At 39.6% G+C, this 72,089-nt stretch overlaps 1 protein-coding gene and 1 long non-coding RNA gene across 15 annotated transcripts; one reads left to right on the forward strand and one right to left on the reverse strand.

Annotated features, from left to right (window-relative positions):
• Positions 1 to 2,372: 2,372 nt before the first annotated feature.
• Positions 2,373 to 54,076, reverse strand: LOC111253904 (alkaline phosphatase-like). 13 transcript variants are annotated; one of them, XM_086974435.1, is made up of 16 exons: positions 52,042 to 54,073; positions 39,509 to 39,748; positions 36,164 to 36,264; positions 35,268 to 35,407; positions 24,071 to 24,294; positions 18,357 to 18,549; positions 17,799 to 17,881; positions 17,605 to 17,676; positions 14,693 to 14,933; positions 10,327 to 10,470; positions 9,071 to 9,147; positions 8,204 to 8,339; positions 6,772 to 6,870; positions 6,256 to 6,535; positions 4,508 to 4,736; positions 2,373 to 3,062 (listed from the first exon to the last, which is right to left on the reverse strand). In XM_086974435.1, the coding sequence occupies exons 4-16, from the start codon at positions 35,401 to 35,403 to the stop codon at positions 2,886 to 2,888; spliced, it is 2,091 nt and encodes a 696-aa protein (XP_086830561.1). In that variant the 5' UTR covers positions 35,404 to 35,407; positions 36,164 to 36,264; positions 39,509 to 39,748; positions 52,042 to 54,073; the 3' UTR covers positions 2,373 to 2,885. The 13 variants fall into 13 exon arrangements, with proteins under 13 accessions (XP_086830561.1, XP_086830560.1, XP_086830562.1 ...); XM_086974434.1 differs by lacking the exon at positions 36,164 to 36,264 and having other exon boundaries at positions 53,277 to 54,073; XM_086974436.1 differs by lacking the exon at positions 39,509 to 39,748.
• Positions 54,077 to 64,358: 10,282 nt separating this feature from the next.
• Positions 64,359 to 66,408, forward strand: LOC111254174 (uncharacterized). Of its 2 annotated transcripts, none has more exons than XR_002674956.2 (4): positions 64,359 to 64,443; positions 64,830 to 65,023; positions 65,575 to 65,848; positions 66,160 to 66,408. It is a non-coding gene; the product is annotated as an uncharacterized LOC111254174 (long non-coding RNA). The 2 variants fall into 2 exon arrangements; XR_002674955.2 differs by having other exon boundaries at positions 64,360 to 64,443; positions 64,833 to 65,023.
• The last annotated feature ends 5,681 nt before the right edge of the window (positions 66,409 to 72,089 follow it).

Raw genomic sequence — 72,089 nt, forward strand, 5'->3', positions numbered from 1 at the left:
CTGAGGTGTCATTAGATGAAAACATTCTAACGAATTGGCCGATAAACACTGATGAGGCAATGGAACACAATACACACCTGTGGGGCCAATACACTTATATAAACGACGGCCGACTTCTCTCATGGAAATAGCTTCCTACCGTTTCAGGTATTTTTTGCGCTGGATAGGATATGTCTTCCGGCAAATCATTTTGAACGCTACGGCCACTGGCCCCGTTTACGACTGTAGTCTTGTCAGTAGCATGAAGACATCCTAGGTGGCCGAAGTGGCAATCATATGTGAACCATTACCGATGTCTCTTGTTGAGAGCTGAACAAATCGAGGATTGCAGGATGTTGACGAGAGCACGGGAATAGATCTCAACATCAATTGAGTTTAGTACTGAGAAGACATTATGAGTCTGCTCCAAGAGTTTTAAGTCCAATGTGCCCAATGTAAATTTGGTCCCCCGAACTAGCGACAGTCTTGAGGAGACCTCAAAGTTTAATCCGTGCCCGAGGCTGTTTTTTTCCGACAAAAAGAGTGATTCTTTTTAACGCATTTGTCTAGGCACGCGTGGAAGTTTCCTGCTATGATGACGAGAGCTCCACGGTTTGTAGACTTGGAATGCACTCCTTCTGATGTGGCCGTACATACGCCGCTACAAGCCGTATTCAAGGGCCACACAAAACCATACCGTTGTCCTCCACGTGGTGCGGAATGCGTCCGTAGCTTAACGCTTATAAAGCACCAAGATTCCGCCATTGTAGGGGTTGTAGTTCGTTTCCTTTTGCGATGGACTTGGACCAAAACTGGCAGGTTCTATGGCCGGGCTTAGTCGTGTTGAGTCACCAGCGCTACAAGCGTGCACTTGCGTCTCCTCTGTATACCTCTTTTCGTAGAATGCATTCCTTGTACCTCTAAAATACGCTGTCTTACTTACCTTATAAGAATCCTAACCTAACCTAACTTAACCTAACCTAACCCATTTGATCGGTCCCGATTAGCAGACCTTTTATTAACACTTCACAAATATCAGAAAATCAAAGTGTAACGCTGTTGGATAACGTCGATTGAAAATGAAGTCGAGTTCCCGTGTTGCGGTTCTGATGACAGCAAAAGGATGGTTCGCAACAGCATATAAGCATTTTACGGATGAAATTATTATGACGGCACACTGAGCATATGTATAGTTCTTTCGTTAACTATCCGATTGACTGAAAAATGCACTTTGAAAGTTCCAAACAATTTTTAGTTACAAAGACTACCAATATACAATATTTTTGTAAAGGGCTAAAACCTATGTTTGTTGTCTTTTAGGTATTTGTTGTATAAACGATGTACACAATACAATAGTTTATGTACATTGCGAGAGTCCACTCATAAATTATACGGCAAAAACATAACCTTTATTAAGACACACGAAACTTTTTAGATCTATCGAAAGTTCGGTCGTTTCGTAAATGGAAGCAACGTTATAGGATAGAGTATATAAATAAGTGATGATCGAGCATATGAGCGTGCTGTTGTGTTCTTCCTCTTCGAAGATGGGCGCCCACCTGTCCCTATTCAGGCTGCTACGCGTAGGAAGACTTCGATTACAACAGGAAATTTCTATGAGAATCGAGCTCTGCTTCAAACGCGCTACTTGTCAAATCTTTCACTTATGCTAAAAATGGTGAGATTTTGAATGGTGAGGTTTGATTTGAGAGAAAACGACGAATATAATTTGCATGTTATTAAATCAGTGGTCGGACGTGTACCTTGATACATCATCAGCAACATAGGCCTAATTAATTAGCACATATGCGCCATTTATTGTACATTGTCGCCAGGGACTTTAGACCTAACAGAAGAGCACTTCTTAGCCCTAGAAGACGGAATCAAGGTGAACCGACCTTTGAGCGTATCTACATTTCATCACGAACTCAACCATTTTAAACTTGGCGTCTTATTTGCAGTACTTTTGCGTATGTGTTTTTTGCATTGAGTTTTAACCCACGAGCTATCGACACTTTATAAGTGGCGAATATGGTAACCTGCATAACAATAAGGGTGGAAAAACCTTACCTATATACTTTGTTTGTCAAATCTTCTACCTACTAATAGACGTTTTGGGTTAGCATTCAATCAAGTGATGTTATTTATTTTTTTAGAATTTTAGAAAATTTTTTTAGATTAGTTGTTTAAGTTCAGATAAATACTCTGCGCGTATTACAAATGCGCTAAATTATCGATTCTTCTAATTATAATATTACACATACACAAGTAAGGCAAATTAGAGACTGTCAAGTAACTGGTCGCAAACGAAAGAACAAATGTCGCTTTACATCAAGTAAAAATGTCATACACTAATTTTACACGTAACGAAACGAAATCAGCACAGATGAGACTTTTACTTCGTAACTTGTACTCATTTATTATTTGGTTTGATTAATGAGTTGTTACAATATCACAATAGATAGGTTAGATTGCTATATACAGTAGAAAATAAATATTTAAGGCTGGTACAGTACCTACATGGCGTGACTTCAACATAGTAAAAATGTTTTACACGGCCGATTTTTAGGCTGAATATTCATCCATTTTATATTATTAGTGTCATTTAAGAAAACGCATATAAAAAACGATTATCGATAGCGGTGTTTCTGTTAATTTTAGTTGATTAGACACAAAAAATACCTCTGATTTTTATGAACACCTTACACATAGTCTAATTTGAAGCGTTCAAATAATCTACGATCTTAAGTCTCGAGTCTGGAAAGCAATTGAAATAGGGTTCTATAGAGAGAGAGATTTTATTCCGCAACTTAATGGCAACCAATTGGTACCGTCCATTTCGGGATCCTAACAAAAAAAATTTAGATAACTGATTTCCACTTATGATCATGAAGATAAGCTTCCGATCACGACTTAACGAACGTACCGTGCGAATTTAACATTGTATTTAATCCTTGATGTTGCCACAGCTGCTGCTGCTGCTGCTGCTGCTCTGGATGCTTTCCTATTGATGCGCCATAGGGATTTGTTCTCTTGGCGACTTTATGAACTCTTCGACCTTGCGTGAGACGATTGGGGGATTTCTGTAAGATCGTGTCACTGCTGTTAGAAAACAGAATAACTGTAAACATACGGATTATACTGATGAACACGTTGCCTTTGTTTTTAATCTGTATCGCAGATGTATGCGACTAATAAATATTTGAAGCAATTTTCAAACGGCAATACTGTTGTCATCAACTGCCAGTAGGCTATACACAGGGTTCGAAATTTGTGGGCCATAGTGGGGATCCGTTCAACCGCTATTATCAATTGTAGACAAAAGCTACAGGTTCCTCATACAGGAGGTAGGAAATCCACTTTGGAAATACGAGCGAAAAAGTGGCCAATGTCTTAACGCCAAAAGAACCGTACGTGCGGCTTTAAGCTTTTTCAGTCGGAAAGTCCAACGTTAGCGATTTCCGCCGGCGTCAATCTGCGTTCGATTTCGAAGGGTCACTAAGAACTAATGAGAATAACATCAGGTCATAGTATTTCTTTCTAAAGGCGAGAGCACTACAAAAGAAGTAGCTTAGAAGTAGTGCATAAGCCGTAGCGGAACCGCGGATCAATAATTTGTTAAATGGAAGACAATATGCTTTTTGGTAAAACGGAAAATTTACTGGTTATCTAAATATACCTAGAACCGGCTTTGTGACCATTCAAGCATTATGGACTTACTTCTAGGCGCATTATACGTGACGTGAGCAAACCTCTAGCGAATCTCACGGTATCAGCATCGCGTCAGATACTGCTATAGTTATTCATTGTTTTAGAGGATTTTTTAAAAATAATTTAGCCACTTAGTGGGCCACGTAGACTCCGAACTGAGGTCACATTGTTCGAAACGAACGGCAGGAACATTGACTGAGGAACATGAACGGCAGATCTACGTCTTCAGGTTGAAAAAAAATTACCTCAGAATGTCTGTCTTCATTTAGGCGCAGCTCATGGAGGAACGACATCAATGATATCCCAATTTACCCCCGACATCGACTCATACATATGACCTTAAGATCTTACCTTCATACTGTATATACAAAGGTCCCGACATTTATGGTTAATTTATTCACCCTCATACGAAAAATGTGTAGATTCTAGTTCACCAGCAACATCGAGTTCCACCGAAATCATCTCACTGATTTTCTTGACAACCGAAATTTTAAATGTGTTCAGGATGCAGCATTGAATCTTATAAGGTCAACTACATTTTTTTACGCTAACTTAGAAAATAGTTATTTCCAAAGACTAGCCACATATGATTGCTTAATTTCATAACTATACGCAAGTATACTGTCACGACATTTTAGCTGAACATAAAATAGTTGATTATTAATACTTAATATATAGAGATGGGGCATGCGCGGTAGCAGACAGCACAAACAAAGAGTAGCGACAGTAAATGGTCTCTTGTCATTGATGGACTTCATTTCCTCTCAGCCATATATCGATAGGTTAATAACAGATAGTTTCAGCTTATCAAGAGCACCTGTGGGCTGCGATTATTCGTGACAAAGGCTGATGTCTCATTTCGGCGCGAAACGAGTACTTCAGCGTCTTCAGCGCGTCTTGCCATTGGCAGATGTTGACGAGGAGCTCGGTTGATAGATTGACGTAATTCACCTGGAAGCTCTACCACAACGTGTCGAGGAGGTGGATTTTTCAGCACGTCAGGTGCGATTGTTTGTCCATTTATATGATCGATCATCGTTAGGTTGCTGGATTAAAGACGTACGAAGAAGGGCAGAATATGAATGAGTGTTACAATACCGAGTGCATTTCACAGGCTATTCCACTTCGAGCATTCAAGGTTATAACAAAGGGGACTTTTGTAGATAACAAGCCCATTCGATACTGGCCGCAGCCACAGCACGATGTTAATTAAGGATTAACCTGCCATGAGGTCAGCGACAATTGGGTCGATAAACAACCATTATACGAAGTGATGTACTGAACGTGTTCATGTTAAAGTATTGGCAAACACATGTATATTCGAACTTTGGAGGGCATTGTACGATTCGCGTAACAAAATGAATTATATAAATAAATAATAATATAAAATGTATATATGAATCGAATATGTGTATATAGAAAATATATGAATCGAAAAACTTTAGGAGCGTGTAGGGAGGACGGCGTAGATAGATGCTCACCTAATGTTCTATGCTGTACATTAGCAAGGTAGTAGTGGTAGTTAACCTAAAAAGCTTTATGAGTATTGCAATTTAGCTATCGTATGCGCAGGTATCCAGCGCAGAACATTTCAATACACCGATGTTATTTTTACCTAGGTGTGATTACATTAGAGAACAGGCCGGTGAATGGGTGGGGCACATGCAAACCAGCTAGAAGATCCCTGATAATAGTCTGGACCGACACAAAACATTAAATAGCAATCTCCAGTTTTTTTTTTTTATCAAGGTATGTTATTAATTATCGATACCAGATGAGTACTAAATGAAACATCGAATCTATTCCCACAACGACTTTGCAAACAGAAAAAATGAACTTCAGCTTATCGTAGTAAATGACGACGGTACTTAGAAATCGAGAAATATGAACAGCTGTTAACAGGTACATAGTGTACTCACAGGCCTGATGCAAAAAGCTGTAGTTTATTCGCCAGTTACAACTGGTCCTTTGGAACATGACTTGTTTTTATGCAGCTTGTTTTTATCGACATTAGAAGTTCATCCAAATATAACATATTACGTTTTTGTAACCCATTCATTCCAAGACTAATTAAGCTGCACCACTGTGTGCAGTCATTGCCTATAGACCAGATCATCATACTGTAAAATGTTTAAGCGAGCATACTCTACCCCGGCAGACAAAAGACTAGCAAAACCTTTGATACCTTAGTCTATGTAACCATTAATTTAGGTGCTCTCATGTGGAGAAAATAATATTCTCGTAACAAGCAGAAGTAATTTATTGGTGTACATCTGAGCTTAAATTCTGAGATTTTACCGACAAGTGTATCCGGTTTTGGTATATTGCTCTCAGAAAGCATACGTAATTTGTATGTTAATTAATTGTAGGGTAACTGGCCGCACCAAAGATCAACACATTTTGAAGTTTGTGTCTCGTTAAGCGTAAGGGCACTAGGAGCAACGTCTCCCGTTATCTCAGCCAAAACCGCAGCTGTTTCAATACCCTAAAACGCTTCTCAGATTCATGCAGAAATAAAAAAACAAAGGCAAAATAAAAAGCTACGATTGCCTGCCGCTGATTTACCTTGCAGCGGCGAACTTGCTTATAACAGGGTCACGTGCATTTCTTCGCAGAGCGCCACTAACATGTGCGTATCTATTGAATGGACCTCTGCGATCGCAATGACCCACACGTAGTCCGATACATGCAGCATATGCCAGGGCATGTGGTATATAGGTGTTGTCGTGGGTACCCGTAAAAAGATGAGCCCAAGGTCCTTTTGCGTAGACAGCCACATCTTCGCCGCCATGGACTCCTTTTTTCGTATGCATCATAGCCGGCTGAAGAAAATGATTCACCATCGCTACAATAGATAAGAAGAGCATTATATTACTACAAAAACTCATAAAGGAAAGAAAGGACGTTATACTAAACGATGGAGGTTTTTTATAATGGGACATCTTCGTTCATATGAAACCTGTCTGCGTAATCACCCCCTAAAGGGGAATCTCGCCTAGTGTGTGTATTTGTAGAAGCAATGCATTGGGGGTTAACAAAGTAGTTGCATTGCTAAATTGGTAAAGCCAGTCAGGTACTTACTAAACCGGTCTTCGTCATCTTCGTTGAGACTGAACCCTGGTCCAGCAGCGTAGCTCAATGTGCTATAGAGTTTTTTGTTGATGTCTCTTCCGGCATGGCCTAAAATGATATCCGGAATAGAACTGATCAAAAGCTGTGTAACCGATAAGGGACGAAAGCTTAACCCATATAGTTGTTTAATCATGCAAGAAACTCCTATCTTATCTTTGAACCCTTGATCCAACAACTACTTCCACTAAAATTTTTAGCTAAATAGCTATTGCATTATAGCGGTGCAGCTCTTTGCGAAATACATATATATATTAAACTTTGGTTTTGAAGTCCTTTAATGTATAATAATTTAGCATACGATTTCTAGATCTCTTAAAATAAAATCCCGTTAGACGCTTTGGCACTTACGATGTGGTGACCCTCGGCAGGCTGAATGCGTATGAAAAACCAGAATCTGATTTATTAAAGTTTGTTTTTTCAAATGTATTATTCCGTTTACACTTATCTAGACAAGTATTTGTTTACCGAAAGGAAATAAATATGATATTATATAGCATGTTACCACCGCCAGGTTTACCGGTAATTTAAATGTATAAAAAATTCGTTTGGCACATGCAGCGTCCGCAGCAGTCGAAGAATTTTGCTGTGCAAGCTTAACGGGTGGAAACCAGCTCGGCGATCCAAGTAACTTCAATAGATACTAGATTATATGACCCGAAAGGAAATACTGCGTATTTTTCTGTATTTCAAAGACGCGGGCTAAGCTCGGAATTTCCCTAGGCCAAAATTTGCCCATCTAATAGCTTTGTGCAGCGCATCGCACAATCTAACAAAAAATTTATAGTAGTTTACGGGTCTCAATAACTTTTCCTACAGTCTAGCCGGTTCAAATCCGTATTACATATCAAGGGCGCTTCTTAGTGCCTGAAACAACCAGGTAACGCGGAGGTAACTGCCACCAGGCAAGCTGTATCCGGGAGCTATTAAGAAATGGGTTGTTCGTTTTTTTTTAATTTTTTTTTGTAAAAATCAATGTGCTCAACAGAAATCTTTAATATCTGGAAATTCTATTATCGCCACTGCTTTTGTAGCACTAATTGTTGCTTTTCAAAAAACGGCTTTTTATGTAAGAGCACTTTTATATAACAATTAAACATGTTACGTGTAGCATATTTTGTACCTTACATTTTAGCTGAGTAACGGGGGTAGGACTTGCGACTAAGATCGAAAGCAGTAGAAGTTAAAAAAACATTGTGCGCCACAGAATCCTAGCAATAACTTACTTCATACTCGCCTAGATCACGAACAATCTGTAACTGTTCACTGATTTTTTTCATTGTACAATTTGTTTTTAAAAAATTGTTTTGCATAGGTCTGCATACCAGTCGAAATATCGTATATAATCAGCTGTCAGCGTGATAATTGTCTACTAGAATATTACCAAGAATGTCATTTCCTCGGGATGCGTATCCATTAATAGTGAACGCGTGCGAATGGTCGGCTGTTACAATAGTGAGCGTATCTTGTTCGGATGTCATGGATGCTGCCGCTGCAATTGCCTTATCGAACTGGTACACCTAAAACCCAGAAAAATTAGACGGGTATATTCAAAAGGGCGACGGTAACTAGACGTGACCTAATGACGCACGTTAATATATGATCTGTTTATTGTGTATAACGAACGGCTGTTTGTTGCGAGCTTATCTGTTAGCGTTTAAAGCCGAAAGAGACCAACGCTACAACAGTTAAGTGTTAAACAATGCCTTGTGTTTTATTAGCGAATTTACTGAATTCGTATAATTTTTATGATATTTTCTGGTTATAGTTGACAGTTTTGCGACCACGATCATAATTTTAAACTGAAACATTTAAAAAGTTAGTTTGAGAAAAAAGTGTTTCAAGCACTGAGATAGCCGGTCGAGTTGGATTTTACTGGTAAGATAACCGTCTGCTATAGTAACCATGTATCAACGCCGACGTATAAACCAACGTTAGTCGCTAACTCATGCTTACCATGGCGACACAATGGAAAGGGATGTGCATTAGCCGCTCAATCAGCACCGGTCCTTAAGGATTATATTTAGGATAATATTAAATGTCGGAAAGGGTAAAAACAGTAGTTAATTATAGCATCATCGTAAATGTCATGCATCTTTAATACGTTTACATCTATGGTATATGCTGTTTTGTTGCTCCATCTACCAGATCGATGCACATTGTCGGGCCATTTATCTATTGTTATACGAGAGAACAGGGTGTCAATGCGTATTTGTGTTCTAATCAAAATGAATTTTTGACACATTGTCACCTCCTCAAGAGAATAGCCGGCCAGATTTTCGTGATGTGCCGTGTCGATACGGGCTCCTTCGACAAACAACACATAGCCTGTCAAATTGAACGAAAACAGGATAATTTTGCATTTAGTATCAACTTTATAAGTGCTTTAATTTCTTTCGAAAGAAATTTTAAACATCCGACAGTTTAAACGTATTGTTTGAGCGAATCCTTTTTCCTATATAGGCCGAAGCCTTTTAGCTTCCTTTATTGAGCTTATTTTATCGAGACTACGAATTATTTTAAGCAGAAAGCTCCTCGGACGGCTCAAATACAACCGCACAGTAGACTGCTGTTCAGGATGTATCAAAAAGGCACTAAATGTCGTTTGTTGAAACTGAATAATTGTGAGTTTTTATAAACCTAAAGAAGTTGAATAAGGTTAGAGTAAAACGTAACGTGTACAATACGCTGCGACTATCTAAACTATTCTGCCAATATGATTGCTCGAGTTTAGCACTAGAACAAAGTCTAGCGTTCGCTGTCGATGTGCAGTTAAATCGCATAGGATTACCTGTGTTACCTCGCTCATAGTGACTACAAGATAAAAGACTAATAAAGTCGATTTAAAAGTACAATTATCATAAAAGCACTTATGACCAAGTGCAACTTTCTTGGACAGCTTCGGCATAACACGTTTTCAACCCACAGCTATTGACTACATTTATCTGTCTCAACTGAAATAACATTAATATCAACTTAAGCACATATCTCCAAAGGACTGCACGAGCGGCTGCCGCAAGGACTTCTAGCCGAGTCGTCTTGGCATTGCCAACTTTCGCCTGTTTCAGAGGACAATGACCCTATCGCACCCCAACAGACCTGCTGTTCTTTAATTTCTTAGAAATTCAAAGTGTTCTAATACGGCCTAACGAAACAAATGTCTTTTATGTAAAGGGGAACGCGTACATATTCAAGCATAGATACCTACTTGTACGTATCTTGCAGACTAAGTACGACGCGCATCAGAGCATTACTCTATTTCTCTCGTTTAAATGTCTCTAATAAGAATGATAACGCCAGACTGTGATAATGATGTGGCCCGCAAGAAAAATTTTAATAACAGCATCTAGAATCTAATGCAAGGACCGATCTGTGCATGGTGACGGTACCGGGTTCCACCCGCGTTAGGTTATAGGTCAAACAGCTGTTTTGCAGTTAAAGGACTTCGGAAGCAAAGTACAATAAATGTTTTTACTCGAACTACTAGAATCCTGACCGCTAACGTACCAGAAGGCGATTGGCTGAGTTTGTTGATGGCAGCCTTTGTCATTTCCTCAAGCGTTGGCTGGTCCTTCCCAGGTATCTCTTCTCCGTTGCTCTGTGCCAGAATTTTGTCCATCGAGTACACCATTGCTTCCGACGCGAAAAGTCCTGCAAGAAATATACATTAAATTACTAATGTACCAGTAGGAACAAAATTTTCATTTAAATGACACTCAATGTGGCAGCGAATGAACGATTTACGTCAACGAAAACAACTTCCACCGACTGTAATTATCAAGTCTGATATGCCGCCGCGATAATCCATGTGCGATAAAAGTGTACTGTGGACATGTGGAGCCACGTTTGCGGGAGTTCACTCCCACCTGGGCCAATTTACATGTTCATCTATTTTACTAAGAAAAAATAATGCAGTTATTCTTAGCTTTAAAATCAATCAAGAGAGCTTTAAAATGTAATGTGTGTCATTTTGTCAGATATATCTGAACAGGCTGAGATACCTAAGTTGGCTTTTATGATATAATCTATTCGATTAAAAAAATACCTATAAACAACATTTCTGGACATTCCTTCCTCGATTTCCGATCAGCCAAGAAATAAATAAACATCGAGCCATTCCTTATCGTTCGCGGTTGTTTCGTCGAAAAATTAATTGGAAAAAAAATACACGTACATATTCATCCAAGCAATCAGTTTCGTCCCGCCCTGTTTAATCAGACATTTTTTCACAGATAAATGGATGTAACCTTTTACATGGTTACGAGATACTGGCTTGTGGCGTATCTCAAATATTTTGGCCTAACCTTAATAACGACGCATACTGCACGATGCACGTATATAGATTATTAGACTGGATGCGTAATGATATGACTGTGGTGCACCTTGTTGTACATAAAAATATTGGTATGAATATTCTGCGATAATTTCGTTCATCCTTTCGAGTGCTTCACAGCAGCTGGCTACTGGGATGGATCGGTTACATTCTATTCTTCGTTGCTACCTATATTTTAGAATATGGGCTTCGTTGTGTTTAACGAGATAGCGCCCTGTGCGCTTCGGGTCATTGAAATATCTGGGAATAGTGCATTTGTACATTGGGTTGAGTCATAAACATTGGCCATTTTTAGTACCTGCGGGCTGCGTCGAAAGAACGACCAGATGAAAACTGATGTGATAACGATTTATAACAAAAGCCAATAAACAACAGAGGCGAATATAGATGCAGATACGGGTTGCTTTCCTTCAGCTATTTATTTGAGGTTCTTTATGCCTCCGTTCAATTGTCGTAAAACACACTATCTATAAATTTCAATTTAAAAATGCAATCCAAAGCAATAGAAATGTCGAGATCGAGAGAAAATTACTAGCTGGCAACTGTTAACAGAATTAGTTTCTGAAACACGGATATTTTGTCAGATATATTTGAAAAAGCACGGAATTGTGGGGCAAGAGATTTTTATAGTTAAAGTTGTAACTGGAGAAACTTGGCTAACGGTCGAGAAAAGGACTCACAGCTAAAGCAAGGAACTTATATGCAACAGAAGTTGAATGCGGAGACCGGTAATAAAAGACGTTTAGCATCCTACAACGATGACGCAATAACCCTGATCCATTCCGGTCAGTAGTATGTTGGAAGTTTTACGTCCGGTACTTAAGGCGTTCGACATTGCTTCATACGGCTGGCTACCGGCATAAAACGAATGTACCTGTGCCCATTTTCAAAGCTTGGGCACTACGTGTCCCAAAGTTTGAGAGGCAGAGATGCTGCACACCGCGGTATCAATGGCACAGCCAGTCAGTGGTGCGAGTGTGGCCAGCATACTCTCACCGTAACGTAGAAGGTTGCCAAAGACGGTTCGCGGGTACAGAAATCCTATGTAATAATATTAAATTTCACACTACTTAGGATTAAGCTGGTGAGCAGGTCTACCCGTTTATGTATTTTTATTTCATGAGTCAATTGATTGTAATATTACATATATATAAAATTATATTAACTTGTTCCGTAATCATCACCACTGCAATTGTCATACATGAAAATATAGACTGTAGTATCGACGAAATTTATGCATACGATGTGTCAATGGTTTTTTTCTGAACTTATCAACCTTCTGCGAGAAGTTTGCTCAACCATTAACTCTGAGTCTGAACCAGGTGATTAATTATCTATTATGTCTATAAAAGTACGCTGTAAGCTGCGAAAAATCGCGCCATAATGAGATGCATTGTTTCTCGGGAATACATTACATTGCTCAAGATTTTTAATACTCTCTCAAAATACGACCAAACAATTCGATGGGCTATTTTTAAATCTCTTTGATACTAAATCAAACAATAGTCGCCATCGACTCCGATATGAACTCTTCATATAATGAAGAACGACTTTATGCCGGATACGTTTAATGTGTAGTTCTTCTTCCTCAAGCTAAATAAATTTGTACGGTACATCAAGGTAAAATAAATTAGCAGGTTGCCTGTATCTGCATGGATTATTTTAATATTTTATTTTCGCTTAAAGAGTTGATAAGATTTTGCACTATCCTTTAACGTAGATAAGATCTTTGAACAAAAGGAAATTATGCTCGCTTTAGATTTACCTCCTTCACCTCCGACAAGGATAGCGTGTCGCATATGATCGCGTTTTGTTCGGTGGCCGTGCGAACTGGACATGCACCCCCCCCCCCCCCTAATTAATGTAAAGTACATAGAGAGTTATCTTATCTTCATTACCCGCCACCCATCGCTCGCCAAATAAACTTATCTTACATTGGACACATACAGCTTCGTGCTTTCTCAATGCACAGACGCGGCCCGAACGTTTCTCTCGAACAACGAGGCCCAGTCTCATGCGCCAACAATAATTCTGCTTTCGCCTGAGGTCAAGTAAAAGATTTTAGTACGTAGCAACGGAAATGAAAACGCTGTCCGCGTACGCGCCGTCCGCTTATCACATTTTGTGCTGTGCGCAGGAAAAGGGGGCTGCGTCTCCAAATAATGTAATTCAAGCGTGGGTTAACAACTAGCTAATGTGGTCAGCACTTAAGTGACAAAGAAAAGAAATTGACGTACCTTCAGCTTCATCTAGCTAGCCGAAATTGGTAAACGTTTATAATAGAAATATATGAGTTGCACAATACGTTTATTGTATAACGCCGACAAGACTTTGGCCACCGTCAGCTCTCAGCTGTCCTTTCTACTATAAAAGTCGCTAAACTAAAACTGGTGGAATTTTTATTATTTCGAATTTAAGATGTAGGACCTTGAAAGTGAAAATTTGCTAAGCTTTACAATTCTCTTACAAAACACAAAAGCTGCTCAGGCTCAGAAAAACAATTGTGCTGTTTGTAGTGAAGATACGCTATCAGAAGAAGCAGCCCAAACGTCTGTTTTTTTTTTTTGATGTTTTTCTAAAAATTTGGTTTTGAAAGATGCTTTTATGAAGAAGCTGATGAAATTACTGTGCCGGCCGACCAAGACCGACAAGCGAACAGCCATGATACTCCCAATAAATAGAACATCCACCACATTTCAATTCCTGTTGAATTGACGCAGAGGAATTGATTCGAAGGTATCGTCACCTGTGAAACTTAACAAAAATGCATCAGAACTGAATTGTTTCTGAAGCGTTTGATGAAAACTGGATCACATACGACAATACTCTGCAATATGTGATAAAGCCCAAAGTGACGTCAAAGCAGGTGATGGTACGTAGTTGGTAAGATTAGAAAGAAATCGGGCATTATAAGTTGATGCCGCTGCCTGAAAGCACGATTGACTTGGACTTTTACGGGCAATAACTAACAACATTAAAACGAGCCATAAAGCGACTTGGGAATGATGACTCTACCGTCATTGTTACAACTGCCCAAGTTCGTCACAGACTTTCGGTTGAGTGAAACTTCAATAACCGCTACACCCGGACAACCATGCCCGCAAAGTTGCATTACCTATATCTGTGTTGGGCAACGACATTCATTATAACTTCAACTAATAACAAATCAAAATAGAACTTCTCTTTAGCCAAAAACATGCGAAATATTTTTCGCGACGGTGGTAAACGCGTTGGAAAGGTTCTATTGCTAACTTAGCTATAGCGAAAATTGCGAAGTTTTCACAACGAAGCTATAGGACTTCTGTTCTGCTGTTTCTTCATAGCGTGTTCTTCCACACTCTACTGTAGCCCAAAAATACCCTGTGTTTCTTATGGTCGGCGTGCTGGACTGTTGTATAAGTGAGAAAGACACTTACTAATACATGAACATGAAAACCTATGATGTGCATAGATTTTTTCTTGGATCATTGATTAGATAAATATATATCGCTCGGTATTGGTGGGAGCGACTTCCGGGTTGTATAAAGCCGCGTGACTTACCAAGGATATAGTCTTCATTGTAATCGCCCTCGTGAAGCATCCGAAGATGATTTAAGCTCCAGAGATAAGCGGCAGTATGATTGAGCTTTTCATGCTTTTGTAGCCACTCCTCAAGCAGATTTCTACCATCAGTCCTTACCCCACGACCGTTAATAGCAGGATTGTCGATATTCACACGCCGTTCGTTGGTTGGCCGGGTATTGACTGGCAAAAAATGCTTTCGACCACCACCAAAAATTACCTGAAGAAATATGGGTTAAAGCGACACGCTCAACTCGTTTATTCCGTTTGTAGTACAGGAGAACGCAAACGCACGAGGTAACGTACCTATTCGTTGTATTGATCCGTGGCTATGAATATATCAAGGCGCCCGCAGTACCACGTACGAAGGCATTTACCTACCCAGTAATTAGCCGCAACTGCTATGTATTATATTAGGTCATCAAAATATAATTGTTCAACGGCACGCATCCGGAACGACTTGTTGATGACAACTGAAAGCATTCAGTAAAATGGGATTACATTTGTACTCTAACATAGGTCATAAGCTATAATTTACATTATTTATTATAAACAATGATATTGTATATAATATCAGTTAAATTGTCGTTGAGGTAATTCTTTCAGAAATACGTATAACTTCAGTTCATATCACAATGTTAAGCAAATTAACTTTAGATGTGTTGATTTAGGTTGGATTTTACTCATTGTTGAAATCTAAAACTCTCGGCAACATCGAGCCTCGAGGTCAACCTGGATGAACGCTTTCCTTCGAAGGAGGTAAACATGCAAGAAAAATACTTCCATTATTATGACGCTGGCAAAATGTCCATTAGTTACAAACGGTACCTGCTCAGGGAGCTAAGTATAAAGCCTGAATTAAGAGCTATTTAACGCAGGGCGAGGCTAGCGCCTTTTGCTAATTTTTTCACTGGGGAAAAGATGACTTCATCGGGTTAGTTCTGTTGGTTCGATGTATATATATATATATATATATATAGCCGATGCGACAGATACTGACGGGCGCGATCCAAGCAAACTTTTTTTCTAATTCTGCGTTACGTGAACACCATTCTGCTAGGCGACAAAAGTCCCGTTTGGACGTCGGACAAGCCCACCAGCTTGGTCACCTCAAGTTTTTATGGCACTACCAACTATATCATCAACAGTAATTATTGTATCGCAAAAAGTTGGAGTGAAAACGGCATTTTATTCAGATAAGACAGGCGTTTTATCATTCTAGCCCGAAGAAACCGCAACCTGTACTTTCACGGGCAACTGAGGCCCTAGTATTTTCTATCGTCAAGCCTATCCGAACGCACAGAAAACTGTGTGGTCTTTCGGTAGAATTTTTCCGGATGTAGGAGTTTAGAGTAAGACATGTGCGTACGTACGCGGTTGCAACGTATGTCAACTCGCGGGAGGAAGCAGTGGAAGTAGGATCCGCAAATGCGCTACAAAGAAAAGGTGAACATAGACCTTATCTGGAAAAGCCCAGAACGTAATGGGTGCTATCCCGACATCAGGATAAACGTCAGGACAACGGGAGGCTCTGTCTGATGGGCCTGTTGCCGCGAATTCGTGCAAGATTTCCTCGATGCGTACGGCAAAACTAAGTTAGTCCACATATATATTAATAAAATGCTAAATATTTAACATGCTGTGTTGGTAAATGCTAATGTTTTTGCTATTTGCGTTATCGCAGTAAGGTAGCGTATGTTACAAATTATATATTCCAAACATACTAGGTTAGACTGGATGAAAAATTATTACTTTATTGTTTTTATCGACTCGTCTCAAATACGACTCGCTAGTTTCTTGAATAGGTCTGCGTTGCTTTAGCGTCATATCAATTTGTTAATAACTGTTTTTTTATGCTGTTACATTGTGCGACCAAAAGGCTGCCTATGAAACTTCGTCTCTTTCACCTTAGCTCCCCCAACTCGTTAGGAAAATGACAATTGAGACAACGAGGATTGTGCGTGACAGCGAATCCAGATAAGCAGTACATGGCAGCGGTTACAAATGTCGAACTTTAAAGCATTAGAACTAGAGACCTAAAAAAAATACCCAAAAAGCACATTCGGAATCGAAATTTGAAGTTAATCGCAGTAGATTACAGGCTCTATTACGTAAACATTTGGCCGAGTTTAGTTCGCTCAACTCAGAAGCTCCCTATACAGTAGCTAGTTAATTACCGCGACGTTCTAAATCGCCTCTATGTGCTAGGAAAGGTCATTAAGACATAAATGTGCGATTCACATGAACTTTGTAAAACTATCTTCACAGGTAAAAAAAAAATAAGGTAAAACCCCGACTTTAGCCCAAATGAAAGTCCATTAGGCTTTCAAATAGAAAATTAGTGAAAACAATAGGCAGAAGCCCAAAAATTAGTTGTCTGTGACGTTCCCTCCACGAATGCTCCAGTCGTCTGCCGAGGAACCCGGCTACTGACTGAACGGTAAAAAATGGAGAGACCAAACAAAATAATTTAGTAGGAAAAATTACTTACATTTAAAATGGGCTGAAAAATAAGAGTATATTCTGATTGACTTTGTATTGTAATTATTGGCTCGGCCTTCAACCTACTGTAAGGACAAAAGAATACTCATTTAAGAACTTGCCGCTGGATATATTAGTTGTTAAGGTCCATTGAATTGATGGTAATGAGTTTAACGAAACCGACGTACTTACGCCTTTCATATATATATATATATATATAGTGAAAGCTTTGGCGCGATAGAAAACGGGTTTTCATATTGTAGACCGTGCAGTTCCAAAAAACTGACAACGATCTAATGAATTCCGTTATTAATTGAACAAGTCAATCAAACGACTATATAGGTCCTTAAACGAGTGCATTATTATCTTGTTCGAAAATAAGTTCTGTCACCAAACTTTTCGAAACATACCTTAAATTTTGAGCCAGGTTTGCCGTGAATCAGTTGCTGAGCGATATCCATTGCAGAACAGCCTTCCGGTACCTGAAATAGTTATTATAGTGAAATTTAATGATAATTATTTGGAGACATAGACTTTTCGATAGAACACATACGTGCTCGAGTATTTGCCCTAAATGGGCCTACGATGAGTCCAACGAACCAACCTCACTGTAAAATGAACGACTTGAGGCGTGAGCGTAAGCCGCTGCGGGGGACGCTCCTACGACTTGATCGGTCGTTACGATCCCTGCAAGGCGCAACAACAATAAGCAGTTAATGCTGTCTTTGTAACGGGTAACGGGTTTTGATGGCAACGGGTGACACCATTGATTTATATAGCTTCTTACGCAAAAAGTAATTACGTCAACTTTACCTAGATTCGAGACAAAGCTCTAAGACAAAATAAGGTCATGAGATGATATGAACTGAATGATAGTTTTTTTTTTACTTTGGCCACACAAGGAATTATCCAGCTCGTTTATAAACTATTTAAACTGTCGTCAGGCAAGTATTTCGATAGTACTGATCTATGATTTAATCGAAATTATTCCCACCATGCCAAACGCAATAGGTCTTTAGACAGGGTTCTTGCTGTTGACATACAAAAAACACGCTTTTATTTGATATCCTCTTCCGTGGTCCTACTACATTACGAAAGGATCAGTTCCCAGAGAAAGGTTTCACAATTTTTGTGAGCGTTTCAACAATGCGCTTCAGCTTACCGGTCCATTTTCCTTCTTTCTGAGCCCATGCCATTATACTGTCGACTTGGTTGGACTCGTCAGTTGCGGCCTCGCAGTTTGCAGGCTTTACCTTAGCAGTTACGCCTAACGCTCCCATATTAGTTTTGATTCCGCATAGGTAGGCCGTTGCAGAAGCGGCTGAATCCGTTGTCTGGCGATCCACGCAATAGGTCTAATGCACATAACCGAGTGAATGTTAAATAGCGTTTTACCTTAATTCGTATTATATCGCTTACTTAGTTTCAATTTATTAACAGATAACTATTTTTTTTCTCTATGCTGTTCCTTTCTTTTTTACTTGCTGCGTTGGAATTAAAGGAGTTCAGAAATCTGTGCTCGATGTGCGCGCAGTTTTCTGTGCCCAGCTTCCCCGTACATGTGTACGTGAGTGTGCGCGTTCAGGGCCGGTCCAAGAGCACGTACCTAACGTGGGATCAAGCAGGGTCGGCACGATACATGAGGTCTGGTACTCTCCGAGGAGCGGGATTAGGAAGGTTAGCAAACTAATCATCGACCGCCTCAGCCAGGATATGAACCTAAACAATATTGATGGTATGCCACTGGCTGCATGGTCATGGCAGCGCAGTAAATAGATCGATAATTAATTCTCATAATCGCCTGCATGAGGACTAAGAAGATAACGGCACTACTTGATGTCGTTAGCAGCAGAAGTATTACAATTTTTTATTACGAGCATACAATGGCCGATACTTTATGATAATGGGTCGTCTAACTTCCTCTGTAAACGTAGTTTTATAGTTTAAATTTAAGATGTGGATACCAAATATAGAATAGTTATTGTTGTCATAAACTTACATTGAAGCTTGATTTAGTTCAATATAAACTTTGTTATTGCATTCAGTTTCTTTCTTACTTAAAGTAGTAGATCCTTCTGAGGTATCCTGATGAAAAACACAGACGGTGTTGCTTTTGAAAAGTTTCAACTGTCGTATTTGATCGAGATCCTTGTAAAGCACAGTATAATACTGACGTTCAGGTTCACAACTTATCGTTTCCTTGTCGCATCGTAAACGACGAGTCTTTGACAAAGCTTCATTAGAAATTTATTTACACTACAAACATAATCAGTTTTACAAATGAAATGTCTAATTCCAGTTTAAAATGGTGCAGTCGTTGAATTGTTTAGGACAAGACGTCTTTTTGTTGCCGTATCCGTGTTAGATCCATCTACATGTTGTATACCATATTGTGCCTGCATGACTTCATTTGAGTATTGAAATGTTAGAGTTGGGCCCATTTCGTCATGAAGCAACATTAATTCGTGGTGCCGTTTAGAAAAATATGAAAGCGTAAGCAATGGTCGTTCTCTGCTTCAAGAAGAACGGGTGAATATATACATTTTGGATATCAATTTGGATTTATGCTGACTAAATCTAACTGTTTTTCTCTCTGCGTCAATTATTTCTGCTCATTGATTCTAGCTATTCCTAGCTAAAGTCGCCAACGTGATATGTTTTTTTGGTTCGAATAGAATGCTTATACGTATTCCAATAGGAGAAGGAGGCAACTGGACCCAAAACATAAGAGAGAAGATGTTTTTTGAAAGTTTGAGAAATTTAGAAAACAATTAAGAAAAAATCTGCACGCCGCACGTTTTCTTCGGCCCTAGAGGAATGGCCCCGATTTGTTGCCGACCTCATCTATCTTCATAACCCTTAAATATACTGAAACATCGCTGGGGTCGTGAGCTATTTGTTTAACTTTGTCATAGATTTAACTTAACTGCACTTTACCAAATAAGCAGCCATTTAGACAAAAGCAATTTGTTCATGATTATCCTATTTTCCACTTGGCTATCAAACCCGATTGCCACTTTACTGAAGACCTATCACATGATTAATTTTTTTACAGCGTTAGTAGCTATATGCACCGCAAGGTTCTATATCAGCTTGGGGTTTGTTTATACCTATGTTTGGGTTAGTTTCGTTTAGCGTGTCAAAAACACTTCGGACGCCCAGTAAATTGTACCATCAACTAATATACGAATCATTTCAATTTGTACTACTTTTCAGTAAATCGATCGTGTTTCAATTTTAAATTACGGCGGATGAGGTGCGTCTGGTTTCCCATATTCAATATCCTGGCAATATGTCGTGATACAGCCTGTAATAATGCGAGTACTCCAATGCGTTGTTTCTTTCACAAGCCTGCACGAACTTCTGTTTACTGTTGAAGCTTTTTTTTTACCACTTAGACCGCTAGTAGTATCTAATCTTTGCTACCATACATATCTATCGAACTAAAATTAACTTTCGTAATACTATTGCTTAACACGACTAAATTGCGCTAATACTAAGACGATGAAGTTTGGTATTTGTGTCTATTAGGTTGTGCTCATATATGCTGTAGCTGGAGTATCGTTCCTTGTCAATTTGCGCAAATAGAGTTTACGCTTGGAAGTCGCTGAAGAAGTCAGGGGCTGAGGATCGGTCGCATCCCTTACGTTAACCCCAAGGTTATGTCTATGCTTATCTTCACTTGAATTGTGCTAGATACTTTCATCTTACTATATCTCAAACTAAGTATTAAAGAAATACAGATTTGTTTATGTTAGTTGTAATGTTGACGAAACTCTTAACAGGAGATATGATGAATTTAACGAATTGCAAGGAAATAATGATAACGGCTCATTATTACTGTAGGTTCGTGTCGAAGGCAATGCTTGACTTGTTTATTATGTGGGCGCGTCTTTGTTGGGCTTGGCCAGACTATCTATCCCGTGCTTTCCCTTTGTGAATTGTTAGCCTCAAAAGACTGGTCGCTAGCAGCTTGCGCCTCACAAGATCGATTATCAACTATCTTAGACGAAGACCTTGATAGAATACCTGCATGTCCTATAGCCTAGTTGACGAAACCGCAGTGTTTACCGGCTCAATTCCTATTACACTGTCACTAGACTACTTAGTGAAAGCGTAAATCATTCACCGAAGAAGTCAAGTGTCGCTTGCTCGGTAATGATCACTGCTACTCATGTCAGGGCGGAGGTGGCGCTCTGCTCGAACAAAAGTGGAGATCTATACGAATGATTTTCTCTACAAATTATAGGTTAGGATACTGGAAGCTTTTAGAAAAATATGCGGATGTCAAGTGCCTGCATTCAGATTTTTGGCTTGTATGGGGGACCAGTTAAGAAACAGGAAACTTTTTCCTCTCCGCTTGTTGCACGCAGACAAAGATACCTAATGCCGACAACGAAACGAAGGCCGTCCGAGCTGTGCCCAGAATCCCTTTAAATTGAATTTAAGCAATATTACGCTTTTGTACATCAATACACTGATAAGTTTCAATTTTAAAGGTTCCAACTTAGCAACAGATGCCCTACTGTTTGATAGGGTACTACGATGTGGACCGAGATAACAAACACTTAACACAATATATTTTCCAACGATCATCAGCATCTATTTGGCAGGCATTGCCTTGAGTGGAGTAGATAATTTGTCGTTCTACTTGCATCTTTATTGAAAACTACTTGCCTCTTTATTGAAAACTATCAAAAACCTATTAAGTGACATTAACTTAGCTGGATATACATTTGTGTATTTGCGCAGTGAAAAACTCGTAGTTTAAGAAAACGATGTCTGCTCACTTAATAACTTTTTATTACATCTTATTCAACTTAGTACCTAACCACTCACTTGGCATTTTTAAATATTGCTGTTTTGAGGCGCAAATATTTATTTAATAGTAACTCTACGTCAACATAATGTCGGTAAATATAAACTCCCGTAAAGTTTCGCTCAAATACACTAGAGCAAAGTCACATTCAGAATTGATAGCGGACCAGAGACCTCAGAAACGTAGGAGTTTGAAATGGCAAAAAAGCCCAAAGTATACAAAAAAAAAACGTAAAAAGTCTCAAAAAGACTAGCCATTGGAGTTCATATGAACGATCCTATCGACAATTGTTTTTTTACCTTTAACATGGCCATTCATGTACGTACAGAAAATCCGGGTGTATCAAAAATGTCTGTTTGTCCGTTTTAAATCTAAAGTTTAGTAAGAATGGTTTATCTGATTTTTAAAAGCCGCATAGAAACCGACAGTAGCGTGGATCATCAATTTTGGGCAATAAAAGGGGTTTTTGGTTTTTTTGAATGAATGAAGATATTGAATGCTTTACTTCTTATCGCCGAAACTTTATCGTTTCGTCTTTCGCGACTTTATCGTTTCGAAGGAACTGCCTTTCTTCTAGGATCAAGGGCGGATCAACGCATGTCAACTACGATAAATCGTTTGTCCCAATTTAGGCGCCGTATATACATTTTTTTACATTAGTCTTGAATTCTATCAAGTAACTTTTTTTTCTTTCTCGCCAAAGGTGTTCAAGTTTGGCGTTGTCTCAGAGACCCTGATCACTATCAAACGTACTATTTTGAACTGAATTCGCTACAAATCGGAAAAAAAGATAACCCGTCGGCACGAAGTCTGAAGAGTATGGTAGGTGCAAAAAGCCCCTACCCAAGCTCTGAAAGCACGGCTTTGAAGACCCTGACAGTGTATGGCCTGATGTTGCCGTTGAAAAGAATGACATTCAAAACCCTTCCTGTCTTAACGAATCGCAAATTATGTTTTTTTTTGTATGGTAATTTAGCCGTACCCTTTTCTCTCCCGGAATTATCTATCCTCCTGCTCCTTCATATTCATATAGGAGCATTACTCCTTGTCACCCCTAAGAACTTTGCATTAAAACGTGCTATTGTGGCTGTACGTTAGCCTGTGACGGGTGCAATGTTAAGGGTTCTTTGTTATACGAGGTCCTCTCCTCGACCTTATACGGCCGACTGAAGTGGGATACATCTTCCAAGTCTAAGACTCTGTTTTCGAGCGAAGCAGACCCCTTCCAGCAGTCTTGTCTGCTATAGAGTCCTTGCCATAAACGACGCCAATATTTTGGGCCCCTTTGGCAGGCTCAATCTCGGTAAAAGGCAAAATACAATAAATATCGAAAATATACTTTTTTTTAACCAACAACATCATTCTTTAGAGCTTGAAGTGGCAATAAAGTTCGTTTATCACAATGAAATCCCAATCAGGTTACGTAACAGAGAAACTACCTCTTGAAAAGTAAGTAGAACTAAATAAATACTACACAGTTATAAGGGAACATTAAGTAGACGGCCTCATTTATGTCGAAGCCTAATATATTACCATATATAGTGATTCTAGACAACATTTGGATAAAGCCCGAAAGAACGATCGACCTAAAAATAATGTGAGTAAGTAAATATAATTCTATATAAATAACTGTTTGAATCTCGCAAGCCTATAAAGAAATGTATCGGCCTGCCTTGACTTGGAGGAGTGCTAAGAAATATACGCTATTTGTTTGTATTGACTGTCGTTTATTAAGCAGACTGTTGCAAAGGCATTCTAGATGCTTTCGAGTTCCTCGCTTACTAGTGCCGCTTACCACTGGTCCAGACGGACATCGCGAAGTCTAAGTGACCTCGAATGATTAAACACCAGGTCAGGTGTGACGTAACTAAAATTTGATCATTGTTGGTCATCAGTAAAATCGCCGACCGAAAAAATTGCAAATTGAACATTGGATCTGTGTGTCATCTTCATGCCAGATTGTAGACAAGATTTACATGTTGCAGTTCATATGAATATTTATTTCACATCATCTTTAGCAATACTACGTCTTAATTATTTGCTTACGAGCAGAATACCTTGCAGAGGGAGGTGTAAGGAAAGGTGTCCATATTAAGCACGCTTTCTTCTCCGGAGCGACGCGCCTTCTGGCCTTTGTACACCCGCCCCGCAGTGACAGTTGACACACCCATGCCGTCTCCCAGAAAGAAGATAATGTTCTTTGCTACATTGGTATTCAAACGGCGATTAATGCGATGGTTGAGGGCGTTAAAGCTTTCTTTCCGCCAAAAATTTGGATCCCCTAAAAGGCAGCAAAAACCTAAATATTAGCACGTGTTTGAAGGTGGACTATTATAGAAGCTAACCCAAAGCGACACGATATAGATCAATCCGTTACAAAAGGCTGTCAAATACTAGTTTCCTTTGAAAAATGTACATAACGGATTGAAGCGAGTATAGCTTGTGGTTGCAGTATAATCAAATATACAGGGCATGTATTTTTAGCTGATTGATGTCATATTTTAAAGCAATTATGTCGAAACTGCGGAGGAGCCCTGCTACGAAGCCCTGGAAATATGATATTACTTTGACTTAATAATTATCTTGTGTACATCTTTAACAAACGCACGTAAATTGTAACTTAAGCAGACTTGCTGGTCAGCGGTTGGTAATATACGTTTACGAGAACTGACGCTTAATAAAGTTTGCGATGAAATGCACCGAGTCGAATAATTATGTGTTGCTTCGGAAGTGATGAAACTTGTAAACCAGATAGCTAGCAAACATGGCCGTGCGTCCAGGTGAGCTATAATATTGTCATTGTGTTTGGGTGGAATTAAGGTCGTGTTGGTGTAAGGCGCAAGAGGACGTTGCTTTGTAAAATTCTTTTTTTTGTACGACGATTGCTTCGCCCCACTGATTTTAACGATTCTAATCTAAGTTTTATTATTATTTACTAAAAATAAATAAAAGTGTCTAAGTAAGATGTAAACGGTCATATCCGTATAGGACAAAAAATTCTTTTATGATACATACATATAGCGAATGAAGTAACTATTAGGTAAATCGCAAAACTTCCCTGTACGCATACTTTTTGCCAGATATCTATAAACGAAACGAATTTCATTAAAGGAACTGGAATTATATGAAGTTGTTTTGTTAAGACGCGGCTTATTAGTGTGACAGAACCACCGTTGCACTGCGACCGCCTTTCTTTAATTGATTAAATATGCATGCAACAGGTCTCTGCCAGCATCTCCGTCTCTGTCACCAAGTATACCACTCAGTGATTCCACGGTTAGAAGTACCTTGTTGTAAAACAAATACGGTAGAACATTGCCGTTCGCATGCAATCAAACAGCATATAGCTCTCAATAATATCTGCTTGGACCATGTCTATCCATAATCAGGACACAACATCGTTCCTTATTATTATGGATGCTATTATATACTACAATTTCAACTCATCATGACAGTGGAGACTACTTCACTCTGTTCTATCTACTTTTGACTAGCCGATGTATCATAGCATTTGGGTAATAGCACCAAATTAATAGGAAGAATTATACCAGACCTACGGCTATAGCAACAGTGGCTACAATAGCCGTTGATAATTTCGGCCGCCTACCCCTCGTCATTTTTCGGCTTTTCTACGGTTTCGCTTACGCGACGCAAACCCTATTGCTAATATCTAACAACAATTGCAAACCACAACAGCGGCAACAGCAACAAAAGCACGAGCTGAGCAACAAAAACACGAACAGTAACAAAGCGACCAGTCTCTCACCATTAGTGAGTTCTATTGGCCGCGATGATCCGAGCTGTCAGACGGCGTTCCTTTGCCTATTGTTGGCTTCGCTATTATACAATTTATCAACACGTTCGCTTTATCAACTAGTGCGTATCGACGGACAGCCGTCGTCGGTTCATCACCGCCATCGTCTGTCTGATTATGAAATCACTGAACAGCCGCAGAAGCAGATGCGCCGACTGATACGAATAATGAGGCACGATAACAAACAACGACCAATCTGACACTGTAACTAAGGGCAAAACATGGGATTGTTTAAGGGATAGAACGTGCTGGCGAGATTGAGGAAGGCTGATATTAACAATAATAATTACACAGACTGATGATCATAGAAAGGCTGAGGACAGTCTGACGTGGCGTCGCGATAATACGCTCGATTACATTACTCTATAGACGCGTCTGTTAATTCGGTTAGAAGTCATCCCCTTTGTGTTCTGTGCGTTCTTTTGCGTGTGCGAATCTGATGTAACAGAGGGTTAAAGCTGTTATTATAGTTCCCGCTGCTGCAGCAGCGGCGGCGGCGGCGGCGGCGGCGGCGGCGGCCGCGCTAAGAGAAACTTGTGGCGCTAAAGTTAAAAAAAAATTCGGCATAACGGACTCATCCTTCGTCGAGTCGAAATAAGTTGACTCTGCTCAACCGTAAATATCCCTGTTCAAAGCTACAAACTAGCAGCATTACCAGAACCATTATGTCACTGAAAATAATAGTAACAGTAGTATACAGTGTCAGATGAACTTGCATAAAACAAGGCATTTCGATCAGATTCAGATTAAGAAAGATGAAGAGTCTGATAGTATCTTAATGGTCGAGTAGTTCGCTGTCGCTGGAACCGTTGAATCACTGTTGGGTTCGAGTTAACTGTCTGTAATTATTGACATCTGCTACACAACGTAGATCTAGTGAAGGTTCGGCCCTGATAGGCCCTGATTTCGAGCAATGTGTGTTTTATTTTAGATCGGTAGCTTTCTGTAAAAGTCAATTTCGTATGTGTTAAAATCAGCGATCTAGCACTATTTAGAAAACTTTGGCGGTAGTTGTCCTCTTTACGACAAGCACAGCTCGGGATCTTGAAAAGAACATTTCTGATACACTAGTTCTTTTAACGATGAGTCCTTGGAAAATGAACCACCCACGATTTTATCCGTACATATTTAGAAACAACAACGGTCCCGTTTAGCTTGTAAAGAGTACTTTCTGTTTGTTTCTATGTCTGGCTGCCTTCAACACTTACTCGAAAAATCTCTGTGGTTTGAATGACGTATATATTGCGTTGCTATGACCTTAAGGGTAAAATCTATTCACTTCAAGGTGAATCGTCCGCTCTTTCATATAGATATATGGCTTGGATAACAGAGAAGAGTCATCCTTTAAGTAGACGTTCGGTTGCAAATACTGAAACGTTGTCTCAATTATCAGGAGCCTTTATTCGATCGTCCATTGTTGGCCGTTTGCTATTGTCCAGCTGAATCTCACACAGACCCACTGTAATTAGTATCATAAATAAAATATCCTAGTAAAAAAGGCAACGACAACAAAGAGGCGTTTGTTCGGCCTTTTTGTGTGATCCGTCCATTTATCTGTCTAAGCAGCTCAATTCTTGTAGATTCATCATATCATAGCAATATAGAATTTGACGAAGGTCGGAATAATTATTACTTAGACTTCTGTTATTCAAGCGGTAGTAAATGTTTTGGCCTAGACGCTGAATAAGCGTCTTTATTCGTCTCGTAGAATTGTTCCAAGTTTTTTGATTCATCAATGCAGTGATATATTACGCACCTGCCCACGAGAAATGGGTACCCTTTTTCAATTGGGAAAGTCGCTTATGAGGATTTTTTGAGGAAAAAAAAATTATAAATGTTGTAGTCAAATCATATTAGTTAACAAATTTGAATATTCGTCGTCGCTAGCCTTTTAAACATAAAAGATGTTTGAGGTTATATATATATATATATAACACATTTTTTTTATTGTATATATATATAACCTCGTACATTGTATATATAAATTACAGGTATGTATTTTATATTTTTATTGTATGCTGTAGTAACAAATAAATGTTTTACTATATTATTCTGTTAAGTTACTAACCGTGTGCGACAGGTTGATTTGAAACTGTCCGGCAAGAGGTGGACATAAAAGTTTGAAATATATAGTCATTCGGGAAACTAACTATCTGTATTGTATGCGATTCTGTAAAGCAAACGTTTCTCTATCGATGGATACGATCATACAAGTTTAGCAATAATTACGGTAGCAGTTTTTTTTGCTAAACTTGTCTGAATGTTCCTCTTTAGGAGGCTTTCTGGGAAATCTTGACTGCCCTTAGCTATCTCCGTCATATTAGTCCAAGTAAATAGTATCGAGCTATTTGCGGCTGCCGTTATTTTTGGTCAGTATATCTCTCATCACATGCCCAGTGCTAACTAGCTATACGTTGATAGCTCACATAGGTAGTTGTTGATTTACTAGCAAAAAGAAACTCGGATCAGCATTTTTAGGGTGGCAAACTTGAATCAATGATGATTATGGTTAGGAGTATATCTACCATGCATAATCTGTTAGGTTCAGAAAAAACACAGGACGATCAAGTGACCAGCATAATAATATTAACTGTAGAAGTAATTTTTCCTTTGCTGAGGTAGCCATTACAAAATAAAACTAGTAAGAGAAAAATTTCTTTTGACGATTTTAGACAAAATACGTCAAAAGTTTAGCAACGATAACAACTCATTCGTGTGTTTCGGTAATCGATTGGGTGGTATGAAAATAATTTTGTCGTTTGGGTCATTACTTTATGGGCTTTTTTTTTTTGAACTTGTCATCAGTATCTACAACTGTCGTAGGCGCAATAATCGATAAGCTATGTGTTCGCTAATATAAGTATCCCAACGTTTAGCTACCAGCAAACAGAAGCAATGCTTCAAGTTAAACTTGAAATCGGTACCAGCATAGCTCTGCTGGTGTTGTGTAGCATGAATTCTAATAATCTATGATAGATAAATATAGTCAAAATAGCAACTGCTGAAATGTTTGTTGCATTATAATGATCGCTATTTTATGGGGAAGTGATAATAATTTTATTACTAAACTATTAATTTAAAATTTATTAAGCTCTATCTATATATCTGCTATACTTTCTTACAATTTCTTCATAAATGGATGCTAAGCATAATATATCTGATGATCTTAACTTGCTAATGTTTCGAAATGGCTTAGATGCATCTTGCTTCAATCAGTCCATATGTGTATGCCTTACTATTATTACAATCAACCTTAAGTTATCTGTTTTATCTACAAAAACAAAACTCGTATCTAATTAGTATCCAGCCACCGGCTTTATACATAGTTATTCGTAACGGATCACCTTATGAAGTTGTATCGCGTTTGGTTCTATATAGAATAACACGCAAATGTCATTTATGGGTGCTTCGTCATCTCATCTCTAGGATGGTTATCATTATTATGAGTACTGTGATATGTGGCTGTACAGCAGCTCGTACAAGACAGCTTTTCGGGGCCTGCCGACCGGGAGGTGGTTACTATCAGTCGACAAGCTTATAACTCACCTCATACTATCTAGTCACCCAGACAACGAAGTTCGCCCTAGCCGCTACACGTTACCCTTTCCTACTTGCCGGCTGCTCCTGCCCTAACCGTCGGTATCTGTGTAAAGGTGTCCTCTTCCACGGGTCCTTGTTACACAGTGTCCTCTGTTCCTTCCCATTCTGTGATTGATCCTAGTGTATGTACTATGGAATAGGGAGTGCTTATTCAAGGTTCACGCTTACACTTACACGTGCTCACACGCTGAGGCGTACTCGAGGCAATGTAGAGACGCCCATTTATGACTGGGCCGTACTCTTGCTGTACTCTCAAATACACATTCACACACACAGACAGACACTCAGGCGACGCAGGCCCCGAGAGAGGGTTATTAGCATAGATATGATATAGCAGACGCTGAGGTTGCACGACGAAAGCCCTCGGAGTACGAAGGCCCGTGCCTCACTAAGGTCCCCAAAGCCTCGCGTGGCGTTACAGGAATCAAGCGCGACGACGGTGCCGCGTCAACGAACGGAGGAAACAGCAGCAGCAGCAGACAGTTTTCATTGGGGCCGACACAACCGCGACTACGACATCTAACTGTAGAAGCTGCAAAGGCAGAAACAGCAGTATACTCGAGATACAGGGTGTATGCTGTGGGAATACATAGGAGGGCAACCCCCTTCAAGGAACCCAACCAGCATCTGTTTCTCTTGTTGCAACCAAACTACAGCCGTCGTACAGTACTACGTACATGGGCAGCGTGGGAAGTAACAAAATGAGGCAGGTCGGAGCGAACAGCTTTTGCCACTGCTGTCCTACCATAACTAACCAGGCAATAGCACGATTACTATACTTCAACGAGTCGAACGGTGAGGCAACAACAGTTTGGGCCACAGCCAGGACACCGAAATGGGAAATTGTTAGGAAGTGTGTAGAGGCGCGCGCGGGATCTACGAATTATGTCGAGGACCCGGAGAAGGCCATACTTAGACTTGCTGCACACTGGTTGCTGGACGCAAACAGTACTGCTGGCCTACGTTCGCCTACGCGCCTAGCGTACGTCAGCTCCTAAAAGAGCGCATGACGGTCTCTGGGGATATCTGCCACCGCTTGCCATCACAGTAGGAAGAGAAGCGTTGAGTGGCATTGTCAGCTTTCACGTGCTGTTTTCTACGGCTGAAGCAGCAGCCCCGGACAGCTAAAGTGAGACCACCTGCTCAATTTATCGGCCCTCCGAGTGCGCCGAACTCAGAGAGACATGACCTGATGGCTGACCTGCCTCGCTGGTTGCGTGTTCAGACAAGAAAGCAGGCAGCGTCAGTAGTTAGGCCTGCTGTAGCTCATGTGCATTACTATGAGTGTAAAGGCGGAAGATCTAGACTGAAGCAACGGCAACAGGAATCGCGGTAGACGAATGGCGACGCTGACAAGGTTTAGGCAGTATTAACAACGGAATCAGGTAAATGAGTGTTAAACGTGGACAAAGAACGAAGGCTGACTGTCGGCATAGCCAGTAAATTCTTTACTTATTTGGGTTGCACATTGAGAATTACTAACCACAGAGGAAACTATAGGGGGAAACGACGAGTCTCACGATTGCTTGGGTAGCTTAGGAGACGATGCGTGTGATTTGGGGGAAATTTGGGTGGGTTGAAAATCAGTTCCTTGCAGCGCCATTAGCTACACCGCAGCTTAGAAGGTAGATCCCTGTCGTTTTCGCGATAACGAATTACATCATATGATTTAGTAGATAGAGTTAAGGGAGCACTTAAGGTAGCAAACCTCGCAGAGCGATGTGTTTTCAAAAAGCTATTATGGATTCACTTAGAAGACTGCAATCATAACACAGGGCTATGCCTATTTGAGAAATAGATATTTGGTAGGCGCAACAGCGTATGTACAAGAGATGAGACAAGTTCATCAAGAAATCATACTGGCCCTAGTTTCAGATAGGAGTTGGATACATCCTATTTTTTCCCGAAGGTCAGCCTTGTGAATTTAAGAAAAGTCTACTGAGACTTACTTGCCTTTGGCATTAAAAGCCATATCGCCAAAAAGGATCCAGCAAAGAAGGTCACTAGAAATCCTTGCCATCCACTGCTCGGTTGATAAAGAGGTAATGCTCATTTGAACTGTACTGCTCCGGAATCCGACTGGAACCTTAGCGAGACCTGACGCGGACACAATTAATATACTTGAGTGGATTGAAGCGAGTGCGCTAATAAAAGATTCACGCCCATTCACTGATGGAAATAATGTCGTTTGATTTTTCGAACCTTGGGATGGGGTTCTGGGATTGGGATCAGGTCCAGTTGTGACCTATGCATGTATGTTTATCTTGCATACTTCCGCGATTTAATATAGATCTCGGATCGTCGTGAACATGTTTCGAAAGTCACAGTTTGTTCACTTAGATATAGAACATGGCCAGCACATTCTTAAGTGCTCATGTAAATTAAAATAGCCATTTTTAAATAAACAATAAAGTTTGCTTTTCGCAACACTTAGACGCGCAGTAGCGCTTATGCACACCGGTATATGAAAATATGGTTTTTAATTGTCATTTAGAGTCATTCCAGTTTAAGCAGCGGATATTAGTTCCGACTAATATTAGCGGATACACACTTATCTTATTATTTTTCGAAATTAAGCATTCATTTTTTCTACGTTCCAATTAGGACGGATTCGGCTCATCAATGTGTAACGCAGTATTGTTACCGCCATCGGAACAAGGCGGCCTTATTAAGGTCGAGTTTTAAGAAAGCCATTAGAAATGGCACAAAAAAATGAAGCGCTTTACACGATCGCTCTAAATTGGACCATTATCATCCTTCAAAAACCTATTATCATTCATTCTCACCGACGTGTATACTTTTCATTGGCTATTCACTTAGGCCCTCCAGATTGCAGTAAAGCTAGGATAGTAAATAAAGTCCTACCCACAAAATTGAAGAAATATATAAGAGCTCGGATATTAAATACATGATTTTTTTTTATCAGTTGATATGAAAATTTTGTAACCTTAAACAGCTCGATTGAAGTTAGCCGGTAAACAAGTGCAGGCGTCTAGTGGAGCGGCAAATGAAATTTACCCATTTAAAAATTAGATGAAGTACGAGGATTCAACAGTTAACCAATTTATACTGGGCTAGTTGACCTACAGTGTTCCTGGGCTCACAGGGTATATTAAATAGGCCCTTTTCAGAGATGGCTAAACAGACAATTGTTCATCATCATTTCTGCTTCCACAGGGTCAGGGATGCCGAGTGAGTTATGAGATATCGAGGCATCGCTTCTGACACTCAGAAATCAGAGGACAGGTAAATGCACATGCCTACATAGTCTACGGCAGAAAATTGTAATGTAGTGCAATGCGATAGCACAAAGCTAACGATTTCAAGCATAACACGAAGACAAAGAGCCGAAACAGAAATGGGGAAATCTCGATGCCTTATTTTTCCGCTATTTTAACGTACCGCTTCTCAAACGATGTGCCAACGATGCTGTTGGGTGCTAGGCGTGTTTGGTAAAAGCTTCGTGGCAAGACTATTTATGTCCCCTACATTTTCCCCGTATCTTCCGTACGTTTGCTTCGTTTCGTCGTCGACGCGCATCGACAACAGATGGGATATGGTCATGTGTACATAGATGTTCGTTGGCTCGGTGTCCTCGCACAATGTTAGTACACGATGCATTTCATAATAGTGATACCAATACACTGCTGTACGCGCATTACTACGTCCGTCCGTCGCCGTTCGTAGTACGTTTGATAGGGCCTCCCCTCTGTTTCTAACATGCAGAGAACAGTATACACAGCATTAGACGGCCGGATGACTGCGTCAGCGCGGGCCGAACGCGCGTCAAGGCAATGTCAGAAAAAAGAAGCAACACTCCTGTTCCTCCGCACCAGTAGCTGCTGCACGCTCGGATCCTAAACCGAACCAAACTCGGATGGACCTAATCTTAGCATATAGAACGGATATACTACACATCGACCCAGCAAGTCATTGTTTTGTGCTGTGCTTTTTAGGGTATCGGCCGTTGGGTTTGCCCATCCTCGTGCCATAAACAACATGGCGAAGCTTCCGATGAGCTACTTATTGTGTGCAGGGGAGCTGCATGCTATTGGTATCGGACTAATGCTTTTATGTTAAACGAAAGATGGCGTCATCACACAGATTTTATGGCCGGATATGCCTATATGGATGCCTTGTTGGGTTTTACACAGAAGCAAAAAAAAATGCATCTATAGATTATGTGGCACGTAAGGTAGTTTTCTTGGCCGTCATACTAATGACTACACGGCTGATGGTGGCCAAAAAGGTTCGCTAAGCATTGACCCTAAGAGGAAACACTTCCATATGATCATGCTGATGAGACACAAATGGTACTACAAGCAAGGGCAGTGTGCGGTTAATGTTATGGGACATTTATGAATTGCGAGATGCTTTAGACCTATGAAAACAAGCTTTAGGCATACTAACCCATATAAGCTACCGCTTACAACACTTGCCCTTTCTTTTGGAATATATCTCGATTATTGTGTATTTTGATTTTCACGGGCAGAATATTGCCGTCGGGTATTTGGATCATTCAGACAATCAGCCATCTATAGCAAGCGCGTATAAGCAGTAGACAAACGTTACATAAGGTAAAAGTGCAGATAGGAGGATTATTGTTTGCGGTACTCCGCTCAAGGGCGCCAGTCTCACAGTGGCACCCCCTATTCGAATAAGTTTAAGCCAAACTTGAATAATCTGATTTTTTCATTATACTTCTTATTTGCATAGACACTACGGAACACAGGATTTTACCGCGATAGGTTGTTATTAATATTCTAATATACACAACTTAGGAATAATCTGTCGGTACCTAGTGAGTTTTATTGTCTACATTCTTTAGTAGCAAAAGTGTTATAAGTCATAGTGAAAGAACAACATTTTTTCTTAAGTTCAACGCAAAAGAGCTAAAAAAAAAAAGGGCGTGCTGAACTGAATTGCGATCGCAAATTCCCAACTGATTTCTATCGACAAAGCATGATGCGTCGTTAGCAAGTTAGACCTGAACTTAAGATAGGTGCTTTATAATAAGTTTAAGTAGATGCATAGTAACCGCTTCAGTAAAGATAGTCAAGTATAAGCCATGATATCAGAAACTGTATTGCAAAATATCACGTTTTTAACTGACTGCCAAATAACTAGATGAGACTGAGTCTTTTTACCAGCATAAATAAGCGAGAATTTTCTAACGATTTTAATTTGTTGCTTTGACATTCCCATATAACGAGATCCGCATATGCCGATTCAGCGGCGTTCATGTCGTTCCAATATACCTTTGTCCAGCAGCACTTTTAGAAGAGCCAATAGGTCCTTAATGTTTTGGTTTTCTAACATTAAGGCATCTTATGTCGATAGCTTCAGGACCAGGTGAGTCACTAACCGCTAAAAATTCAAAATGTCTGCCCCCGTTTGTCGGAACAACTTTGTGGGAAACAGTTCCGAACCCCCCGCCATCCCTATAAGCTTTCCCTGTGGAAACGCGTTTACATTTCAAGCAAATACGACCTGTTTGCATTGAATATTTTCTCAAAACATGTTCTATGTACATATAGCTATATGTGTAACATCTAGTTAATCTGCTTTTTATGTAGTGCGGTTCCCTTAGCCCAAGGTTGCTTTGTGCTGACCGAGCGGACCTTCATCATCTACTGAAATATGGCACGCTTTATCTCGTACTATTTAGTAGCATGATAACAAAATCAATCTTAAACCTACCCAAGTACAAAGCGGGAAATTTCGACACTTTATTGAATATCTTGTTTTTATTATATTTATTATATCTCGCTACTTGAACGGACCCAAAGCGAGTATATTCAAATCGCTAAGTTATATACACATAAGAAAAAAAAGACTACCTTCAGATGCGGCCTGTGGGTTTCGATACTGCTCGTCTTGTGGAAATTTGTTTGCCGTGGTTAATCTGGGAAGGATTAAGTGGAGAAATAGCAGCAGTTGAAAGTGTAGAAGCGTCGATCTCCAATTTAACATCATAGGCCTGCAAAAAATGATCCGATTATAGAGTTAACTTGAAGTTCGTTAGTTATACGTATAGGCTGGCCAATGCTATTACATTTCGGGATGAAAATGTGTAGACGCAGAGGTGGATAAATAAATAGCAAGGAATTGTAACTCAGCTACATTAACTGAATATCATTACATGTATTCAAGCAAATAATAAAAATGTCAGATGAGTCTAAAGGCAAGTATCTATTTTCTATGTTGCAAGATTAGATCGTACAGCTCAGTATTACGCTATGTTATTTGCTTCAATATGCCTTCTAATATGGACAAAGCGTAATAGAGAAAATCTATCGTAAAAAACGACAAATTACGTTGCAACATTGTAAATCTATATATATATATATATATTATATATATATATATATATATAAACATTAACAGAGAACATAATACGGAGCGCAGGTCATGATGATTCAGTAATTTGTTCAGAATTTTCATCCACTTATGGCAGTATTATATATGTTTTATCGTTTTTCGTTTTTAACCTAAAAGGAACATTTTTGTCAAACCCTGAAAAGCTTTTGAAACAAGGCATTTTCCGGTATGAACTTGGTCACTGCGCAAGCTGTACAATAGCTTTTAAGTTTAACCGGACGCTCTGATTAGCTTATTTCTAAAAGGATAAAGCTGAAGCTGGCACCAGCTCTGGAGATGGCTGTGGTTCATTTGATTGTTTGGAGACAAATTAAAAATGGCCGAACTGACGCTAATTTAAAGTACCGATACAAACCGATCTTTTTCTAGCTGGCGAACACGTTCCGTCTGCGGTGCGGAGGCCGTTTTCGGGGCTCAACTGACTTAGTAAGTTTGCTCAGCTTTCAGCTAAAAACACTGCGAATTCACAGAGATTTCGCAACATATATTGGTATATACGCTATATAATTGTCTGTATTGCAATATTAATAAAAAAAAAACTACGTGATACTATTAATATGTAATCCATACAATTGAGTACAGATATCTTCTTTCCATTTTCTACCAGTAGTGCTACATACGAGCTGAATAGGGAGTAATGCCAGCAAATTCAAACGAGTCAATATCATTTATTATACTTATTTTCCAGAAACCCACTTTGCGTCTGATCTTCCCTATAGGCTTCCCCTTTTCACCTTCCGTTCTTTTAGTTATATACAGAGACATTTTACATTTGAAATTCACGTCTTTTCAATTCGACCTTTCTCTCACAGGACACTGAGGTGTGAGCCTGTCGCAGGCTATAGATTATTCCTTTTAACACACCTCGACTCCTATTCGTTTTATATCTTCGTCCTGCTCTCTTCATTTTGCGCGTCCTTTCTCTTTTTTCTCGCTCCGATTTCATGGATTATTGTGGCAGGCTCGCTCTCGTCTGCTTAACTGACGTCGCGCTGAGCCTGCCGCCGCTGATGGTGGCGATAACGGTACAAAGACGAATCTCATTCACTACGCCCTTTATCGGTATGTATGAGTATTATAATACGCTGCGCGAACATGAACAGGGCGGTCCAACTGTATCGGTTGTCTCAATAATAGCTGATACTGGTACTATCACCATTTCGGTTAAAATTCTATATACCGTACGGTGAGACAGTGTCGCCTGCAATTGCTACTATATTTTCAAAGTCAAATGAAAATATATGACTCCCATTGATGCACATTTGTCTTCGATAGGGTGGGGCTGTATGTTTGATCTGATAGCAACTAGAAAGAGGGTTTGTTATAACCCTGAAAACAGCGGTCTATGCGATATAGCAGCAATGGGTGCTACGAAACGCAAATATCCGACCATGTTAACCGTAGTAGCAGCGGCAATGGCGGCTGTAGCAGCAAACACAATGGAAATGCCTATCACCAGAAGCAGAACAGCCCTCCAAAAAGTAAAAGAATTACAATCAACGCATTCAAAAGGTGGAAACCCGAAAGGGGTAATGGGGCTAATGAGAAAGGCAGGTTGATACAGCGAGCCAGCCCTTTATCGTTTACGTTCTGACTTCGCCCAGCTTGAAGGACAGTTCGATGTGGGCAAAAAAAAATCACTGTATTTGTCTATTTATGAAGTGGGGGTAGAATAAACAAAGCAAAGTAAATACGCCTTATCTGTGGGAAGCATACATTTAAGACGACGCGCTTCCCGTTGACACAACAGCGCCATCTGTATATACTACAAAATGTGTGTTAATTCAGAGCAATTAGAAAGTTCTTAAAGAGTGTTTCGCAAGTTTTACTGGTGGAAGTTGAAGTAGGTCACGTCGTTGTTGTTGTTAGCTACGTAGCTAACCGTTACAGACACGTCAGAAAAGTCCAGATGGTTATATAGCTTATGGTTATTTGAAGTCAGACATTCCATATTGATACAAAGTTATTTTTACGTACTACTTAATGCTGGAACTTAACTATCTGGCCGAGTTTCTCCTTCTATATTGTATATAAATAGCAGGCCAGACTACGCACTTCTTCAGCGAAGAAGAGCTTTGTTATTTATACAATACAGATTCTACCACGTTCACTTAACAGGCGTACACCCGGTTTCACACACGGGTCACAGCTATAAAAAAAACAAATGACGAGTTCGAAGCAAGTTAAATAGATGACGTAAACAAATTGGGTAACGATTGTCACATTGTTTCTTGTTAACCAGTAAGCATGGCAGTAAAAGCCTGTTTGTGGTTAAAATAAGCACAAATTCGGCACAATTTGTGTTTATTAATAAAAACCCTATAATTGTACCGTTAGCTAGACTTTAAGCACTTACTTATGGCTTCTTTTCTATCGGACTTTTCGCCGCTTGAGCTACTACATAAATACTGTCGAATCTGTGTGAACAAAGAAAATATTTGCTTCGAAAGAAATGTTAGAAAATGACCGCTTTGATCCAGATTTTGCGAGGCCGATGAGGATCGCCCTTTTCTGGAAGCGGAAAACTATCAGGTGCATCTACGTGCAATAGCCGTATTTCATTTTCGAAGTATTTTTCCATTCAAACGAGACTAGGAAAGCAAAGGGTGTTTTTCAACTTTTTTTTTAGCTTCAACCTTAAAATAAATAAATAAAAAAATTAGAAAGGCGAAACAGTGAATAAAAATGACGTAAACGTAAAAACACGTTACGTAAAAATGACCTAACGCACTAACTTCAAACGTCACTTTTTCTGTTTGACGTATTGGTCTTTCGAGCATTCGCCGAGTGAAAGTTTTGGTCGTATGAACACCCTGTTATTAGTTGTTAGTTAGTGAATACGGTCCCATCCCACCTACTGTTTCTACTTTGACAGCATAAATATTTAAGTTTTTAAGTTTGTAGTTTATGTACTTTGCATGTTCAGTGCGAAGAAGTCAGTCAATTTAAAACTTGGTGGGAGCAGGTATCCAGATAAACTATTCTACTATGATTTACTATCCAGCGAGCTCCATATGATTTTGTTAATGGGATGTTAAAAATAACTCTTTTATGGAAAAATACTTCACAGGTAACTGTAGCATGAAGTATGGACTACACCCTATAACTGGTGGACGAAATAAGCAATAAACAAAATTAACTATTACCTTCTCATAACCCAATACTTAGCTATAGCTGAATCAATGACCCCTGGTTCTTTTCTTCTGATATGATCGACGGTATGTAAATATTTTGAGTTCACGTCTCAACTAATTATATAGCCGCGTTCGACCAGCACAAATCCTACTCCTGTTACTACCTCAAAATAAACGTAAATCGCTTTGATGCCGATATAGACAGTATACAATGGGCGATACATTACGACTCCGGGTGACTTCAGAGCAAAGTTGGAAAAAAACCCGAAACGATTCTATTTACTCATTATTTAATAATTTATGGAACCAGCAGTCATCGATTTTGTCCAACCAGGCCATCCGCGAAGCAGCTGGTAGCTGAATATGAATTTTGTGCATCACGAGACCTATTTCGCAGTATTATTTGTGGATAGGTTATGCCCAGACGTAGAACAAGGCGACATTTCCTTAAATGCAAACACATCATACGGGTTATTTGAACACAACTGAAAAGCCCCAGGGGTCTTTGTTAGATCTGTATATAACGATACAACGACATTTGATGCGATAGCGGAGTCTCGGCCGACCTGGGGCAGACGCCCGCTGACGTAATTTCCTCGTATGAGTTGAATGACATGAAGAAGAGCATGACACGCTCAAATTATTATTATTTCCTTCTTTGCCGTTTTGGTGATTTGATCTCTTTTCATACAGGGTCTCGGGCCATTCGAGCCCTCCCGCCGTTCTTCCGTTTTCCAAGAATCCATATGATGTAGAAAAGTACTTCCGTTGTTGGGCCTTCGCATCGCTTATGAATTACATTATTTCTGCAACGATAAGATGTGGAAACAAATGTAGAAGTTATGGTGAGATTCCGTATTTTGAGAAATCTTCTACACCTGCTTTTCAATGGTGGAAAAGCGCGTTCACAGAGAAAGTTGTCTGGATCAGACGACGATAAGAATAAGCTACATTTTTTTGAACGTAGGAACCTCATTACATATTCAGAGTATTCAGAATGTACGCTGCTGGCAGCTATAGGTAAGGAGAGAAGAATAACGGGTAAAGAATGATGGCCTGGCTCGTTTTGAAAAACGACATTTTATCACTCACGTCGCGTAAATAACACCCTGTCTTGTTCTTTGCTTCGTCGTATTGTTTACCTCCGTTTAATATGACAGTAGCGTCTGTTGTTTGCAGTCTAATGATATGTAATCGTATGTGTTAATTACTGATACTTATACATGGGCCGCATCAGTGAGAATGCCCTAGACATTACTTTATGAAGACACTTAACGATAAAATATAGGATAATTTCATTCGAGTGGATTATCCGGTATACGCTGTTCCTTTTCGACATCAGACACAACAATAATAATGCTAGCTACACTGCCCCCCACCCAGTCGGACGGGACCGTTGCGTATTCCAGCGTTGAAGGCCATTGTCAAATTTGGCGCGTGCTTATGATGTAGCTATACGTTTTGGGGCAAAATGATTCTAGCGTCACGAAAAACTGACCGTAAAAAGTAAAAAGCTATCCAGCTCCAAATGAGCAACGGGCAGTTTCCGCTTTACTCGCCATACTGAGATTCGCTTGAATAACCTGCAATGACCACGACGCAGTGGTTTTCTTCTTTTTGGGGTGATAGCAATTAGGGGCCCCTGCTTATTTATGTTTTTGCTGATGCCATAGTTACGGAAGTCGGACGGTACCTGTATAGGGGGCTGTTTTTTTGTTTGTTTGGGTTTCCAGATTCTGTTTGGATTAGGCATTATTTCGCTAGTAATGGCGTGCTCTGGCCTTGTGCATACAAGCTCTTGTAGATAGTTTCTGTTTGATCAATTGAGCAGATCATATGGGGCACGTTATTAATTAATAACGTCTACACGAGAAATTTTGTAGATAGGAAATTCACGAGACGAGATTAGTTAATTTCAATGATACGGAAAGCTTATCCTGTAACGTGAATGTTACATCTGGTTTCTGTTGAAGTTAACTAGGACAACAATTGAGTCGGGGTATCATGTAAGGTATCGTTTAACTTCGAGGTTATCTGGGGTAATAGCTGACAATCCGAACTGGTTTATTTTGGCTAATTATGGGAATGTCGCGCATTGGTAATAGTCTGCATCACTGCTTCGTTCGAAAAAGCGACATTCAGCGTTTGAGTGAGCGAAATTGGCATCTTTAATTTGCTCAAAACGTACGGGTGCCCATTTCACCGGCCTCAGCAAGAGATGCCCAAGCAATTGCTAAAGAAGCCAGCAACGATTGTTTAATCAATTTGACAATTGCTCCAGAATTGACCCTCATAAATATACATTATAAATAATATCGGACCATCGTTTCTTATTTATATTCCTATATAAAATTATTAGACATTATTGAGCAACAATAGTCGTACTCTAGATAATTCTTCTGAAAGATATTGTTATTCATTTTAGAAAAGAGGCCATCACTATGTCGGTCGTCCCTGATTACAAACTAAAGTCAGGTTTGTATCAATGTTAAGAGAGGCGTACGAAGACACGTATATATCTGAACCAATCTCGGTAAAGTGGTCGATGTCTTGAGACACATATTATTGAATAGCCGAGCAATGTTTAAAAAAAAAACATGAACACAATGAATTTCTGATAGTTTGGCCTAACATAATTCTACACCGTAGTTAAAGCTTGGGGTAACCCATGCGTCAGCCGCTTGCAGACCTATGACCCAAAACCGCTCATACGTCTCACACTATGAATAGATACTTTTCACTCTAAAATATTAAATATTTCACTTTAGAGAAGAGGTATTTTGTTTTATTAGAGGAGGATAAATTAAATTAGAAAATGTTCGATGCATTATTGGCCAATGCACGCTATTGTAAGATCTAGTTCGATCCTCTCTACCTATGTAATAGCCGTATAATATACGCCAAACGTTTGTCACGTTGGTCTATGTTTACCAATGAGTAGCCGGAATCGTGCACAAAGGTACACATTGCATGCCGCGTTTCTGCAGCTTATATATAAGCTTATTCTGTTAATTTTCCCATGTAACACATGGGAATACGCACAAGTAACACAAGGCATGTTTCACGCGGCCAGACCTGAAGCCGATGCCACTATCTTTGCCATGCATAATTTGCTTTAACTATATTTTCTACTCTATTCCAGCTATCTTGGCGGTCCTGTTGCACGTTTCTCCGACTGACTGACTGACTGAGTACTTCTCCGACCACCTTTTGTTTAAAGAGCCCCATGCATCGCTCGACTGATTTAATTACGCCCATGTTTTGTTATATTACGCTAGTCCAGTTGTTCAATCACAGTACCTTAATAATTCAATGACCTTGCCTCTGTCTCTTGAGAGAACTTCGTGAGATTTTATTGTCGTGTTCCAATGATCCAGTCATCTTATAACAAATGCCCCATTCTTCTATATCAAATATTCCATGTTCCCATTGTATTTAAGCCGTTATTGTGTTATTCGTTACCATTCAACCGTTATGCCAAGATGAAATTGAATTTAACTGGCAGAAAATATCGAAACTTGATTTTTTAAAATTCCATTTTCTACACTGAGTTCAAGCCCGGGATTATATGTTGTGAAACAGGCTAGAGTAACCATGAGGAATCACCGCTGCGCATACTCGTTTATCTTTCGAGGCATAGTTTGACAAAAATTAGCATTCATAACTACGGGAGCGGGCGTCTGGTCTCGTTGACGGCGTATGGCTGAATCAAACTCCGATGCATCGTAATGTCTGAGCTAATAGCAAGCAAGGTTTCATCGTGAGAATAGGACAGCTATCTTGGCAAAGTAAAGCCGGTTCTACTTGACTTAGCTAGCAAAGAGTTGAACGATAAATACAATTCAGTATCCGGAGGAAGTACGGAGCGAACAACCCTAAGCCATTCGTCCAGGGTCTATCGATAACAAAAATATATGGAATTTCTTACGGTGTTGGTTTTTGCCGACGGGTATTCTAGCTCTGTGTTCAGTAGATTTTCCGTAAAACTTCTCCGCCCGGAACAAGATGCTCAAAACTTACAAATCTTCTGTATGCTATATATACAGAATCGCTTTATTTAGCCAAGTCCTATTTTAAACAGGTATGTGCTTGCGTATGACTAAATGTGAAAACGGATAAAAGGACATATGGATATGTTGCCACAGCAGATAAACATATCACATAGTAATATTCAATAACAATAATGTTTAACATACTGGTAAAGGGGGCTACTATTTGTCGATGAAAATATGGTCATTTTGTAGTTTCTATTACACTTTATGGCTGTAATCATTCGTAGTGGCATACTGTAGGCCAGATTGAATCTGTAGTGTAAACAAAAGTAAATGAACTGTATATTTTGGACACATACGGTTATTGTGTTATTTATTAGGCGTACCTTACGGCCTGGCGATTATAAACGTCAACACGTAACAAAGCTATGTTCAACAACCCCTTGCTAAAGACTAGTCGCGTTAAATCAGGAAAAATAAAGGCAGACGTGCCTTCCGGACGAAACAGCGTTTAGCGCATCTGCAGAATGAATCCACACGCGTTTGGTCAGAGTTGAACCCGGCTGCTATGGTGATTCGCAATGTGAACCTTTTAGTCATACTTGGAGCTTTACATAAACACACCGAAGTATCGCATCCTAGCACAGGTATGAATGAGCAACTTACTTAAAAAAGCCAACTTTGTAACATCACCTTTGTCTGGCTACTTTGCGAAATAAACATATTCTCTGGCTGATTCTTGTGTGTTTATATCCAGAAAGTTGGAATGGTTGATATAAACATGTAAAAACTTTACAGGTTATTTTTTATTGCGCGCAGCTATACCGAACATGAACCTATGTCGTGTAGCAGGGCTAGAAAGAAAATGCTTATATATCGCTTATCTAGTTTTATATTTAATGATACTACTACTATTACTAGATAATACTAAATATTAAAGCTAAAAAATTGACAGAGTTACAAAGCCTATTTAATCCACGAAGTGAGAAACGTTACTAAAGAAAAACAAACACAACGGATCACTATGATCTTCTTCTAAAAATTACATTCGTTACCATTTGAATTATGTTGACGATTTCATTTAATCGATGGCTTCAAATTATGTGCTACGAAGATTAGTGGAAGATCAACGATCCGGCTGTCTCGGCAGGATAAACCATGTCAATTCATTAGTATAGGTTATTCAGTCAGTAAGATTGAACACGGCCGTCGCAAACTCAACGCACAAATTTACCGAAAAGACCCTCTTGCTATTGGAGCTTGGAGCTACATTTAGGCAATGCCTTGAAAATAAAATCATTTACAAATTCTGATCAGTCTATCAGGACAAAATGTTTCGACTTTTACGTTCTGTACTGGTGTTCAGCATTGCTTCAGATGGCTGGTCTCTAGCATAAAGCAAAGAATGTTTCCTCTGGCTTTCAGGCCAAGACTTTGCATTTTATTTAGCATTTATTTTTACATTATATTTAGATATTTAGCAGGCGAATATATTATTACTGCACTGTTACGGAAATAGGACCGGTCTATAAATACTATGCGAAAGAAAGAAAGAGTCACACATTCTTTGTCTTATTTTTTCTTTTCTATATCTTAGTAGTTCAACGCAAGCACATAAATCTGGTGAAGTTTATATTAAAATATCTATAACTTAATGGAAATTTTACATATTAAAAGCAATAACCTTTTTTTTATATCAGGTTTTGATGCACAGCATCGTATCAACTTTCGATCAAAATGTCTACGCCAGGATCTGCAGGCTCGGTCACTACGAAAAACAGCGTATCGATCGTTGTATTGTGAATCCCGTAAAAAAAAACCACATTGAATCCTACGTCCATTACTAGCGTTAAGCATTGCCTCAGATGCCGATCCCACGGGACGAAACTATATTTCTCTATGTTTTAAGCTTAGGTTCCCATATGTGTCTTGAAGTGTAGTAGTTAAATAGGTTACTACCCCACCATCACGAGGACTCAACCTTCTATTATCCCCTAGTATCACAAATGCTAACTTTTACTTACGTCTCTGCAGATGGCTATAATATCAGCATCACGAACAGACGTTTAGGGAGATGCAGGCGTTTTTCTTAGAAATTTCGAATACTTACGAGTAATACTTTCAGTGTACTGGTTCGGGCTAATAAAGCTAAATCGCAAAACGTCGGAAGACAGAGGCGAACTTAGGTAACGAAAAAAGGGACGCGTACATGCAACTAATCGAGGCCGCAATATGGGAGATACACGTCAAACACGAGTAAAAACCAAACTTGAAGAACTGGCGCTGTTGAAGAAAGAAGGCAAAACTGCCGGAGAAGAGCAAAAGGCTTCTTCGGAAGAGTTGGGAGATTGAGAGAACTTGAGCTGTGAAATGCAAGGAATGGAATTTGCGTTTCAAATAATAGGTCTCGCACCAATAAGTCTCGCAAAAGACCTCATGAGGAATAGGTGCAGTATAACGGTTCCTGAAATGGTGACCACTATCGGCACCAACAAAACGAGTACTGTGGTGGATACACGGAGCACTATAGCTAAATGTAGCGAATACAGTTCACGGTCAGAGCCTGAATTGCCTGTTAGCACCAGGATCGAAGAGACGGTCAGTCTGACGTCGCTTGCGTTACGCATCCAACCGATTACGTCCGTCTGATGCCACGCATCCACATTTGTCGCTTGAACAGGCCTTTGTAGAGCGTCATTTGATGATTTTTTTGCGCATACTGATAAATATATATATATATATATATAATTGTTTATAAACATGCTTGTTCGAGCTGCCATTCGCTTCGAGATTTCTTTCAATCCTTTCCCTGGGACCGAAGTCACGTAATTTTGCCTATTCTTTTTCCTTTCCTAATATTCTCTTCAGATAGCGAATTTTCGAACGAATTGTCTGCGAATAACGTGGTACTGACGCGTCTGTGTTACAGTTACCAATATACTGTACATGATATACTTCATTGTATATTGTTAAATTGTCTACAAACTCTGCCGTCGAGAATAGTTTCAATGATCAGAGGTCCAATGTTGACCTAGTGACGTATCGGTTCGTCGTCAAGATACAAATACTGTTTCGGCCAATGGTGTATTATTTTTGGCGGCTTTGTCATAGTTTATAAAGTGTCCCACTCTATTATCTTTGCAACAATTCCGTACACACGAAAGAGATGCAATGAACCAATCTCACTTCATTAGTTTATACTCTATGAGTACCCATAGGTAGCCTTAGCCAAAACAGATGCATCCTTTTGGCTAATCAACAGTTTCCTTTTTGAGTGGATTCTGCAAAAGCAGCCTTTTTGTCGCCAATGAATCAAACGCGCTTACAAGGATCCTGCTCAGAGTTATCTGGGAGAACACGTCAGCGGAACGGTCTCCTCGGACTTGGGTCTCCGTCTAACGGTATTTTCCTAACTTTGACGACATAGGCAGAACGTGAGATTGTAATAAATTATGCGATGTTGTCGCTAATGCCAGTATCGTTATATGTGAATTTTGAGCCCTTTTCATGAGCTGTTGACATTTTGAGTAGTTTTTTTTTTTTTTTTTTTTTTTTTTCGCTGTGAACCTTTCGCTTAGTTTTTTTCTAAATTCTGAAACAATATGAAGATAAATAGTAACGTAAGCCGTCGACTGCCGGTTCTATGGGATTTCGTTCCATGTGAACACATTAAACAAGAGTTTAGTTTCAGCCATATACGGAAAGCAAGCATGCTGCCTGCGTCACGATAGCTATGGAGAACGTTTGTGTTTTGTATTGTTACCGCTTTAAAACGAATACTCTTTTTACTCATTTAATATTGTCGCTGTTGACTGGTGTTTGTATTAACCCATTTTTCATAGGTCCCACAAAAAAATTTTCATTTGCACTTTAAATGAAAGTAGTAGGTAATTAAGCTTAACCTATCTGGTATATTAGATATAGAGAATATCTCATTGGCATTATCTTGTCGTAGATGGGATGCTACAACATTTGTTGAACTTTAGCGAATTCTAGCTCAACACATATTAAACTATACGATACCATATTGGTATAATAGCCACGAGATGGAATTAGCATGTTTTTTTTTTGGAAGATCATTGCAGCTCGTTTTTTGCCTCATTTGCCAGGCTTTCCACGGAGTTGATTTAACACAGTCGGTGTGAAGAAAATCACGATTTGGATATAGAGCGGCAGCTGCCCCGTCGCAGTCGCTTCTTTCCCGCTATGGGCACTTGGATTTCAGTACTTATTCTGCGGTACTGTGGGGGTTTATCCACCAAAGACAAAAACTTTCCTTCGTAGCCTCCCCATGGGAGACGAGACACTCGGGACCTCTATTGTGATCCCAGACTTTTTCCGCTCGTACGTCCTATGACGCGGCATTCATTGCGAGCATTTCGATCAACCTTGAAAACTTTTGCTTAAAGAGAAAGCCAACTCTAACAAAATGACGCGCCTAGGCTTGTGTGTAACCTAGGTACGTTTCCAGGTAACATGAACATGCATAAGGTTTGATTAAATACGTACCGATTGTTATATTATTATGTGTTTGCATTAAAAAATGAAGATACATTGAGAAGCAACAAGTGTTAGCCCAACGGAATTGACCCGACGGGAAATATCTGTTTTATTATTTAGCACAAAGCATAGAAACGCCTAGTGGAAAATAACACTGGACATGACGCTTGTAGCGTATTGACCATAAAATAGGTAATTAATAAGCAGGGAATCGATAAACGTCATGATTAAATTAGGTTATCACCGTATAGATCCAGTAAACGAATTGTAATACGCTGAGAGGCTCAATAGTAAACAGAGGGAGTTAATATGTGTAGCGCTTTCTGTGTTGCCCCTGGTCGATCGCTTGGCCTCGTTTTACCGCCCAATAAAAGTCGTTCTCATATAAAATGGTCCCGTTGTTGAAATCAATGCGGTATTTCAAAATTACTTTTAGCATATGGAAGAATTTACCAGTATTTATGCATTCTAGCATCTGTAAAATACTAAAACGAAAAAACCTAATATTCTAGAAAATTGTACGGTTTCTTTTAGCAGGGAAACAGTTCGCTTACTCTATTAATGGAAAGTAAAATGTTGAAAAAGAGTGACCGAGATATCTAGTGTCAATGTAGAATAATGCGTCAGGACATTGTACGGTAAGTCTTCAGATTGTTAGCACTATTCAGGGGGGTTCCTGGTGGTACAAAATGGTGTTTATCACAACCTTTTGAACCATGAAGTTCATATTTTTTTCTAAAGTTGATTAAATAATTCATCCTTGACTCTTATCCTGTACCTGATCCACGGGGAGTTTTTTCGATTTGAAAGAGATTCATCATTAATGATACTGTCTTGCTTTCTATAATTATGGACTAAATGGTATTTTCACGTATTTTCCTTATCCGTGCGCTACCATTGTTATAGCCATATATATATATATATATATATATATATATATATATATATATATATATATATATATACATATAGAAATTTACAGCTAGTCTTGTCTTATGTAATGCGATGTGGCTATTATCACCGTAAATTCGTATTAATCTTATCGCCGTAGTTTCTTTTTCCCTGCTGCTCACCCACATTACCAGCCGCTGTTATTATCTCTTTTTGTAGTTATAGTATCAAAAAGGTGATCTTCAATTGCCTCCTACATTTCTGTTATATAACTACATGATAATGCTAAGATTTTTTCATGTCCTGTTATTACTACCGCCTAAAAGTTCGTTGTTATTACTATGGTGGCTCACTTTATCCGCCACCATTATCATTGTTACTATTACTGCCGATATTGGCGCTATCGCTGTCGTTTTGACCCACATTTTAAACACAAACAACAATATAGCTACAGCAGCGACACCAAACCAGTCGTTCTCGTGCTGCTGAAGACAAAAAAAAAACGTTGCTTTCATAATACAAGTGTAAACCATGCCCACCAGTGTACCCAATAATACGGACCTAGTATTGATAATATTGTTGTTTTTGCAGTTGTTGTTGTTGTTGCGCTTATTTTATTGGCGTCTAACATAACGGCGATCTGACGTAACGGAAAGCCATTCACTTCTATACCACACCAACGAGATGCGCGAAGCGAACGAACTATTGTACAATACGAATTTGCATTCGACCTTGATATCTTTTCTGCTTACGCTTTTCCTTCCAGCGGCTTTAGAGACGTCGATAGTCATAGCAGCAGCTGCAGCTGTTACAAGTAATGGCAATGGTCTTTTTGTGACGAGCCGCAAGAGCGATTTTTCGTTTTGAAAATCGCCATCATGGTGATCGTTGTCGTCGTCGTCGTCGTCGTCGTTCAAGGCTCTATGGCCTGATCAGCTGCCCTTGTCTGTCATTCGTCGTGGCATGGTGGCGGATTTGCTTAGTGTCCTGCCGTGCCAACTACCCCTACCATACCATCAGTTTAGTCCAAGTCACACGGACCGGCAGTAGTAAACGTTACCACAGATAATAATAACAATGGTAACATCGCTGGGAGAAAACCACCTACCACGTTTTCGTGCAGCGTTTCGTGTTTCGTACGAAAGTAACTTAGTGTTTCGTTTCGTTGGCCGAGTGGCGATGTTGAAGCTTTCATCGTAATCGTAGCCAATGCTGGCCGCGCCGTTATGATGTTGGTAATTGATCGGTGCGCAGTAGCACTGGGGCATGATCAGTCATGTCAGAAAATGCGACAAGCCCAATGCGTTCCGGTTGCCCTTAGTAATAAGAGCTCGCTAAGAGGATTCGTTGTTTGTCACTTTTGCTAAAAAAAAGACTACGAGGAATAAGAAGGTCAACTTCACGAGGCCACCGGAGTCAGTCATCGCTATACCAAATAACGACAACAAGTTTGGGTTTCGGTTAATGATTGACATAAATGACAATTTTCCTGATGGTGACATCCCGAATCGCAACTGCGTTTAGGTAATAAAAAAAGTGGCGGAGAAAGACTCATAGGCTGTTTGTTGTTTACCTTGACGGTAAAATAATTAGCTTGACAGTAAAAGGAGGGAAATAGCATAACGATTATAAAGCAATTAATTTGGGAAATTTAATTAAGCTATATTATGACCTTAAGGAATACTGATTTTGATTTGTGACGGTTATATACAGTATTGCTTCACAATATTGTATAATATAAGACGCATTACTGTCGAATCATTCAAAAGAGCCTACCCGAAAGTAACAGGCGGTGTTATTGTCTCAAGGTTCCACACCTAAAAACAGCGATTAATAGTGATTCGAAGTTGACCTTAAGTTGAAGTTTAAGAAGTAACATTTCTCATTCAAATTAGCTCCTCAACACCCCTCAAGACATTGTTACGTTTAAGTTACCTGTTTGCATACGTCCTAAATGACGCCGTTGTCTAATCTAAAATTGTACAATGAATATCACACATTGATATTTTTGTATTACAAAATACAAGCATATCTTTTATTAAGAGGCTAGATAGTATAACGCCTGTAATGCTTTGGTTGCCAGAAGCGATGCGCCAGTATATGTATATATACACACATACACTTCCTAGCGTATCTCCAAATCCCCAAATGAAAAACTGAACGACATGAATCTATGACTTCCCTGCCGGCCCTTTAAGACATTAAAATAACAACAACATTATATTCGAATGAACAATGATCAAAGAATAACGAAGATGATAATTTCAAAGGAACCCGTAACTTAGACATGGTAATAGCATGAGTTTGTATCATGATAGTGTTTCCAACTGCGGCAACTGGAGAGTCCACTTACACCGTGAAATCATAAAGAGTACTCTATGGCGTCCAGGACAAAATTGGCGCTTTAGATTTTGTATAACCTACTTCAAACGTGCATTCCTTCATTCGGTCCTGTTTGAGCTCGGTACATTCACACCGCACCTATGGCAGATATCATACCTCGTGGGCGCTCGTTTCTACACGGAATTGATCAGTTCTGTAGTACAACGGGAGTCGATATATCGTAGAGACGTTGCTATGTTTTTCCATTTCAGCATCTGCAGGCCTGCAGCAGATGCAGGACGCTATAAATGGTTTATTAGGCAAGTATGTCTCTGCGCGAATCGCGTCAATCAATCCAGCTTAATCGACAGTATTCGGTAATAAAACGCTTGCTTCCTGCGGGCCTTTAGTAAGTCACACGAGCTCATTACGTTAAACGTTTTTATGATGCTTCTACTTGTGCGTTTTATCATAGAACTCAGATTAGGTCCTTATTGTTTGAAGTTTAATCGGACAGGTGGCAACGTAATGATGGCTGAGTGAGCGCCACAAGGGACCCAACTAAATTTAAGAAAATTATATTATATTTAGTCACGATGCGGTTATATTATGGTCGCTGCGACATGTTTTGACCATATTCCAGTGGTCACTTCTATTTGCACACTAGGTACATGTAAGGATTTCACTTTATCTACAATGCATTTACATATATAAATTATCATTATATAATATAATGCATAATTATACATATAGAGACGAACGACGAAAATTATTATTTTTTTGATGCTATATGATATTTTTTAATGCTTGTTGATAGCATCGTATAGAACTATATTAGTTTTACTTGAAAAATTAATGGATTTTTATAGAGGTAAGTTAAAAATTGCGTTGATTAACTTGATAAGCATAATTCTTTTATAACTTTTATCTCTGAACACATACTAATCGCATCAGTTTCGATGTGACGCAAACCGAATAGCGGAATTTTCTAATTTTTGAGATTCTGGCTATAAAACTCCCTCACGTTCCTGTCACCTCTGTTTATGTCCTTGTATTTTGAAATCGTTTCCACATAATTAATGTCCAGATAAGATTTACTGAAAAACCAACTACGAATATTAGACATAACTGGAACATCGACTTCAACGTGAGATAGCTGCGCAACCTCACCAGATTCAAGCAGCGCTTACAAAAAAAGAGCTAGTATAAATTTTCCCCTAGAATTTTTCGCGAAAATTTTCAAAAACTGTGCTACTCATAATGCTAGTGATATAATAATAATAATGGTCTAGAGTGCGCGTACACGTTTAGCTCAATATGCCGTCCTTCGACAGCTCAGTGTAATGACACGATATATTGATGCTTTATTAGATTCACCTTCGTTCACCTCTTACCTGCAATGTCAACCGTCCTGGTTATTCCGTTCTATTCTATACGTAGCCAATACTACACATTGACACTGGAACTGCGTTAGTTTCCCTAGAAATGATTGCTTTGATACTTCATCAAGTTCTTCTCTATCTTCACTACGAACGCGTTTAACTTGATTGAGCACAAACTTTTTTCCTTAGCAAACTCTAGCAACTATATCCACAAGTTGAACCTAACCCCACGATACCAGTCAACACTTACAATATCATCGCGCTGATCATTTTTCTATGGTTCCCCTTTTTTTGCTCTACAATTGCGCGCCAATAAGCTTTACTAAAAACGCAACATGTATCGAACAAACCCGCGCATTACCAAAATTGCAATCTCCTCATCAGGTTTTGCCTTTGTAATCCGGTCAACTTTGGAGCAGGAGCAAAAAACGCTTAACGACTTTTTTAACTTCAGCCCCCGCCTTGGGTATACAAATACAAGAATTCGCTTGAGGAACTGGGCACATAAACACTACTTTTTTTTTCAGTCTCAATTAGATGAAACCGAGCGTTTTTCTTGCCATTCGATTGATCTTTCCTTCCATGCGCACCATGTGTCAGATACACTGCCTTGCACTGACAAATTCAGGTAAAAGCTTCAAATCAAAGCGTAATGTCTGCGGTGTCGTCGTTCTTGGCTTCTACAGAAACGCATAGAATCATATGGAAAGAACCCGGTGAACAAGGGTCTTTTTATGCCAACTTGTCAATTGGTAAGCCAGTATTCTCAATTAGTATAGTTTTTTTTTTTTTTTTTTTTTTTTTTCTATACCGATTGAATTAGAATGGCATTAGCTGATTTTTGTTGTTACTTGTTAAGCAACAAGGGGTTCGGTAACAAATCAGCTGTTTGTATTGTTGCTAGCGGCTGTGTGCGCGATTGGACTGACCCATCAGCAGCGACAGTATGTGCATGGGGTTTTTGGCATGCTGTACACGCTGCTCTGGACCTGTGCGAGGAGGTGATCAAGCTCCTGCTGAGATTGATGTTCACTTTCTTATAAAACGCAACAGAATACGAAGCTCAGGGGCTACAGCAACAAACAGATACCCACAAGTATCAGGCAGAGATGTGGTGGCGAGCGTAACTTGCCGTCATTCTAGCCAAGTTCAGTATTAGCGTCAGCACCGGCATTAAAAAGCACTATACAGATATATTATTGGCCACAATATCAAATAGGAGGGGTCGTGGGAATCCGTCCAATCACCTGGTTCTGTCGTCTAGGTGGGCTTTCTCTCGCGCCCCAGCTATCTCTGTATCTATCTGTGCGCCGATTGCCGCGCGTTGACGTTGAATGTTGAAGTTGTCTCCTAAAGGGAAAGAGCAAGACGGCGGGGATTTGTCGACCCTGTGGCTGGCGCCGGCAGTCAAAAAAAGTAGCGCTTATTTCTATGGTCAGCACGACTGTTGCTTCGGCTACTTCTAACTGACGATACGGTTACGGTGAGTTTTTTTAGCCGGTTGTCTTATTTAATGCTTAATTTTTGCGTGAGGAAAACGATACTGAAGTTCGGCTGTACGTATGTTTAATCACATACTGATCTAGCAATTTACAGCGCAGTCAGCGACTTTGTCAGCGAAATTCTGAGTACGCATATAGGATTGTTATTCAAGAAACCGCAAAATAGTAATTTGAAATTTCGTTTTACAGCTAGCCGAACGAATCGGCAACGAAACTCAGAAGGAGCCACGTTCGCTCTGGCGAACTGGTAGCGAGTGCCATTCAGGTTCGGTTCTAAATCGACACGATATTTTAGTAATTTCAATAGGCGCGTTCCATATCGCTTGCGATGGCCTTCGCTCGATTCTGACGACGCCGTCGTATGCTGTGCTAACATGTGACGGCAACGACTACCGTACGTAGGTTTCGTTCAGTGGTCATCAAGTGCTTCGCTCTTTCGGTGACGGTGTAGACGTTGTCCGCGATTCCCTATCGCTAGTACGCTTCCGTTCGTAGTTTCTCGACGCTATCCATGTCCACTTTCGCGTATTTGGCTCCTCAATGACCGGCCTTGCAAATGTTACCGTCGTTTTGTCGCGGCGTCTGGATTAATTGGTTTCGAAGTAAAGCGACGCTCGGTGGCGAGGGAGGACGATAACTACAATTTTGAGTACGCTATTTACCCCCTATGAATTAAGGCGCTAGATTGGCTAATTCGGACGAACGTTTGGCACAATGCGCGCATTGTGGTAAAATAGACGCTCATTATCTTAGCTACGAGAACGTTGAAGTGTGCGGTAAGCTAGAGTTGAAATAGTTCAGTATGGCTAATCAATAGGGATTAGCTTATAAAGATAGATAAGAGCCGGTAAATGGGCTTCACAGGGCGGCTACGTGTATCCGTATAGGGTCAGATTAAAAGAATAGCGTAAATGTATTCAAGTGAAGAACCGTTTCCCACCAGATAATTTTCTCGTTTCTAATTGCTTCGAATGAGGTTACTTTGAGAAAGGCCTTAATCTGTATTGACCTTAAATTGACCGCCATCATGCTAATGCTAAAAATAATCGAGATGTGTGTTCTTGGTAAAAGTTGTTACGATATATATTGAAATTTGAATGGTTGCATTTAGTAAAAAAATCATGGGCGAAGGTCCATTTGACCGCGTCGCTTCTGCACGGGTGAGACCTATTAAGTACAAAGGGGTAACACATCTTGAGTATGAGAATCTGCCGTCCTCGATAACTTGGCAGCTTGGCAACTTGGTAACTATGGTAATTATGCATTTCAAATATAGCTAATTCATGCAAGGTACGCACATGCGCGCATATATAGCATTCCATGAGAAACGCAAATCTTCATTTTAGTCTGTACACGGAGAGGAGAGAAAATTGTCTATATAAAACTTCCCACCAGAAGCCTTTCCGGATTACATTGTCGAAAACAACGAAGGGCAGCGATAAGAACAACAGGACTCATTCGCTTAAAAAAGAGGCGATTAAATTATTTAATCTTTAATAACTCAATCCGACTGGGCGAACGAGACGAGTCAGGGTTTTAAATTAGGCTCATGTATAAAAGAAAAATTAATTGCAATGGATTTTCCTAACCTATATCACAAAATTTAGATCGGGTCACCATTTTTATCGCGGGGAATAGGAGCAATTACTTCGTGCCAGGAGTAAATGTACAGTAACTTATTTTATGAATATCTTTAATTTCATTTTTTTAGTACGCACTATATCCTTCACTTAAGCTTATTGTTTATCTTCTCGACTTCGGCCATTTCAACACAAATTATAGTAAATTTGCTCATTCGATTGCTTAAACACAGATCCAAATATTTAGAAACGTGGTTAAAGTTTAGAATATGATGATAAATAAGCATTTATGTACTATTCGAAATTACTAAAGTACACGGGCTATTACCTCAGCGTCGGTATAATTTTTTTGAGCCACTTGCGGAGTGGACTTGAGTTGTACTTCGATGTGTCGTTTTGTTACCGATGAGGTTATCAGACGTAATAACAGCATGTAATTTTTGTTAAAAGAAAAACATCGATGTGTAAGTTTTTTTAATGATAAATAAATAAAAATGAATAGCGTTTTTTTTGTAACGAAGCACTTAAAGTGGGTTTAATTTAGTTCCAAGGTTTCCTACTGATATAATTGTGAGGATAGTCTCTCCGTCAAAAAACGGTTGGACCCATTTGTAAAGTATACAGCTCCATAGCTATATGCGATCGACTGTATCATTTGAGATCGTCGGCGTGTAACGTATGCTACGTTTTCTAAGTCTAGAATGAAGATACAAAGTAAAGTTGGCCCCTCATAGAATTAACATGCACCACTTCCGCTAAAGCTATTAGCTATTACCATGGAAAAGCCTATTTTCGAGATAAAGACATATTCCAGAAACTAACTACCTGTCAATACCAACAAAAATTACTGCCTTTATTAGAATTGGCTACCGTTTGACGTACTAATATATATATATATATATTTGTAGATAAATGCAAATCGTAGCACTCAACAAGCTTTCAAGATTGAATTGTTTAAGCTTCAGTGTATCATTATTTTCATGTAGCAGTATAGTTATATATCTAAGAAGGATAATCGAACTCGAAAGCTAGTAATGGTCGCATGGTAAGTTAATGGTAATACGTGGAATAATCAACACGAGTGTAGCCTTCCATTTTGGCACGGGTATGAATATACGTTCGAATATAACAAGCCGATCGATACGGTAAAACTTCAAATTCAAAACGACAGGAACAACGGTATATTGTACATGCGTTCTATAATAAGACAACGGTAGAGTTGAGGTTTAAACAGTTTCCAGCATATCTATGATAAGACGCTTTTTTTTTTTTTTTTTTTTTTTTTTTACTGTCCGAGTGTCTAAGATCATGCTTCTTCCCAATAGGATGCACTAACTTTCAGGTATTAATTCCTCAACGGACGCGCATGTCGAGTTTCCATGGTACGATCGAGTTTCCGAAACTCACCTTCTGACAAACGGTGTTAGAATTGAAACAAAGAGTGTTTAAGCTGATCTGGCATATAGTTCTTAATCAAAACCCGACGTCCTTGCCACTGGCGTTCTTCAAGAAGGGTTGAAGCGCCGCCCTAAAGTTGCAACAGTCTGTACAAACCATGCTCATAGGTAATTTCATCTGAAACGATCCAGTCTTCTTCTAAAAAACTCACCTACGTTTGAAAAAGAAAAACAATCATACTAACGCGTTCTTAGTGAGAATGTTAGAGAATGCGTTCATCTAAATACAAGAATATTGTCTACCAGTATAATGAAGGGAAGATGAGCTTGTACAATACTATTCCTAATTATGAAACGCCGTACCGAAATCACAACCGAAAGCTAGCCAGTGTGTTCGCCTTCGATTACTTATTCTCTCGGTTCCTCTCTAACACTTACTCGACTTGGGATTTTTTCCTCTGTAACAGAACGAACAAGGACGATCCATGGATGTCCTTGAAAAGTACATCAACTATTTCGATCTGTTCAAGTTTTCGTTTTGTGATCACGTTTATACTTTGTGTCAAGTTTCCTTAATACGAAATTCATCGATACATCGGCCCTTCTGTTCGTGTCGGCGAGCACGGTTGCTGTTGGTATGTAGACGCGTCAATTGCCGCATTGCTAGTCAGCATCAGCTTTGCAATAGCAGATAGCCTAGTAGAGGATCAGGGGTAACGCCATCTATGCCCTTTTTAAGGCCTATGGCAGAGAAAATAGGCTCTTTCTACACGTCTACTGAAACTGAAAAGTATACATACATATTCGATATATATGAGTCGTTCGAGAGGCCTCACATTAGTTGACTCCTTTAGGCTTTATCTGGTTATTATTTTCTCATATTCGATCCTGTCAGTTACGTGTCTTGAGTGTATCGTGTTTTCTAGCTTGCGTTAGGTAACTGTTTTGAAAATCCAACGAGAGCGATGGCCGACTATAAATTGTCAAGGAAAAATGCACCGGAAGTACGTTTATGCTTTTACTCGTATTCAGTTTTTTTTTTCTTATGTGTGTAATTCTGCTATGTAATCAATTTGATTTCTTTGCTTTAATTGACAGGAGGGCAAAGTGGTCTTTCGAAGACCATATTCATAGGAATAGGGGAGTTGACATTCTCCGAAACGGCGCATATCCCTAAGTCATTGTGTAAACGCAAACATTCACACTTATTTATCAAATAATGTATTAATCAATCAGAAATTCCTAGCAAATTATGCTACCTTTGTTTCTGAGCCGTTAAGCTAAACGTTACATCTTTAACGTTAAACACCTATATCATTAACGCAATAATGTAAAAATTCAAATATTATCTTGTGCAGTAATAGTCATGCTACGCGCTCAGAAATGGCGGTAATTTGTGGTGATTCATGATGAGTAATCCGGCATGTATTAAACAAATAGCTAGCACCTTGTCAAATCGATCATTTATAGTACTAAAGTGCTATAAAACCATGCTACTAAATCAATTAGTGCTTTAATACGTTTGCTAGCTCACGCTCGCCGTATCTCATAAGTGGCTAAACTAACAAATATATATACGTACATAAATCGAAATATCTTCCTGACAGCTTGAACAAGCTTCTCGAGAAAAATGCCTGAAGTATTTATATGACCCTGCTGGCCTCACTTAGGCTTTCCTTCAACACATCCGCGTAACGGTATAATTAACAGCGTGTAACGATAATTAATTTTCGGTGTGCAAATTTGAACTACGATGGCCACATGCTCATATTTACCATGACCATATCCTCAAAAAGGTGTGTATTATCCACACGCCTCTCACATATTGTAATTTAAAAGCATGTTTAATAAGAAGTACATGCTTAAACTATTATTTATGTAGTGGTGCAGAACAGGCCAAATTCAGTTGGCCTTGACGATTTCGTGCAAACTCTGTGCTGTGAGCAGATGCTTTCGATAAATGTATGTATATATATATATATATATATATATATATATATATATATATAGTGAAAATGTGCGTGATACTTCGTTATGATTGCTTCGGATATAACAATAATAAAAACGATTGTTTAGTCTGCTCAGTTACTGTTTATATCGTATAATTTGAAATACGATCAAGGAGGAAGGACACACCGTAAGCGAAATAGCTCAGTTGAAAAAACGATACAGATATGCTTATTTCAGTCCCGGGTTTCAAGAGATCTCCGGTTTCAAATCAAAAACATAAAACACTAGACCTATCAGCAGTTAAGCTAAAATGTTGCATATATATATGCCTAAAACAAACTAGTGGTCCTTCTAAGTAGGCCTGATCTAATGAAGAAGCACTAACATGACAACGAATTGTGTAGGAAGAATCGGTTTTACGGTACAAAATAGAAAAGACTACCTTATAGACTGCAAAATATATTCGATAGAAAAATGGCAGCTTTATCAACAGTGATTTAGAATTTGTGGCACATTTTATATATAAAAAGGTTTTGCGAAAAGACAGTACGAATACTTGCATTTAAGCTTACGGCCTAATCAGCTGTGCCTTGTCACAGCGGAATAGATGCAAGGTAACGAATAAAAATTAGTATACTAATGGTTACGCTGCAATGGAACTATCGAATAATTCATTTAGGGATCAAATGGGATGCCTGCTGCAAGGTCACTGGATTATTAAAACTTTTTTTAGAAGGTTGATGGAACCTGAATCAGGACAGCTGGACGGTCCGAGAAAGATAACAGCACTACAGAAGTAATTTAACCAATTTAGTTAAACAAATTAATTCGATAATATAGCGAAGTCGTCGAACGCTTCGAGCAATGCAGTAAATTTACTGAAACTTCCTTAGGCCAGATCAGCAAAGGTCTCCGCGGAAGCGCTCCATATGTTCGTTTAGTACGGGTCATGTGCGGGAAAAAGACGAACGGATGTGTGAGTTTGGGTGGGTTCTACTGGATAACATGAGCAGATTTTGTACGTCTTTAATGGCGTTACGGCACCGTTTGAATGGCAAACGAGGCCATACGAGCTCGTTTATCTAAAACTACGAACAATAATATTGCACTTTTCGTAAAATACGAAGCTGCACGACTAGAGACTGACTCACTGACCGACAAAAAATAAAACGGTGATTCTGTTAAAAATAAGCAGGTCTAGAAACAATACCATCTAGATTTTAACTACCTACGCACGAAGAAAGTGCATGTATTCTAAGCAGTGCTTTGCTCTAGTATACACGTTTGTCCCTATTTGCTGGTAAGCTAGTTCCTTAGGTTGAGACAGCTACCGTTTAAAAATTGGTTAACCTCCGAAGCCCTAACTGGCAATAAAGCGCTCTGCCATGCTTGATTTTAGGTTGGACCATCATACCATTAACGGTAAGTGTACGCTTCGGGTTAGTGCGGAGGTACGAGACACAGGGAAAACGTTTGGGAGAGCTTCTAACAGATACCGCTTCCTATAGCCATGCCGCTTTGGTAGCACTGGATGTAAACTACGCTTGTTGCGCTTCAGCTTACTTATGCTACGGAATACTTTCCCCAAGCATTATATATATAATGCGGTTATCCTATTTATTTTGTACCAACCCATAGTAAAATCGAGTTGCAGTGTACTGTTAAAAGACGCCGACACGTTTCTAGCCGGAACGGATTGTCATTGAGAATGCTTTCTTATACATAAATTGCGTCAGACATCTGTAAATGGCGATCAGCTCTTGCGTAGGATACATCCCACGGCGAAAACGAAGTATCGTCTGTGAGTAATGTTGTTAACGACACTGAAGCACATGTTGAATACTACCGCAACGTGAGAAGTGCCCGTCTAACAGCCGATTCATGGAATCAAACACCATAGAGAAATCCTTTCTATCGTATGATGATACCGATACAAACTATCTATAAAAAAACGTACGCGTATTTCATTATAAATGATACAGTCATAACAGAAGTCTGTTAGATAATGATCATCACTTCACTGTTATTGACTGACTTACATCTATTATCATTCAATTATATAATATATTATAATTCAGTAAATACAATTTATAATAATATTAAACATAGTATGTAATAATAATAGTAATAGTAGATATAATATTGTACGTATAATGCTGCTATGTATGTAGGTAAAGCATTTGGATTGGTACCGTATTTACAATATAGCCACGTTCAGTATTGCCACTATTAAAACTTGCTTGATCAAGAAGTATTCATTGGCTTTAGATAGTAACTTAGGGACGAGCTTCTGAACCATAGAAGTTTTTCCGAAAGAGGTTCCAGTATTCGTATCGTCCAGCCATCCTTTACCAAGTTCGCTTTACCAGAATCAAGTGCCTCTGTGTGGGTACACTCAAGCCTAAAGACAAAGTGTTGGGTGCCGTTCCTGCCGACTACATATTCGACGTTTGTTGTTCTTACTGTTTTTCGATAATTTTCATTGACAATCTGAGTAATTTAGGCCGAGCTCTTCTATGGCTCATAGGATATTTTGTACAGGAACCTAGGAAATCGTGATATTATATATGGCATTGGATACTATAAACCTGACCACTTAAACTTAAGTTCGCCTCAACTAGATAAGGGTTATGCTATCTGTAACTACCAATTAGTAGTGAAAATTGTGTAGCCTATACGGTGCGTAAGCAGGATATTCGGTTAAGTTACAATTCGAAACTTAATAGCCTACGATAGTTCATTACAACAATCTTTACTCAACGCCAAATACTTAGAAATGAAAAAATATTAGAAAAAAAAATTAGACAACTTAGAAATTATGACGCATGGACATAAATGACCAAAATAGAAAACTCTAAAGAACTATAGATTAATAAGCTATAAATATGTGTTTACTAATAAAGATTACAGTAAATTTGATCAAATAGATGAAGCTAGAAAGCGTAAATCAAGCCACCGACTGACTGCGATGTTTCAAGCAATCCTTCTTATGCAACAACAGGCATCAAATGGATATGTTTATGCTTCTCCTCTCGGAACTTGTACCCGCATAGGATACGGTAACTGACATTTTGTGCATGGGATAAGTCGTATTCGAAGGTTCTCTGAGGGCGAGAAAAATCTTCAGGGATTATGTTGTGTATCCTGAGTGAAATTTATGATGGAGGATCGCACACCGGCAGTGACAATAATGAGATATAGTATAAATGGTATAGATACTTACCTGTCTGCGTTACCAACTGCCATATCCTGCGTCCTAAGTTCGATTATTGTACAGGAACGAGCGTATATGGTTGCCAACTAGGTAAAGGGCTAGTTTTCCTATTGTCGTAAATATTCGATTTAATTCTACAGAACGGTGTCAACCATTTTTTTTTTTTCGAAATTACTTATCTCGTAGGAATGATTTTGTGGAACAGTTTCGCCTTCTGCTCGTTGCAGCCCGTTAACAGATCGCTTACAGATAGATAAGCTTTGGTTGGATCAATGTTTTACTATTATATGTACCCTTTTTTCATTTTTGGCAATTCAGCACTGGCGGAGAAGCGCGTTGAAGAACAAGCACTTGAGTATCAGTACAGATATCGATTTATAAATTATGCAGTTCTACAATATTTTGATTAGTCCAGCAGCCGAAAAGTACTATAGAAGTCTGTAAACCTTGCTCGAATGTACTGTGAACTACGAAGTGCTGACGTTCTCACTGTTTAAATTAATTGTTGTTTTGTTACTCACATTCACATATATCCTGAAAGAGATAGCTCTATTCTTCAATTGAAATCCAAGAACAAAGTAATCTTATCTCGTCATCAGATGATGATGATGATGATGTCTATTTCCTATTCGAGCTTTTTTGTAGAGCTTTAGCAAATCTAAGAAAAATTTGTTTCACAGTCGATCGGAGCAGCGAGATAATTTCAATGAAACAGTGATTTCGAGCATAACGAGACGTTATTTGTGAAATACATTGAACCGAAAATTCACTGTATTTTACCACTCGAGCCGGAGCAGCAGAACTCTGTAAAGAACTAATCTAAACGACGACTTATTGTTAACTTTAGGCATTTCCATATACAGAATCCAGCTCCGGTGATGTCCAGAGGTCGTTATCCGTCCTCGACTTCGCCCGAGACGAAAGCCAGTCGGGCAAAGACAGCACGAAAGTTGAAATGAAGTGACTAACACTTCGTTTCCATCGCGTTTTCATCAATGTAGCCAGTAGACGAAAGTGACGGGTCTATAGACGTTCCATTTGCAAATCTTTCTCCAGGTTTGCTAGATATAATTAGGCCGTAACGTAATTAGTATTCTGACGCTAAATATTAATTACAATTTAGGTTTTAGAGAACTACTTAGGGCTACAATTTAGCTGTATACGTACATGTTATGCCCTACTTCATGGTCTGTATCTATTACTCGTAAAATTTGTTCTTATTTCTTCATATCGATGCATAGAAGATTGCACAAAACACTCAAAATTGATTCAAAAACTTTAGGTAAAATACTCTTTCTTTAGTCTCTTGGCTGTATAATCATCGGTTTAGCCTTCAATGATGTGCTTGGTATTGCCGTTTCTTAACGTCACTACGGTGGAGAGACAGAGATGGATTAGGGACGTTGATTTTATCTTGATTGGGATAGATTAAAAAATGTACTCCATTGTTCATTGCAACGTTGTATTAGAACTTGAAAGGACGTAGATTTACGTAATTTTGTCTTTTTAATTAAAATATTGTATCTCTGACCAAAACTGTCGCCTTCTAGGTTCGAGGCAATGTGTCTGCGCTCTCCAGACTTCGACGAAGGCTCTTTAACTTTGCGGAGATGTTTTTTATCACAAATATTTGGTACAAATAGAGTAATTCTATTTGTAGGCTTCGCCGAACTACTTAAATCCTACGCCGAATCCTACTTAAGTGCCTCCCGGAGCGTTTAATTCTGCAAAACTCGAACGGCTGTAGCGAACGTTTGAAGTTAGGGGGGGGGGGGGTCTTCAACGAACAATTCACTGGTCTGATTGAGGATTGATAAAGTCCCGATGTCTGTATCAGTAAAATTGTTCAGATAGCACACGATGTTTATTAGAATCTAACTTGAACACATGGTCCTCAATTGTATCTCTAGCAGGGACAAGTTTTGTCGTCTGGCTAATATTTCTACCTTTTCATCTACAGGCGCGGACATGGGAGGCCTTTAAAAGATCTATTGAGGTTCTGTGTTGGATACTGTTTACTCAGTTACATCAATTGCTTTCATTGCGGGTGCAAATTTAGTTTCAAGGCGTTTTTTCGGAGACAGAATCCACAATTTACTATTTCGAGATTCGTAATTGGGCAACAAACGGTGCATAGACAAAAGTTGTCGACAACGAAAGCGATGTCTTTTAGCTCCAATATGGCGCCCAACGTTTTCTGCGTCACAATTGCGTTGGATCAACAATTTTCTCAAGCATGTATTTTTTTTCTCTAATTGTATAGGATTTTCAAAATTCGTAGCGGACGTGTCATGGTTCAAGTAGTCCAAGTTCAATTCGGAGGCACTTATAGAATATCTGTTGAGAGCCTTTTAAGCGTTCGTTCGTCGAGGAACAATGCTTGCTATTAGATTAGTTCGAGGCGTGAGAAAATAAATACTCGGCCGATTTTTAACCGCCCTATCGTCGGATAGTGTGTGTTGCATGTTTATTTCCTACAAACTTACGTCCTTGTACCAATGAATACTACTGACGCCTCGAAAGAAATTGATTAATTAATAGGCTAAGGGAGAAGGTTGGACGCTAACAGGTACCATGCTTGTAAGCCGCATCACTAAACGTTGCATGAAAACACTATATTCTAATAGAGCCTTTGTCGTCGATTTTCTATTCAAGAAATTTTTCGATTACATCTCAGTCAGTATCGAATAAGAACAACGAACCAAAGTGGCCGTAAAACAGCTGTCGACTGATTACGATCTCTTACATTTGTTTACAGAGAACATTAAATTGTAAGGCACCCTGCGAACGCTGACTTAGGACCTGAGATTTTAAAGCAGAGAGCGCTTCTCGTCCTGTTTTTTTTTTCTGTTTTCAGAACTAAACAATACTTAATACTGTTAGTAGTAGAACATTTTTATAGGAATTCTTAGTAGATTAGATGTGTTCCTTTACACTTAATAATAAGATTTCACGATAGGTCGTCGACGAGGCGTCTAGCGTACTCGCAGAAACGAAGCGCAATTTGTTCCGTTTTACGCAATCCTGGCCAGCTACTTAAGCTTTATTATACCGATCGAAATTCAGCAATGAAGCTTTATAAAATACGTTATTTGTTAGCTTCTGTAATTGAAAGTGGTCCAGTAACACGTCCTTTTTCTTTTTTTTGTATGTCTAGTAGGTGGCTATTAAATAAGCTGGGCCCGTGCGGTGATGCAGTTATGGCGCGTTTGCCCGCAAGACTTACGGACGCGTCATGGACTAGGTTCGAGACCGACAAACTCTGTCTCATGATGGAAGCCAGCCGTCCGAAGCAGCAATGAATGAAAGACTGGATAATATTTAAGTAGACGCGGCGGCTCTTACATATCGGTTAGCAGTTCTAGCGATTGTTTTGCTTAGCTGATGCCAGTTAAACGATGTTTTTATCTCTCCCCCTATTGCGAACGGGGTTTATAAACAGAAGATACTTGAATGCATGTATATGGGATTTTTTTGACGACATTAATTATACCAACAGCAAGACGTTCTTAAGCCGGCGTCGAGGCGCCACAGTTGTATCATTAATTGCAAGGCAAACCTGCAATATTTGCTTATTTCAATCGCTTACTTATTCACCCGGTATTGTATATTAATTATAGATAACTATTTATATTATCATTACTATTCATGTCAAGTACTCGTACATTGTTCCGGTACATCCGCCTACGGCAAAAAGCAAGCGCTCTGGCTAAGCCAGGATCACAAGGCTGCAAGTGGAGTTCGAACACGTGTAACACTACCTGAGCGCTTTTACCAACGTTTCAAACTCGAGCATAAGCTACCAGGATGCGTTGGCAGACGTTAAGCAACTGACGTTTAGCTGGACTTATACTTAATTTCGTTGAGGAGGTTATTCTTAAAGGTTTACTTGAATTTTCCAGAATGACTTCTCTAGACAAATCCGTGTAGGAAACACGTGGCGCTTCGATTGAGGAGAACAGCTTGCGCCTTGCTAGCTGAATTCTCGCAAAGTTAAAAAGTTTAAAAAAAAATGAAGAAATGAAAAACACCTACATTCAGATGGAGAAAAGAACGTCCACATTGCCGGCTCTCTAGAGCCGAGCACAACGATGACCTCTGGAAGCTCTGAACATATTATAATGATTTCATCCATAAATCGTTTTGTATATACGAAGCTCACCGTATTGCCTAAAGGTAAGTTCGGATTATTTTGTGCTTGTCAGATGTTTTACTGGATGTTGACACAATGTATTGGGCCCCATGGCACACCAAAGCTGCGTATAGAATCTCCTTCTTCAATAGAGTTAAACTAAATAACAATCGCAGTGAACGGTCTAAATTTAGAGCCGCCTTCGCTGGTCCATCTTGGTGAAGTCCAGAACAGTGGCGCAGATCGTACTTCGAGCAGATGCGCCGACGGGTGTGTTACCTTTAGACTAGGCCTGTAGCAGAGTTCGATCAAAAATCAAATCCTGATAAATCTATAGAAAAGTTCCTTTCCGCAGGTTCGTACAGGTCGCAAGCGGTCCGCATGAATAATGTACTCAGAATGGTCAACTGGATTGCCATAATGTGTATGCACCTGAAGGGTAGTGCATAGTAGTTGGAACAGCAACAATGAGAAAAGTCACCTCCGACTTACTCAGCGATGATTATCGCTAGATTAAGTTTCTTTGTATTAGAAAATATATAGAGAGTGCCACGCCTACTCGGACATGGTCGTAGCATTATCTACCGGCTTGATTTATGTTAGGTACAGGATGCATATATAACTAAAATTGCTAACGTACGTCAAAGTAATCTACGAGATAACTTCGTTACATAAGAAGTATGGTTTACTGACATGGTCACGGCAAACATCGATATGATGATCGGTAAGTTCACAGCCAGGTCAGAGGCCAATTTGCAATTAGGCAAAATAGACCCCCACCTCGAAGAGGGGTAGATTAACAGCCTACGAAGATACCGTTCGAACTGGCAGGGTATCGCCTTCCTAACTGAATGACGACCCGTCTGCTAACAGCCGTTTGTCGCTTCGCCGGCAGAGTTACAGCCTCTGAAAGGCCATGCTTTACTACTTTACGATTACTTTATATTCCAAAGTACGACCAATTTCATTTCATGTGTAACTTGAAATGATGTCATCGGGTCCCAATAAGTTCGCTTATATTATTGCATATTAAATTCGGACAATCGCAAGTTCTCTTTCAGTTCTCAGCTAAGGTTTTAGTAATAGAAAAATCGACCGATCGTAATCATCAGCTTGTGGCATTTCATATAATCATATGGAATATGTCTAAGAGCTCTTCGCATCGATGCAAACAGCAGTCTAAGTGTGACCTTATACAGAGGATTAGGTAATTTGTGACGTGTAGGTCTACTCTGGACGGCGTTTAGCCAGTAAATCGGACGTTTCATCAAAGCCGCTGGGTGGGTAGATTTAGTCCTTCTTATTATGATGATAAGGCCCTGGCGTATTTTGATTTTCAATGATTAAATTCCTGTTTTGAAACTGTCCGAAAGTTAGAAGTTAGTGCTTAGCAAAGCAGTTGCAGCAGCAGCAAAGTGCGTCTAGTCAACTTGAATTTAGTCACTGGAGAGTAAGCGTGCGAGTATCATGGACTCACAAAGGGCAGGCCAACGTTGACCATTTACTCTGGTTGAAGAAAACAGTGTTGATTCAGACGACAAAACGAAGTTCAGCTGTATTTATTTTGACTTTCGTCAAGTATTTAACCTAAAGGTAAATATCACTAACTGAACAAGAAAGAGTATCCAATGCTTTGTTACAACAGGGTCATTATCACAGCTGAATGTAATCGGCGTCCAAATATTCCGAATATAAAGATATAAAATATTGGCCAAACATTGCTATGGTACCAACTAAGGCAGGATACAATGTACGTTAAATACGTACAATGCTACCAAAGCTGCTCGTTGGCTTGTCTTGGGAACTAATAACCACGAAGCGAAATTAACGAATTGCAGGACGGATCTGTGTAAAAAGTTGCTATCAAAAGTTCACTTATATAGCTTGAATTCTGGCAAATCAACCTCGCAGATCCCATCCCTGCTGCACGAGATCTATGCTACAACGTGAAGTGTCAAATAAAATTGAATGATATACGTAGCTCATTCAGTGGTTCATCGGTGACCCGACCAAATCTCTCATGTTCTACGATGTGGTGAGGAAAAAACATCGAATGAAGGTAAAACTGAAGAAGTGCTGCCAGTCTAGGATCGAATGCCACCATAGCTTCTGCACCGAAAAAACCTAGCCTAGTTTCAAATAGTGCTCCGCTTCGTAGAGTTTCAATTCGCTGAGTGCTACCTAAAGCATTTGCGTAGCGATATCATTTATACTAAACAGCAACTGCGTGCGGAAATATAGTCATCATCTCCAGTAGGGTCCGATCAGCTGATAATAGATTCGTTGTTTTTTCGTTTTTAATTGATTTTTAACTTGAGCGTGGTTCGAAGTCTAAGAAGTCGGATGGATGGATGGATGGATGGATGGATGGGTATTTGCGTTAACGAATGCACAATCCCCAATGTACGCTCGATTGGGCCGTAACTAGTAGATCACGCTAGATGCGCTTTTCATACAAGCTTCTACAACTTGCTTGCAAATAACTCGTACGAGTACCATGTGCAAACCACCTTAGATCGGTGTGAATAAAGAAGAAAACTATACCTAGGCTGTAAAATCACATCGTCATCGTTTCTTTATACCAATAGATTATTTGGACAAGTTTAATTCGAGAGTAACTAAAGAAGTAATGTTTAAGAAGCTTCGCTGCTATTTACTCTCCGCCGACGTCTTATGGAAATTAATAGTAATGTACAAAACTACCCTATAAGGGCGTTGGCTAGCACTAAGAAATACTCTATTGTGTTGTTTCATCAAAAGATGTGTTCATGGGCAACTACGAAAACCTAAAGTTATGGCTAGCAAGCCAGGTGATCGGCACTTGCAGTAATTGCGAATACGTGAAATATGTTGAAAGCCACCATTAGAAGGCATACGAAAGATTTCTATAGTTTTACTTTTTATAGAGCACTAAACGGGAACCTTGCATGACTCTAATAAACACAGCCGTTACTTCTTGACCTTTTTATGAGAAATGGCCAGCGACGCCAAGTCGTCCTATGAATTCAATGCCCTCCTAAGTCATCTAGAGTGACAACTCTGTCCAATTTTCTATCCTTGCACGATTGGGTCTGGGCCACTAAAAGCAAAGACTCGACAGAACAAAAGCAATATTAGTAAACTATGTATCCCGCTTGTAAGAAAATGCAATAACCCGTATCTTTATAAGAGAAAAAAGTGACGACAAGTGAAGCTTCATTAAGGTTCTGTTTCGTTGGCGCAAAGGAGAAGCCTTAGTTTGCTATAGGTAACCGATGACGCCTGAAAACCAGGCATTCGGCACGCAAAAGACTCGGGATAATGATCGTAAACATAGGGTATGCAAGCACGCACATTGTAGGTGAAGCGTTCTACTACTCTGATTGGGAGAAACGGTTTCAAGGTTGTTCGACGCTAGGAGAACGGAAAGGGACGATTTTCGTTTGTCTTTCAGCCATGATTGGATTGGATAGCAGCGTAGACGTTCCGAGTTGTCTGCTTCTAGACGGCCTGTTTTCTCAAGTTGTAAGAAATAGCCTTGTTGTTCACTGTCGTAGTTCAAAGCAATGATTTGTCGAAAAACTTCAAAATCATGCACTTCCAAAACGTATCTACTGGTTAAAAATGTAATGGCGGCTCTGCATGAAGATCGTCGATATTTTAAAGGAACTGAAACAAATACGCCTATTGTCGATGATCTAGCGTTGAGGAATAAAGCTTTGATTTGAAATAAGACAATAAGCATCCCATGATTTCGCCGATCTCTGAAATGGTAGAGGAGGCGCGCCACCAGAAGCCTGCAGAGCTGGTCGAACAGTTGGTTATAAGCGCAGGACATCCTAATTCGGACAGAAGATAGCGTGAAAGATGTGTCAAGTAACTACGAACGATAGCTGCTACAGAACAATGGCTGTATCGGCATGCCTTACGTGTGCGCAGAGTGGACCGCTGCTGAACCTCCCAAATGGAACAAGCTATCCTCAATCACTTGAAGACCACAAAAATTAAGCGCGTGTAGTGGCACGTTTTCTGAAAAAAAGCTGGTCAGTTATAGGTTTCCGGCGTGAATGTAACACTATAAATATTAATGAAAAATTAGGTTGTATTATTAAGGTTGATAGCGGTTTGTATGATTGCCATGCTCTTTTAAAGGGAGAGGTCTGCTGACGGAACCCTAGATAAACCCAGCCAGACCCATTCCGCTTCGATTGCTGATGGGGAGGGGGTAAGCCCTCTAGGTTATACTTAAAATAAGAGAATTTGTTGACTAGTGCTCATACAAGTATTAATTTATTCATTCTTACTCTGTGGTGGTGATATTTAGCAGGTAGCTTGTTGCCACTAAGGGCGTTGTGAAGATTTGTCCGCTAACTTGGTATTTTACCAAGTTCGATCGATCCCGATCGATAATATTAGGACTTTTCGATTGCTTCTCAAGGTTTATAAGAGTCATTGGTGAGACAGACCAAGCAAAATCACATCGTTGTTGATAACGGCATTTAATCGAATCGAAAGCACGACCGCTTGGTTTCCATTTATGCAGTAATGAACCGTACTTTCGACCTGGAGACATAGGTTTTAATATATTTACCTGGCCGCTTCTACCGCACAGTCGGCATTACACATTCGCGCTTGACGTTAACGAGCGGCATAAAATTTTCTAATTAACCAAGAAGACGCTCAGATCTTACGACAGAATATTTCACCACCTTAAAGCATTACCCGTGACAGCTCACTATAGTTATCTCCCACTCGTACCGTTGGAGTTGTTATACTGGTTTGTTTGTTTTAGTTAGCGTGCCGCATTTCTCTGGCCATCCTGCCAACTTCCGTACAATTCCCGTTACTTATTCACCTTACTTCGGCTGTCCTGATTTACGCATACAGAATATGGAGTCTAAGGTTTCTCCGAGATTCTCCGTACGTTTTGTTCCTAAGACTATTTAAACATGAAAAAGAATAGTTCAACAAAATGTTTGCATGTATTGAATGTGTTATTTGCGTCAGTGCTGGATCTTTATTCGACATCACCGCCAACGAGCGCGATTTTATTCATTGGCCTCGAGTTTCGAATCGGGACCTAAACCGCTACTAACTCGTTTCAAATGTTACCTTTACAAGTCTACAAAGGCTCTCCTGGTAAAGACACGACCGATCGAATCGGCGTGGTCATTCACTCACGTTAGCACCCAACTCGTCACGATAGCATAGTGGGTTACGTACTTGTTTGCTAGTCTTAAGGGTACGTCGTGATCTAGATTCAAATCTGGGCACAGACATATTTCATTCCATGTTGGGAGCCAGCCGTGCGGCGGAATACCTAATGGCAATACCTGATATAAAACTACAGACGCCAACTCAATAACGTTCCAAACCATAGTGAACCAGAAGCTTCAAATCTGAGCTGTTCGGCGGCCGTATGCGCTCGTCCCAGGACATGCTTGCACTCTCAAGTACCTCCACGTTGCACTGATCATCTGGTAGAGCGTCATTTTGCTGTAAGACGTATGTATTCCTCAAACATTTTAGCTAGCAATGGTTGTATAGTCGTTTATAGAATGCCTATATAAACATGTTGGTGATACGTCCGTTTTTCTGGGAAGAGTATAGTATCATGAAGTTTCGTTCGATCACTTAGAACATGAATATTAGGTGGAGATTTGTTTTTACCCTCTCTGACATCCTCTGGATCGCAACAAGATGTTTTGTTCCAAGAAAAACCGGGAAGAGCGTATGAACGCATTCCTGCTTCGTTAAAAGCCCGCGCAGTTTTGCCAAACGTTCGCTTCTTATGCCGCCACATGCGCATTAGCCTGCATACATGGGTATTGTCACGAGTGGCGAGAAGCGGTAATTTCACCGTGATATGGAGCAGGTAAGGGAATGACTAACTTCAATACATATGCCTTAAGCCAAAATTGAATCAGAGCTCCATTTCAAGAAGACCGTCGTTTGCGTTTGACGATACTCTAAGGGCCCTGCATACAAGAAAATGCTTGAAAAAACTAAACGATTAAGACGAACGGGTACACCATTCAGTTGCGTCAAATAAACGGCGCAAACCAGCAAATAATTCCCAATATACAGGGTAAAGTAATTTCTTTTTGCTACGATGGCTGGTTACACATGGCAAAGCGAGGGCTTGAGCGAGTGGTTCTTCTTCGCTGGTATCAGTCATATATTATATCGTATTTACGGGCGTCCAGATAGCCCAAACAAAAGGCTAAGAGGAGCCGTTGTAACAGCTAGGGCCATAGTAGAGTACTACTAAATCTTAATCGAATAGGGGTATTGCTTCCTGATCGC

This window comes from Varroa destructor, unplaced genomic scaffold (genome assembly GCF_002443255.2).
Source record: "Varroa destructor unplaced genomic scaffold, Vdes_3.0 BEIS01000007.1, whole genome shotgun sequence".
NCBI classification, from domain to species: Eukaryota; Metazoa; Arthropoda; class Arachnida; order Mesostigmata; family Varroidae; genus Varroa; species Varroa destructor.

What these genes read in the sequence shown, in the direction of transcription:
- LOC111253904 (XM_086974434.1), bottom strand. Translation starts at nt 39,570, where the DNA reads ATGCTCTTCTTCATGTCATTCAACTCATACGAGGAAATTACGTCAGCG. An exon ending in CCCACAGGCCGCATCTGAAG is followed by an intron (nt 24,295 to 35,267) that starts GTAGTCTTTTTT and finishes GCTGCCTTTTAG; the next exon opens with GGGATCCAAATTTTTGGCGG. An exon ending in AACCTGGCTCAAAATTTAAG is followed by an intron (nt 14,934 to 17,604) that starts GTATGTTTCGAA and finishes ATATTTCTTCAG; the next exon opens with GTAATTTTTGGTGGTGGTCG.